Source organism: Budorcas taxicolor, chromosome 11 (assembly GCF_023091745.1).
Source record: "Budorcas taxicolor isolate Tak-1 chromosome 11, Takin1.1, whole genome shotgun sequence".
Taxonomy (NCBI): domain Eukaryota; kingdom Metazoa; phylum Chordata; class Mammalia; order Artiodactyla; family Bovidae; genus Budorcas; species Budorcas taxicolor.
In genome coordinates, this window is record NC_068920.1 from 30,222,145 (window position 1) to 30,294,233 (window position 72,089).

The 72,089-nt window shown below is 40.4% G+C and overlaps 1 protein-coding gene and 1 non-coding gene across 2 annotated transcripts; both read left to right on the forward strand.

Annotated features, from left to right (window-relative positions):
- The first annotated feature begins 3,259 nt into the window (after window positions 1–3,259).
- ZKSCAN8 (zinc finger with KRAB and SCAN domains 8) lies at window positions 3,260–56,244 on the forward strand. The gene is made up of 12 exons (XM_052648166.1): window positions 3,260–3,397; window positions 10,687–11,195; window positions 11,843–11,984; window positions 15,646–15,737; window positions 16,073–16,196; window positions 17,715–18,644; window positions 26,520–26,525; window positions 31,663–32,329; window positions 36,520–36,617; window positions 42,736–43,322; window positions 55,372–55,837; window positions 56,105–56,244. Exons 2-12 carry the CDS (start codon window positions 10,779–10,781, stop codon window positions 56,242–56,244), a joined length of 3,669 nt encoding a protein of 1,222 aa, XP_052504126.1. The 5' UTR covers window positions 3,260–3,397; window positions 10,687–10,778.
- Window positions 56,245–64,490: 8,246 nt separating this feature from the next.
- Window positions 64,491–64,572, forward strand: TRNAS-GCU (transfer RNA serine (anticodon GCU)). The gene has a single exon. It is a non-coding gene; the product is annotated as a tRNA-Ser (tRNA).
- Window positions 64,573–72,089: the final 7,517 nt, after the last annotated feature.

Genomic DNA, 72,089 nt, shown 5'->3' on the forward strand with positions numbered 1-72,089 from the left:
GATTTTCTATTCTCCTTTTGATGAACTAATTTGGGCCTATTATGAATAATTATGAATTATGAATAAAGCTTCTATGGATTTTATGGTTTTATGTCTTAGGTAAAAATACCTAGGGGTGAAATTACTGGGCTATAACGTAGGCATTATTTAACTTTATTAAAAATTGCTATTTTTCAAACTAGGTGTACAATTTTACACTCTCACTAGCAGTGTATAAGAGTTCAGTTGCTTCATATCCCCACTTCACTTCAGTTCAGTTGCTCAGTCGTGTGTGACTCTGCAACCCCATGGACTGCAGCATGCCAGGCCTCCCTGTCCATCACCAACTCCCTGAGTTTACTCAAACTCATGTCCATTGAGTCAGTGATGCTGTCCAACCATCTCATCCTCTGTTGTCCTCTTCTCCTACCTTCAATCTTTCTTCAGTGTCTTTTCCAATGAGTCAGTTCTTCACATCAGGTGGCCAAAGTATTAGAGTTTCAGCTTCAGCATCAGTCCTTCCAATGAATATTCAGGACCGATTTCCTTTAGGATGGACTGGTTGGATTTCCTTGCTATCTTATATCCTTTCAAGCACTCAGTATTGTCAGTCATTTTCATTTTAGCCATTCTAATGGATGTGTGGTGGTCTTAATTTTATATTCCCTTGATGAATAATGATTTTGAGTACCTTTTTATGAACTTATTGTTAATTCATATATCTTCTTTGGTAAAGTGTGTGTCCATAACTTTTGCTATTTACATTTGTTTTCTTATGATTGAGCTGTAAGAGTTCTTTATATATTCTGAATACCAGTTGTCAGAAATATGCATTGAAAAAATATTTTCCATTCTAAATGGAATATTTCCATCCTAAATATTTTCCATTCCATTTTTCATTTCTAAATGGTGCTTTTTGCTGAACAGAAAATTTAAATTTTAATGAAGTCAAATTTAGCAATTTTATCTGTTATTATTAGTGCCTTATGAGAAATCTTTTCTTAGGTTACAACACTATTTCATTTCTACTATCTATGTGTACAACTTTTATTTTAAAAAATTGTTTTTTAATGTAAAAACAAAACAGAGCATAGTTCTAGTCTGTTGACAGTTATTTTCAGTTTTCATCTCTAGTGGGAAGCAAAAACTATGAAATAACAAAAGTGTTTTGAAAGAGTTGAAACACTAACTTCTGTGTTTATTGTTATTTGTTTTATTGTGATGATTAGCTGACAAAACTCTCAAGCAAATCAAAACCACTAAGGCTTAGTCTTGAGGACAGACAAGATATTTTTAAGTTAAGGTTGGGGACTGGATAGAAACATTGGTGGTGGTGGCTATCAGCAGGATCAGATAAGGAGGGAAAATAAAGATGGAGATTGGAGGGGCACCTGAAAATCCAGCATAAATGGATAGTTAAAAAAAATGTTAAAAGAATAAAAAATGGGGGACCAAAACACCAACAAAAGTAAGACATTTTTCATGTGAAAATAAATCAAGGAAAACCTCGTTTAAAATGGAGTCAGGAAGCCCTGAAGGAGAGCTCTCACGCATGTACTACTATTACAGCCTGAATAACCAGTAAGAATAAGGAAAATAAAAATTATCTTGCTGCTGCTGCTAAGTCACTTCAGTCGTGTCCGACTCTGTGCGAACCCATAGACGGCAGCCCACCAGGCTCCCCCGTCCCTGGGATTCTCCAGGCATTTCCTTCTCCAGTGCATGAAAGTGAAAAGTGAAAGTGAAGTCGCTCAGTCGAGTCCGACTCCTAGGGACCCCATGGACTGCAGCCTACCAGGCTCCTCCGTCCACGGGATTTGCCAGGCAAGAGTACTGGAGTGGGGTGCCATTGCCTTCTCCTAAAATTATCTTAACAAGGTCCATTTCCGCTTATATGGAATTCTTTGTATAAATGTCTGTCACAACTTCTTATTCATGATAAGAATATGTTTTCTTCTGATACGAGAGGACATTTTTCACAAGGGAATTTCCTCACCTGCTTTTAAGAAGAGCCCTCCCTGCCCCAGCGGCAATGCATTGACCACTGCTTGCAGCTATTAAGAAACGGCCATAACCTCCTTCTTCTCCAGCGAACTTTTATTCAAGACAGCCCTCCCCCAAACTAATAAAGTTGATCTTCCCTTTGTTTCTTGATCTTGCCTCTGAAATACCACGCCTTGCGTGACCCAAATAGCAATTCTCTGCTTTTCCTGCACAAACCCATTTTGCTGTTAAAATAATTGGCTGTTTGATTTTTAAGGCCAGCATCCACAACCACCGCCCCCAAATCCTATGTAGTCTAAAAAGTTAAAATTTTAAGGGTGTATAAGGAAAGAACATGGATTTTTCTAAATTTGTGGTATTGGAAATAGGGTCTACAACTTCAGTTTATGTCACAGATTACGTCATAATCCTAAACTTAAGTGAAGTCGCTCAGTCGTGTCTGACTCTTTGCGACCCCATGGGCTGTAGCCTGCCAGGCTCCTCCGTCCATGGAATTTTCCAGGCAAGAATACTGGAATCGGTTGCCATTTCCTTCTCCAGGGAATCTTCCCAACCCAGGGATTGAACCCAGGTCTACCGCATTGTAGGCAGATGCTTTTACCGTCTGAGCCACCAGGGAAGTCCCCTAAAGTTAATCCTAAACTTAACTCAGTACTAAAAAAGCTAAACTGCAAAGCAGGTTTTGTAAGAGACTGCAGTTCATTAAAATAGGAAAGGGTGGAACATATGTAAAGCCTCGAAAGTATTCATATTTCCTATGAACCATGATAAACTGGGATTCTTCAAGAAATTTGCAGTCTACGTGGGAAGACTGGATATGTTTATAGAGAGAGAACAATAAAGTGCAAGGATATCTAACCCGGCCAAACGCAAGTCTAGTTAGTTAGCATCATAAGGATCCTTAACGTGCATCCTCCACCGCTACCCCAACTACTACCTGCTCCCAGCCTTGGCCTCCGCAAGCCCTCAGATTATCTTCCGCGGGACCTTTAAGTGCCCAGCGAGCGTGCGCAGCGGGGTCGTTGGGCCAAGTGCGCGAGGCGGAAGTGACACCACAGTCCGTTATGCCTCACAACTTTCCTGGCGCCTTATAGTAGCGTACAACCCTGCGACGCGTAGACGAACTAGGACAGCGAGGCCTAGCGTTCGGTTTTCAGGGGCGTGGTGGCCCAGTTGGCTCATTGGTCCGACCATAGAGCTTTCAGACCTCCAGGATTCCTAGAGAGCTCCCGGAAGTGGCTTGGGGCAAGATGCATGTTGGCCGGCGGTGTTCCTCCTCACGTCTAGAAGTTAGGGGCTGGAGGGTCCTGCGCCGGCTGCTGCTTTCGCGCCTCTCTTCTTGCAGCCGTTCCTGTGGGTCTGTCCACCGTTTGTAGCATCCATTCCCCAGCGCGGGCCGCCCCTGGAATTCACGGTGAGTACAGTCCGGCCTTGGACCGTAGGAAACAGGAACGCTTTGTGGCCAGACCAGGCCGCTGCTGAGGACAAGCCTGAGGGGTCTGGAGAGGGGCCCTGAGCCGAGATCTGCGCCCCGGCGTGATTCGGTCCGTTAAGGGTCACTTTGGTTGCCAGCGCAGGCCGAGTCCGCGTGCCCAAACTTTTTGCTAAGGAACCTTCAGTGAAGATACGCTTTCTTCATCGCTAATCGTTTGTGGTGTTATTTGCAGTCAGTCTTATTTGTCTTAAAATAGAAAACTGTCCCTTTGTTATCTTTTATTGACCACTGTCCACTATGTGAATTGTTTTTATTTAACAATTTTGCATTTCCGTCACAATTGTCATTAAAATATATATACATATAAACTCCCAGTTGTCCTTGGAAACCTGTTTTTCCTGCCTAGTTTGTTTTGCTCTCTGTAGTGTATTCAGAAAATGATAAGTGTGTTGACTGGATAATATACAACGAAGCAGTTTTGACGACTTCGCGGTAATATAAAATTCAGCCTTATTCAGAACACTTTGTTTATTAAAGCTAGTTGAAGCAGATGCCTGAAAACTTTAGGAGGGGCCCCATTTCCGATATTCAGGTGACTCATGAATAATTTTTGTCACTACCACCTCTAAAAAATACATATTTCTGTTGTTTGATTAGTTCAGTTAAGTATATTTATGCAGTAATCATAGTTTTAGCAAATGCATACATATTTTGAATTCTGCCGTAGTTAAGTGTAAAATGTGGATGTTAAAATATTCAACTGACACAACTTGAGATACCTATAAAACACAGTGTTTGCTTCACCTTGATTTTTAAAGCCTGGAAAATACCTTTGCTTGGTTTTATTTTCAGCTCCCAAACATCCCAAATTAGACTTAAATTAGTCTAAAGGAAGAAAGCATTCTTTCTTCATCTATTAAAAAGGTAATGGTGTTAAAACGTGTCTTCAGTAGTTCACAAGATTATTGCATTAAAGATGAGAAGCTTTAAAGATTTTTTTAATTTCCTAAATCAATAAAATTGGTGAAGTATTCTTAAAAGTGGATGTAAGAAGCAGTCTTTATCCACACGGTGCTTACCAACTTACATACAGGAGTATATACACAAAACTGAGAGGAAGGTGTTATATTTATAATGGACTAATTTCGTAGTACCTATCTTTGTACTTGGTTATAGGCTGTAACGTTCAAAAACTGTCTGATTGAAGAGGGACGAGACCAAAACAGGAAAATTAGCTACTAAAAAGAATAATCAAATGGATAATGGACAAGATTTGTTGGTTGATGTGGTTTGAAATATGAACAAACCTAATAGTTAGATGACTCCCATCAGTTTCACTGTTGAGATTTTTTAAAATATCGTTTAGTATTATACTACTATTTTAAAATCAACAATGTAAAGTTCTTGAATGATGCACACTTAACATTGAAACTTTTTATAGCTAAATATTGATGAGTATTGATTATAAGGTGGAAGATGGCCAGTAGTTCAGTAATTAAAGATGAACCTTGACTTTAGGAAATTCGTAAGAAAACATGGTAAAACTATAACTATGCATTCAAAACAATTAGAGCTTAGAATTCATGTCCCATAGTAATGAATTTATTAACTTTTTATTTACTTTTTAAATGACTTATTTTAAAAACCATGGATGTTGGTCCTGTGTGTTCAAAACAAAAGTGTCTGTCTTTACCGTTTATCTCATACCCTCCACAAAATCTCAGCCTTTTGCTGAGACTGGGAGATTTCACTCTTTCCTCAAATCTCTGTACCAGGAAATTCCCCCACTTCTCTGTAAAGTTATTATCTATGAATTAAACCCTTTGTTGTTAATCACCATATTTAATCTTATCTCTTACTCCTTGGTTTCTCCATCTGTAGTTTCCTCACCAAACTGTTGTTACCAGTCTGTCTTGATTTTAAAGATAATTTTTCAAATTCTCTTCCTTTTCTGTCCACACTCTGTAAGTAGGGATTCTTAACCTTCCTGGAGTTCTTTGGAGGATGTTTGATGTATGAACACTGAAAATGTAAACTTTTGTGTGTATGGGCTTTTTTATGGAAAAAAGTGCTGTGTTTCATTAGTTTGAGCGGCTTTGAGCCAACCCTACCCTACTCTCTTGGCCTCAGATTCCTGAAAGATAGAGACACTGACTTGAAGACTCATGTCAGTAACAATATGTAATCTGATTTCTAAGTGCCAGTCTCTTCTTTCCCTTGGTGGACTACAGATCTGTGATTTTATCTTGATATTACCATTTCTTGCCGATTGCTTTTGGATATGCCTCCTTTAGTTATGCTATTCTCTATTCTCTACAATGCTGCCTTCAGTTACATTTTCTGCAGGCCCTTGTCCACGATGTTGCCATTGTGATCTTTCTGGCCTACAAATATGTAATAAGTTACAAAGAGATACAAAGAAAAAGATCACTGTCACAAAAACCATGACCATGGGCAGATATGTGCAGTACATACTCTATGCTCTGCCAAGTCACTTCAGTCGTGTCCTACTCTGTGCCACCCCATAGACATCAGCCCACCAGGCTCCCCGTCCCTGAAATTCTCCAGGCGAGAACACTGGAGTGGGTTGCCATTTCCTTCTCCAATGCATGAAAGTGAAAAGTGAATGAAAGTGAAGTCGCTCAGTCGTGTCCAACTGTTAGCGACCCCATGGACTGCAGCCTACCAGGCTCCTCCGTCCATGGGATTTTCCAGACAAGAGTACTGGAGTGGGGTGCCATTACCTTCTCCAGCATACTTTATACAATGTGATAAATCCTGTGCCTAGACCTTGCAAAAAATAACTTGGCAAAAATGAGCACCTTAATCTTCCAGGGTGGGGGATGTTGGCAGCTGAGGAATGGGGGCAACAGGGAAGACCTGATTTAAAAGGTCTGAGACCTTTAAGTTAGAGTTCAGTGATTTCTGCAACACTAGGGTTTAACAGCCATAACACTGACACTTTTAACTAGATCATTCTTTCTATGGAGAATTATGTTATGCATTGTAGGATGTTTAATCACATCTCTGGCCTCTACCTACTAGCTACTAGTAGCATCCCTTCCCAAATGTTTCCAGACATTGCTAAATATCTGGGATATGGGAGGAATTGAGACCCACTGAGCTCTACAGCAGAATGGAGATAGGAGAAAGCCACATTTGGAGAGGCTGTATGAAGGAGAAAGAAAAGAAAGTGCAAGTGAAGTAGCTCAGTCATATCCGACTGTTTGCGACTCCATGGACTGTAGCCTACCAGGCTCCTCTGTCCATGGATTTTCCAGGCAAGAGTCCTGGAATGGGTTGCCAATTCCTTCTCCAGGGGATCTTCCCGACCCAGGGATCAAACCCGGGTATCCCGCATTGTAGGCAGATTCTTTTACCCTCTGAGCCACCTGGGAAGCCCTGTAAAGGAAAGTTTATAGCAGATAAAGCAAGACAGTTTTACGTATCATAAAGGGCCTTGCATTCCGTGCTGAAGAGTTAAGTTCCTTATTGAAAGATGGCGTGCTGCGATTCATGGGGTCGCAAAGAGTTGGACACGACAGAGCGACTGATCTGAGGTAAGGAGGTGAGTTGTATTACGTATGTGTTAAAACAGTCTCTCTAGCAGTGTATTTAGTTTGATAGGGCTGCCATAACGTACCACAAACTGGATGGCTTCCACAGAAATTTATTCTCCCATAGTTATGATGGCCAAAAGTCCAAGGTCAATGTGATAGCAAGCTCATACTCCCCTAACTTCTGATTGTTACTGACAGTCCTTGGCATTCCTTGACTTGAAACTGCATAACTTCATCTCTGCCTCCCTAGTTACATGACTGTCTTCTGTCTTCACATGGCCTTCTCTTTGTATGTGTCAATCTCCATTTCTCTTCTCTTATTATAAATATACTAGTCATATTGGCTTAAAGGCCTACCCTATTCCAATATATAAAAGTGTCTGCCTACAATGCTGGAGACCCGGGTTTGATCCCTGGGTCGGGAAAATCCCCTGGAGAAAGAAATGGCAACCCACTCCAGTATTCTTGCCTTGAAAATCCCATGGATGGAAGAGCCTGGTAGGCTACAGTCCATGGGGTTGCAAAGAGTCACTTTCACTCCAATATAACCTCATCTTAATTTGATTAAAACTGCAAAGACTCTATTTCCAAATAAGGTCACATTCACAAGTACCAAGGGTTAGTACCTCAACATATTTTTTTTTGCAGGGACACAATTCAACCCACAATAAGCAGCTTTATGGAACATGAAGAAAAGCATAACCAAGGGCAGAGAGATCACTTACCACTACTACTGCAGGCAAGAGTGATGCCAGATACCAAAGGTGAAAGCCGTAGGCGTATATCCCACAAAGAAACAGGCCCCTGTAATTGAAGAAGTCTAAAGACTCGGGCCTTATATGTAAAACTTAGCTGCTCAACAAATACAATACAGTCTGTGTTGAGTGTTATAAATAATAGCTCTCTAATCTTCTTCTATCAATAAGATAAAAGATAAGGATCTCTACTCATAGGAAATATAGAATTAAGTTAGAAAGTCAAAACTCCTTTGCGACTAATAATACACAATTATGGCAAAAATAACATTGATGTGATACTTGTGTAACAGATATGTAGACTAAGAGGGAAATCACTTCCAATTGGAATCATTAAGAAAGGATTTTAAAGAAGAAAGCATTTTATCCAGTCCTTTGAGAACAGGTAGTTTGAGTATTAATGAAAGAAATTAGAAAACTTAAATAAATAGACATACCATGTTTATGAGATGGGAAACAATACTGTTTAGATGTTACTTGTCTCTCAACTGAACTATAGAATCAACACAAATCCTATTCCAGGAGTTTTGTGTGTGTGTGTGTTTTTTTTAGAGGACAGTTATAAAATTTATATCAAAAGGCAACAGAACTAGAAAAACTAAAATAATTCTGAAAATGAACAACAAAGTTACAGGACTCTTAGTAGTTTATTTCAAGATTTAAAAAGCCACAACTGCCAAGACAGTTCGTATTGGCGAAAGGAATAACATATACATCAGTGGAACAAAATAGAGATCCCAGAAGGAGATCCACACACACAGTCCATTGATTTTTGACAAAGATACAAAGACAATTCAATATGTAGAGTTTAATCTTTTCTGCAAATAGTGCTGCAACAATTTGATATCTGTATGAAGCTCCATCCATACTTCAAACTCTGAACAAAAACTAACTTAAAAGTGATGATAAACCTAAAAGTAAAAATTTAAACTATAATCTTTGAGTCCTTGGATTAAGCAAAAGCTTCTTAGACATGGCAACTATAGTACAATCTCTCAAAGTTGACAAATTAAATTTCAAAAAATTTTGAATTTCTGTTCTTAAAAAGTCACTGTTAAAAGAATGGAAAGGAGGAGATATTTGCAAGTCATATTTCGTAAAGGACTTATATCCAAAATATGTAAAGAATTCTCAACCGTCAATTATTTTAAAAAATCGAATTCTAAATATAGGAAAACGTCAAAGAAGATGCAGTTGTCTCTTGGTATCCATGGGGGATTGGGTCCAGGACCCTCTTGGATACTAAAATTTGTTGATGCTCAAGTCTTATGTAAAATATAATAGTCTTTGCATATAACCTACACACATCCTCCTGTATACTTTAAATCATCTCTAGATTACTTATAATCCCTAATAAAATACAAATGCTTTGTAAATAATTGGTGATATGTGGCAAATTAATGTTTTGCCTTTGGAACTTTCTGGAACTTTTTCCCCCCAAATATCTTTGATCCATGATTGACTGAATCCAGGGATATGGAACCCATGGATTTGAAGGACCAATTATATGAATGGCAAATAAGCACAGGAAAGGATGCTCAGCATTATTAGTCAGTAGAGAAATGCAAATTAAAACCTTATGAAATATCACTGTCTTTTAGAATACCAAAATCTATGTGTATGTGTATATCTATATGTGTATGTGTGTGTTTCAAATGCTGGTCAGAATGTAGAATAATTGCAGTTCTCACATATTGCTAGTGGAATGCAAAGTATTATAGCCACTTTGGGAAACAGTCTGGCAGTCTCATAAAGTTATCCATGTACTTACCTTATGACCCAGCTTTTTTTTTTTTTCTGGATATTTACCCAGGAGAAATGTTCACACAAAAATTCATATGCAGATACTTATAGTGGCCTCATTGGTAATCATCAAAAACTGGAAGCAGCTGAGATAGTCTAAACCAGAGAATGGATAAACATTTATCCATATAAGGAATAAGAGGGCTTGCTAGGTGGCATTGGTGGTAAAGAACCCACCTGCCAATGCAGGAGACATAAGAGACACAGGTTCTGTCCCTGGGTTGGGAAGATCCCCCAGAGGAGGGCACGGCAATCCACTCCAGTATTCTTGCCTGGAGAATCCCATGGGCAGAGGAGCTTGACGGGGTATGGTCCTTGGGGTTGCAAAGAGTCAGACACGACTGAAGCAAATCATCATAGGAAGTCCACTGGTGAATGCTTGCCGTGCCGTGCTATAAAAGGAGTAAACTGATACATATACTAACGTTGATGACTCAAGTACAATGTGCTAGAAGACATGCCAGACTCAAAAGGCTACATACTGTATGATTTTATTTCTAAAACATTCTGTGTCATTAGTTTGTGGGACTAGATTTGGGGGTTGCAAGTGTTGATAGGGCATCCAGTTTCCTTAAAGGTGCAGGACCTGTGCCCTAGAGAAGACTTTACAGAAGTTGAAATAAAGTCCATAGTAGAAGTTAGTTTGGAGACGAGGGGGTTGGGAGTGGGGTCGGGGCGTGGAGCACGTGTGGGATAAGGAATGTTAAGTGGAGAAGAGAAAAGTGTTAGGACCTTTCTTGACAATACCTTTAGCTGTATTATGTGGAAATTAGTCTCTTGTTGAGAGTGAGGGGCAGATTAAGAGCTGCAGTGTGTCAAAACGGTATAGCTGGTATAGCAAATGCTGAAAGGAATCAAATCAGCAGCACTGAGTGTCAGATGAGATTAAATATGGAATTTCAATTAGACCCAGTCTACATGGTTTCCTGACTTTGTTTAGCCATGTTCCACATCCCCAGGAGAGAAAGCAGAAGGAATTCCCAGATGGAATTGGCATGGCAGAAGGCTAAGAAGGCAAGGAGTTATTTCTGGAGAGGATCACTTAAATGACATCCATGTCATGGTAGGGAACTTGTTAAGATATCTCAGTAAATTATTGTGACCTTTGGCTTGCCTTTACACTATCTGTCATTTTCTGTCCCCAAAGAAGTACCCTTAAAGAAGAGGCCCTCAGAAGGTTCTTCTCTTAAGAAGATAAAGAAACGTAGTAGAAACGAGTCTCCTGAGCTTTTCTGGCCCTAAATGGCAGCAGAATCAAGAAAATCTTTAGCCCCATCCCCACCAGACCAGGTTCCTGAAGAGGACCTTGTAATTGTCAAGGTAGAGGAAGATCATGGTTGGGACCAGGAATCAAGTCTACATGAAAATAACCCTCCTGGCCAAGAGCTGTTCCGCCTACGCTTCAGGAAGTTATGCTACCAAGAGACACTAGGACCCCGAGAAGCTCTGATCCAACTCCGCGCACTTTGCCATCAGTGGCTGAGGCCAGATTTGAACACCAAGGAGCAGATCCTGGAGCTGCTGGTGCTGGAGCAGTTCTTGACCATCCTGCCTGAGGAGCTCCAGACTCTGGTGAAGGAACATCAGCTAGAGAATGGAGAGGAAGTGGTGACCCTACTGGAGGATTTGGAAAGGCAAATTGATATATTGGGACGGCCGGTACGTAGAAGGAGGTGGGCATGCTGTGACTGTGAGAGTCCAAGGAGCTGGGTGGAGGGACATTGATATAAAGTGGGAGAATAAATGCTGAGCATGAGTTTTGTTATAGGAGAATGAAAATTGTTATAGTGTGGCATGGCTTCTATCTATAGAGTTCTTTTTATGCTTGTAAAGAATATAAATCCATTTTTTTTAAATCCTCATAACGTTCCTGCAGTTGTATTATTATTCTGTTTGCCAGATGGGAAACTGATGCATAGAGAACTTATTTTCCAGGGGCAACCAAATAACTAAAGATAGATCTGAGGCCAGAACTCACATTTCCTAGTTTCCAATTAAAAATTTTTTCCGCTGAAGAGTACTGCTTTAGGTTGCTGTTTATCATTCTTCCCCTTTCTTGAGAGTACAAAGTGTCAGCATTTTGTGCATCAAGGAGGGCATTAGCAGAAATCTTTTTCTTCAGTGCTAAGCATAAATGATGCCTTTCTGTGCCAGTCAGCATGTTTGTGTTCCTTACTGCCCCTTGGAAGTAATTAAGATTCTGCTTTTTCCTTCCCCCATATGTATTCCTTTAGATGTGCTTTTTCTTACATTGTTCACTTCCTTTCTCAGAGGGATTCCTTGTAATGCAACTGTCTTGTCTCCAGGTCCCAGCTCGTGCACATGGACATAGGGTACTCTGGGAGGAGGTGATGCATTCAGAATCTGCACCAGAGCCTCCAGATACTCAGCTCCAACCTGTGGCAACTCAGCACAAATCTGCAGTGCTCCAAGGGCCACATGATAGAGGTGAGGAACCAGATTTCACTGCTGAGGAGTGAGAAAGTGAAAAGGAAGAAAGTACATTCAGGATACCTGTCTAGTTCCTTGAACCAAGAACTAGAATCTGCTGTTCACAGACTGGTCATAAGATCTGATTTAAATTTCATCTATGCTTCAAATACAGACTGTCAGTCCCAGTGGTAAATTCAAGAACAAATGAAAGAATTTGGGGATTTTATAGCTTCATATGTTTCTGTTACCACAGTGTATTTACTGCATAGGCATAGGCATTTTTAGATTTTGTTGGTATCACGTGCCATTTTATTTGTATTTCAATATGTATTTTCTTAAACAAGAGCATTTTCATAGATACCTCAATGAATTGATCACAGTTAGAAAATATTCATATTTTGCCAGCTGTCCCAAAGTTTTTCCAGAGTCTGGTCCAGGATCATACTTTGCAATTAGTTGTCCTGTCTCTTTACTCTCCATTTACTTGGAATAGTTCCTCAGCCTTTCTTTGCCTTCCATAATCTTGAATTTGTGAAGAGTACAAGTCAGTTATTTTGTAGAATGACAACAATTTGAGTTTGTGTGATGTTTTCTCATATTTAGATTCAAATTGTGTCCATCTGGCAGGAACACCTCACAAGTGATTTTGTATCCTTCTCAGGAATATGACAGGAATTTGTCTATTGTTGGTAGTGTTTTTTTCAATGACTTACTTAAGGTTGTTCTTGCTAGGCTTTTGTTACTGTTTGTCCCTTTGTAATTAATAAGTAATTTCTGGGGATATACTCTTGAGTACAGACTATCAGTAAATACCCTGGTCTTCATCAAACTTTTGTTGCTGAAACACTAGTTTTATTATTTGTTGATGCTCCTTCATTGAATCAATTATTGCTAAAGTGATTATTTTCTATTATTTTCTACCATTGTTGTTCAGTCGCTAAGTCATGTCCAGCTCTTTGTGACCCCATAGATTTCAGCATGCCAGGCTTCGCTGTCCTTCAGTGTCTCCTGGAGTTTGCTCAAATTCATCTCCATTGAGTCAGTGATGCCATCTAACCCTCTCATCCTCTATTGCTCCTTCTCCTCCTTTTGCCTTCAATCTTTCCCAGCATCAGGGTCTTTTCTAGTGAGTTGGCTCTTCACATCAGGTGACCAAAGTATTGGAGTTTCAGCTTCAGCATTAGTCCTTCCAGTGAATGTTCAGGGTTGATTTCCTTTAGAATTCACTGGTTTGATCTTCATGCAGTCCAGGGGACTTTTCAAGAGTCTTCTCCAGCACCATAGTTTGAAATCATCAATTCTTTGGCACTCAGCCTTCTTTATGGTCCAACTCTCACATCCATACATGACTACTGGAAAAACCACGGCTTTGACTAGACAGACCATTGTCAGTAAAGTGGTCTTTGCTTTTTAATATGTTGTTCAGGTTTGTCATAGCTTTCCTTCCAAGGAGCAAACGTCTTTTAATTTCATGGCTGCAATCACCATCTACAGTGATTTTTGGAGCCCAAGAAAAGAAAATCTGTCACTGCTTCTACTTTTGTCCCTTCCATTTGCCATGAAGGATGCCATGATCTTAGTTTTTTGAGTGTTGAGTTTCAAGCCAGCTTTTTCACTCTCCTCTCACTCTCATCAAGAGGCTTTTTAGTTCCTCTTCACTTTCTGCCATAAGGGTGGTGTTGTCTACATATCTGAGGTTGTTGATATTTCTCCCAGCAATCCTGATTCCCACTTGTGATTCATCCAGCCTGGCATTTCACATGATGTGCTCTGCATATAAGTTAAATAAACTGTGACAATATACAGCCTTGTTATACTCCTTTCCCAATTTTGAACCAGTCAGGTGTTCCATGTGAGATTGTTACTGTTGCTTCTTGACCCATATACAGGTTTCTGAGAAGACAGGTAAGATAGTCTGATATTCCCATGTCTTTAAGAATTTTCCACAGTTTGCTGGATACACACAGTCCAAGGCTTTCGCATAGTCAAGGAAGCAGAAATAGGTGTTTTTCTGGAATTTCTGTGCTTTCTGTATGATCCAGTGAATGTTGGCAATTTGATCTCTGGTTCCTCTGCCTTTTCTAAATCCGACTTGTATATCTGTAAGTTCTCGGTTCACATACTGCTGAAGCCTAGTTTGAAGGATTTTGAGCGTTACCTTACTAGCATGCGAAATAAGCACAATTGTCCAGTAATTTGAACATTCTCTGGCATTGCTCTTCTTTGGGATTGGAATGAAAACTGACCTTTTCCAATCCTGTGGCCGCTGCTGAGTTTTCCAAGTTTTCTGACATACTGAGTGTAACACTTTAACAGTATCATCTTATAGGATTTTAAATAGCTCAGCTAGAATTTCATCACCTCCACTAGCTTTGTTTGTAGTAATGCTACCTAAGGCCCACTTGACTTCACACTCCAGGTTGTCAGGTCTAGGTAAATGACCGCACAACCATGGTTATCTGGGTCATTAAGATCTTTTTTGTATAGTTCTTCTGTGCATTTTTCCTTTCTCTTAATCTCCTCTACCTCTATTAGTTTCTGTCCTTTATTATGTCCATCCTTGCATGAAATGTTCCCTTGATATCTCCAGTTTTCTTAAAGAAATCTCTAGTCTCCCATTCTGTTGTTTCCTCTACTTCTTTGCATTGTTCATCGAAGAAGGCCTTCTTACCTCTCCTTGGTATTCTCTGGAACTCTGCATTTTGTTGGGTATATCTTTCCCTTTCTCCCTTGCTTTTCACTTCTGTTTTTTTCTCAGCTATTTGTAAAGCCTCCTCAGACAACCATTTTGCCTTCTTGGATTTCTTTTTCTTTCGGATGGTTTTGGTCATTACCTCCTGTACAATGTTTTTACATTTATTTGTTTATTGTAATGGAGAGTGTTCTCTTCTTCCCCCATTTTATTTTATTTTTTTATTTATCAATATGTACTCATAAATTCATTTTTTTTTCTTTCTGTTATTTTCTTTATTTTGATGCTTAAATTGTCTCAGAGTTGGCCACGGGAGGCCTCTTCCATCTGACTCCTGCGTCCTGTTGAGTTTTCTCCATCATTTTTGTGAATTTTCTTACTTTTTTATAGAACAAGATGTTCTAGTCTCATATCATACTTGCACTGTGTTTCTTATTTTTTTATCTATGTGGTTTCATAGTTTAAATTACTAGATTTTTAATGTTTCTAAAACAATTCTAATACCTGTTGTGCAAGACACAGTAGTCCATTTTGATTTTTTTATTACCCTGTCTAATATATATAGGAAGCAGATACTGGCAGTCATAGTAGACATTTCAAAAAAGTGATAGAGTTAGTAGAGATAAATTGGTTCCCATATTCAGTTTGACAAAAGATTAGGACCTAAAGAAATACTGTATACAAGCACAAGAATGGACTACAGCTTTGATGGTAAAGAAGAAATTGTAAAGCAATTCCAGTTAGGAAACCAGTAAACATTCTATTTTTGACACGTTAGCTTCAAGCTGAGTGGACCATCAAAGTACAGGTGTTTTGTGGGCAACCATAGGTATGGACACATAGTCCAAGACTAACAGAATTTCATATGCAAAATCTCTGGCGTGCATATCTGTTGAAATATACAAAATTTTGGAATGTGTTAGTGCTTGTTCCTATAACCATAGGACAAGGCTGGTCTCATTCATAGCTCCTTTCTCCTCTCAGCCATATCAGTTTCACAGAGTCCTACCCCTTCCCAGAAAGGAAGTCCTCGAGACCAGGAGATGACAGCTACACTGCTTACAGCAGGGTTCCAGGTAAGTTGTGCTTCTTCTCACTGAAACCTCATAGCTCTACTCAGAGTGTTTCTGGCATCTACCCCATGTCTAGACTGTCTGTAGCAGTACTCACTTAAGAACTTGCTCCAATTCTAATGCATAGAGACAGATTGATCCTTGATTCTCCCCCCCCACCCCCAACCCCCAGTAAATCTGATGCATTTTCCTGCTCTTCCCAGCTAGCTTCGCAGATCCCTTTACATGGTACTTTCTCATGTCATGATCCTCTCCACCCCTGATGGGTCTCTCTGATACTCTGGGTTTAAGCTGTGGAAGAGTCCCAGTCCCCAAATGAACATCTTGTTTTGTTTCAGACTTTAGAGAAGATCGAAGACATGGCTGTGTCCCTAATTCGAGAGGAATGGCTTCTTGATTCATCCCAAAAGGATCTGAGTACAGATAACAGGCCAGAGAATTATAGAAACATGTTCTCCCTGGGTAAGGAGAGCTCTGGTTGTTATTGTTAAAGATCTTTTGTTTATGTGTACAGTAGCTTTGAGCTTTCTGAAAGACATAGTTGAGTTTAAACTCAGGATCCAACAGAGAGAGAAAATATTGAGACTTCTGGAGTTCTGAAAGGAAACTTTTGTGGCCACTATGGAAAATAGTATGGGGTTCATTAAAAAACTAAAAATAGAATTACCATATGATCTAGCAGTCCCACTCCTGGATGTATATCCAGAGAAGACAGATGCTTTAATTTAAAAAGAAATGCACCGCCATGTTCAGTGCAGCATTATTTACAATAGCCAAGACATAGAAGCAACCTAAGTGCCCATCAGCAGATGAATGAATAAAGGTGTGGAGGTTGGGTAGGTGGGGGTGTGTGTGTGTGTGTGTGTGTGTGTGTGTGTGTGTGTGTGTAATGGAATATTACTCAGCTGTAAAAAGAATGAAATAATACCATTTACAGCAACATGGATGGACTTAAGAGATCATCACACTAAGTGAAGTAAGTCAGAGAATCTAAAAATAGTGAAATCTAAAAAATAGTACAAATGAGCTTATTTACAAAACAGAAACAAACTTATGGTTACCAAGGAGGAAGGTGGGAGGAGGGATAAATTAGGAATATGGGATATATGGGTTTAAGATACACACTACCATATATAAAATAGATAAAAATATTCAGAAACTATATTCAGTATCTTATTTTTTTATATTCAGTATCTTATAATAGGCTATAATGAAAAAATTTTAAAAAGAGTATATATATATATATATATATATATATATACACACACACACACACACACACATATGTGTAACTTAATCACTTTACCATATACCCAAAGCAAACAATATTATGAATTTCCTGTACTTCAATAAAAAAAATAACCAGAAAAAATTAATTTTAAAAAATAAAGGGAAACGTTTTTACTCTCTAATCTAGGACTTATCTTACAGTTTGTAACTGAGTATTTGTCTCCTGTCCAAGTACTAACCAGGCCCAACCCTGCTTCTTCCAAGATCAGATGAGAGCGGGCACATTCAGGGTTGTATGGCCGTAGACTGGGTATTGGTCTCTTTGCCAGTTGGATACTGAAATCTTTTGGTGCTCTCTGCGTTCATGTAGATCTCTCATACTTAGACCCATTGTGCTCCTCCTTTTTAATGACTGGGGCTTTTTTCATTCCTACTCCACTCATTAGATCTTTTTATAGTTCCATATTCCTTCTCACTTCCCAATTTCTGCTGCTTCTCAGGGGATCCCTTCTCTACTTCAGTCCTCCTTCCAACAGCCCTATTTCTTGATGGCACTTATTCCCTAGTTGGTGTATGTGATACTTCAGTTTGTCCCTGCTCCTTTCTCCCCATATTAACGAAGGCATTTTGGAGACAGATGGAAGCTTTCCATTTACTCTTAACCTCCATGTGTATTTTTCTTTCCTCTTTTTCCTAACGTAAAGACTAGGAAGTGACATTCACTTGATGTTAATTACATTTTTATTCCAGGTGGTGAGACCAGGAATGAGAACAGAGAATTAACTTCAAAACAGGTAATATCTACTGGAATCCAGCCACATGGAGAGACAGCTACCAAATGCAACGGGGATGTTATCGGGGGTCTTAAGCCTGGAGAAGCCCGAGACCTTCTGGGCTCATTAGAGAGGCAGCGGGGAAATCCCACCCAAGAGAGACGACATAAATGTGATGAATGTGGGAAGAGCTTTGCTCAGAGTTCAGGCCTTGTTCGTCACTGGAGAATCCACACTGGGGAGAAACCTTATCAGTGTAATGTGTGTGGTAAAGCCTTCAGTTACAGGTCAGCCCTTCTTTCCCACCAGGATATCCACAACAAAGTAAAACGCTACCACTGTAAGGAGTGTGGTAAAGCCTTCAGTCAAAACACAGGCCTGATCTTGCACCAGAGAATCCATACTGGGGAGAAGCCATATCAGTGCAATCAGTGTGGGAAAGCTTTCAGTCAGAGTGCAGGCCTTATTCTGCACCAGAGAATCCACAGTGGGGAGAGACCCTATGAATGTAATGAGTGTGGGAAAGCTTTCAGTCATAGCTCACACCTCATTGGACATCAGAGAATCCACACTGGGGAGAAGCCCTATGAGTGTGATGAGTGTGGGAAAACTTTCAGGAGGAGCTCACATCTTATTGGCCATCAGAGAAGCCACACTGGGGAGAAACCCTACAAATGCAATGAGTGTGGGAGGGCCTTCAGTCAAAAGTCAGGCCTTATTGAACATCAGAGAATCCACACTGGAGAAAGACCCTATAAATGTAAAGAATGTGGGAAAGCTTTCAATGGGAACACTGGCCTCATTCAGCATCTGAGAATTCACACAGGGGAGAAACCCTATCAATGTAATGAGTGTGGGAAAGCCTTTATTCAGAGGTCAAGTCTCATTCGACATCAAAGAATCCACAGTGGAGAAAAATCTGACTCCACAGGAGTTTAGGGAAAAACTTCAGTCGTAGATTCGGCGTTAATTCAGCATTAGAGGAACCATGTGCTGGTGAGAGGTCTTTCACTGTAAAAAAAAAAAAAAAATGGCAGAAAGTTCAACATCATTACAACCTTATCTAGGGTCAGATTGATAGGGGTGACAAAGTTAGAATAGCTCTTCAGTAGTTTGGGTCCAGTGCCTTGATACAAATTAATTAGCTTGACTATCTTAGGAGGTGTCTGATAGAATGGAGCTCCTGATGGTCTGATCCTTTAGAAGCTTAAAATAGCATTAGAGAAAATTGCTTGTGTGGCTTGAGGCACTTAACTTTGTCTTTTTGGTGAGTAGCTGTAGGTTTGAGAGTAGCTACTCCTTCTAGTTCCTCTGCTTCTTCCGATCTCCTGTGATCCCTATCTCCCATTTATTCCCCTAAAGGTGCGTTTTGTGTTCCTCATCTGATCTAAGAAGCTGTTTTAGAGTTTGAAGCAGCCTCTGTATGAGACTTACACTTATATTTAACTTTCTGAGCTCCTTATTCTAGGGAAATTTTTATAAACACTTAATGTATTTATGCTTAAGTGTACGTTTTATTTTATTCTAATGCTCCTGCTAGTGGAAATCCATATTCCCATGCAAACTCAGAATGCTATATTTTTAACAGCACTCCAGCATTTTTCTTCATATATCACCTTCATTGACTCCCCTGAGTCACTGAGCATCCATACGTACCTTTCACCACCCCCAGCCCCAGTACCTGTGTCAGCAAAGGAAGTGGACGCATTAGTGATGGTTGTGGGGATGATGCAGAGAAAGAGGTGAGTGGAGACTCAACAGCAGCAGCTCGGCTGCTCTTGAGCTTGGATGGCTATACCTTTTGGTAATTTGACTCTCCTTTCCACCTTCCCACTGTACACTGTGGTACAAATAGGTATTTATACTATCTTCAATAAGGCATCACATGGGGAAAAAAGACAGAGGTGCTTGAAGAAGACATAAAAATCCTGCAAAGAGTGTACACTCATCTCTTTTGGTCCATCACAGTACTGTGGTCTCAGGTTCCTGTCAGTCTGCACAAACCCCCTGACTGGATGGTCTGCCACTCTTGCTTTACCTTGAACCCACCTCCTTAGATGGCCTCAGCACCTCACTCACTCTTTATCTGTTTCTTGCCATTAGCTTTACGTGTCTACAGTGTTCATCGGTTGAGTGCTTCACCTAACAATTCCTCTTCTGAATTCTGGTGCATTCCCTCTATAATCCGGCAAAGACACAATATTAAACTCATCATCACCAGGCACTATAATTCGTCTTTGAAGCTTTCAGTATACCAAGGCACTATAATTCATCTTTGAAGCTTTCAGTATGTATAAAGTAATAAGGCTGGTTTAAAGTTACCACCAAGAACTTACAGAAGAATCCAAACTTGGGTTGTCTTTTTAAATTGGGCAGTTCTAGCTATTCTAGTAGTACTGTTATTCCAAGTACTACCACTCCTCTAGATATTTGGAACACTCTCAAGATTCTCATTTAATACACCATTCAAGAAAAACACTATTACTCTTTGAATTTCATCTTATCTTTGACCATCTGTTATGCACTTATTCACCATATTTGGAATTGAGTAACTTTTAGCTATTTCCAAAATCACATTTCAGAATGGGAATTGATTCCATTAATCTTATTCAGAAGAATATGACATACATTATAATCAAAGTTCCAAGAGAAATTATACATTTTCACACTGTGACTATCCTGAACAAGGACTGCACTTACTAATAATGTTTTATGATTAATGTTTTTAAAAGTCAGTCATAAAATAATACATCATAGAGGTCTGCCTTTTGGATCATAAATTTTTCCCTCTAACATCCCTCTGTACCCCACTATGGCCCATATTGATTACTAGTCACATCAGAGTTATCTACACCTATTTCATTGAGCCATTGATATCCACTTGTCATTTGTCATCCTGGTTTCCTTGGTTAACTTTTTCAAAGCAATGCTTTTCATTATCTTTTATTTTCTTCTCTCTCTGCTTCTCCCTCTTGTTAGCCTATAGATTACTATTCCTAACTCCTTTGTACTTGAAATTACAAGAAACCAGAAATAAATCTAGTTCTCTCTAGATCTTTGCTCTCTGCTTCAGTTGTGCCTTACTTTCTGTAAAGTACTAATTCTGCCTGAGGCCAATGTTACCTGTGTACAAATATTATATAGGATGGGTACGTTGTCAGAGGGAGAGTGTGTGTATGCATGTGCATGTATGCACACATTCCTCCCAAATAGTTCAGAGGAACAGTAGTCTTCCAGTAAAAGCTGTTAGCACAGCACCGTGGTATTGAAATGACTGTAGATGTACCAGCTAACATCTCTTTACATTACTCAAAGTAATGTATAGCCAGATTACTTAACTCAGAATTACTGAGCATCTGGCAGAAATTTAGAGAAAAGAAAATATGACCAGAAAGAGGAGTATTATACTGGAATGCATCTGAGAAAAGACTATAACTTGACAGAACAATACATGTCAAGGCTGATTCAGCACACCTATAGATGTAGCCAAATAGTTTAAGACAGCAGAAAAGGGCTGTTGTTTCTTTGTGGGCATAAGTAGAAGTCCTTTCTTGGTCTACAGTTTTCACTCTTAGCATTGGTCAGTCTGTATGACCTTACTTTGAGCTCCTAACTATGAGTGACAGCACTAAATTCCTTTATCCTGCAGATTCTATTTTTATACTTGTAAGATGAAATTAACTGTTCACCAGTACTTACTTCTCCCATCCTCAACTTTTTAAGACCTGGCACAATAAAGTGGTTCTTCCATAACAGTTGCTATCCAACATGGTCCTAGGAGAGACATCTTAGGTTTCAAAGATTTTCTGCATTGAGTAAGGTGGTCATGGTTGATTCCCATATGGAACAGTTAGTTTTTATTTATTGAGCACTTACTATGTGCCAAACCTTAAGTTATGTATTTCTCGTGCTTATGATAGATATTTTGATATGATATCCTCCATTTTATAGATGAGGAAACTGAGGCTTAGCTGAAAAGTTACTGGGGAAGGAAATATGCAGTATAGTGCAAATCCATTACAATTACTGGAAAATTGGTTGAAAATGTCATTTCGGTTTATTATTATATCATCTTTAAATGTTGATAATTTTGGTGCTTTATTAGAAAGCTAAATTCTACCAGTAAAACATGTTTAAAACTTGGAAGGAAAAGCTTATAACTCAAATACACTTCTCTCTAAACTGCCCCAGGGAAAGTGGCATTATGGGGGAAAATGAAATATCCATGTCTTAGGCCAGGCAAATAGACATTTTGGATGACAACAGTAAGTTCATCTACAGCATGAGATGTGTAAAAGCTTCAATTTTAGTGCTCATTTCCAACTACCATTTTCTTCTTATTCTGTCATTCATGGTTTTTCAAACGTCATCTGTTGTTAAACCCCATTTCCTCATTAATGCATTCTTAAAACTCGTTTTTGGCTTTTGTACTCACTCCACTGAAATGTCCTCAGAATCACCAGTGGATAAATATTAATGCCTTTTCTTAGCTCTTATCCTTTTCTTTTTTTTTTTTTGGCCAACCCAGATAATATGTGGGACCTTAGTTCGCTGACCAGTGGTTGAACCTGTGCCCCCTGTGATGCAGAGTGGATACAGAGTCTTAACCATTGGATTGCCAGGAAAGCCTCAGTTCTTGTCCTTATATTTCATAATTTTTGAATTGACCCTGCATCTCGGGAATTCTCCCTTGAGAATTGGTCGATTTTCTTTACTTTTAGCTTTTTTCTATGCATGTTTTTTCCCCTCCTCTCCACTGGAAAAAATATCCTTGTCTTAATTTTATTCACTTTTCTATACTCCTCTTTATCCATTTGGATTATTTATACTTCTATATTTCAATAACAATATTTTCTACCCTATGGGTTGTCTCTTAACTTGTGAACTTTTCCACAGGTACTTATATAACTTGGTATATGGAGACAGGACTCATTACTGTGTCCCCAAACAACATTTTCCTTTTAAATAGGCGTCTTTGGTTAACATCTTTATCCTTAACAGACTCACTACCCTTCCTATTTCTTATCCCAGTGTTTGAGTGGTCTTTTAGTCCTTTTCTGGTTTTCACTGTTGATGTCCAATATCTTGTTAAGTTGTTCCAATTCTTAGTTTTCTCCTTGAGGCTGGATTTTTTTTTTTTCCTTCCCATGTTTCTGCCATTTCTTCGTATCCTTCTCTGCAGATCCATATCATCTGAGGCCCAGGTTATTGTAATTCTTGCTTTTCAGTTTCCTTGCTCCCAACATCCCCACCTTGTTTGCTTCCAAGATTGTCCTCCTCAAACTCCATTTTTCTGTCGCATTTCACAAGATAATCAAGATAGTTTTCACATCAGGTCATTCCTATCAGAGCAGTGATAGGACCTTGTCCTCTATTACCTTGTCCTCATGTTTAATCTGCCTCAGCCTCATTTCTCTCTAGCGTATTCACCTTGATTCATCATTCACTTCTGTGACCTTCCACTGATGTCTCTTATAAAGCCCTTGCCTCTGTGCCTTTTTTCGCTTAGATTTCTCTTCGGCCCCAGCTCACGTTCATTACTCCCTTCAAAGCCTGGCTTCCATTATATCTTCTGAGTGAGCTCTCCCTGATGATTTCACCTCACTGAGACCTCCCTAACTCTGTGCTGCCTCAGCACTGATCCTGTAAGTTTGTAGTGTGGTCCATGTACTTACTAATATGTTGTTTTGTAATTATTTTCTAGCACTCTGTATTGTAGTTTCATGTTTGTATTTATTTCCAAAATTAAATTGTAAGCTCCTTGAGGGCAGGAATAATAACTTTTACATTTGTATCTCTGCACCCCTTAGTGCCTAGTACAGTGCTGAGCACATAGTAGGCGTTTAATAAATGCTTGTCAAATTATTGTGTGCATTGTTTATGGTGCAATATTTCTATCTACAGAAATATTTACACTGCTTTCAAGGATATATGTCTCTTCATTTTATGCACAGACCCGTTTGCATTATACATCAATAACTGCTTTCAAGATGGAAGACAAAAAAATTTAACGTTAGGGTATGTGTGAAAAGTTGAAACGTGAAACTTCATTTGTTCAGATTTGTTTGTTGGTTAAGAAGGAAATAGGAAACTAAAGATTACTGCTTATCATTGCAAAAGTGCTTGAAAATAGGCTTTTTGTATCTCAAGTAGACCATTGGTTCCTAACTGGAGAAATTTAGCAATGTCTGGAGAGTTTTGGTTGTACTATCAAGGGATGACTGGGATACCACTGGCATCTAATGGATAGAGGCTAGAGATGTTGCTAAACATTCTGCGTGCACAGGACAGCCCCCACAAAAGAAAACATTCCCGAACTTCCATATGTTTGACAGTGCCTGAGAAACCCTAGTCTAGGTATATTTAAGGTATATAGGAAAAAGAAGAGAGAGAAAATACTAGGTTTTTTTTTTACTATTAGAAAAATCAGCTATGCCAAGCTTTATGAGAATCTGTTTATATATTTTATAGTCTGTAATATTATGAAAGCCTCAATGTTTGGAGTTCACAGCAACATACATGTATGTTTTAAGGTTGCTCTCAGCATCAGATCTGCCTTCCAAAGTGGAAGGTGTTGTAGGAGTACAAGTCTAGTTTTAGCCTTCTGTATCTTGTTTTTTCCCATAAAATGAAAGATAAAACACTGGGGCCTCTTTAACAGGGAGCCTACAAATCAAAGATTTAGCTTTGGGGACAACACATGACCCTTAACCACCCCTTGGGCAGCCACTAGACAGGAATGACTGCTAACTTCCTAAGAAAACCCCAAGCAGACCCACATGAAGTTTTTAACATACTCTCTTAATCCTGCTTAAGAAGATACTTGTAGGGGGATATATGGCTAGTCAGAAATACAATTAAGAAATTAAGTAGTGTAAAAGACAACTTTTTAAAAACTAGTCTCTTTTTGCAACTCAGTGGTACTTTTGACAGATTGTAAAAGGATCAATCTCAGAGAAAAATAAGTATGTAATACATCAAAGAAATAACTGCTCTGATGTGTTTAATTAGTCTGTAGAATGCTAGGTTTGGAAGTGACTTGAAATCATTTTCCAGTCCATTATTCTGTAAGGGAAGGTCCTAAGAGGTCATGTGGCTTCCACCAGGTGATCCATTAAGTTAATGGTACAGGTGGAAACAGAATCCAGGCTTCTGGAGGCTTTGCTTCTTTGACTAGTTATGACCCTTGTTTTATGTTCTTGATTCATACAGTGCCATAGAATGTATTCATACTTAGTGCCGCCTCTTGTAGTGTTTCATTTTACGAATTATTACTTTTATCAGCTTGTATGTCCAAACCAGTACACTGGTGTCTTGAGTTCTTTAATGAACGCCTGAGTAGTCCAAGGGATTTTGCATTATTGCAACCCCTTTTTGAAGGTCTTGCTCTCAGGTCGGTCCGTAATCTTGGAGAAAGCACATAGGATGTGCAGTATTGGCATTCAGAACACTAACAATGAAAACCGGAGCTCCTGCCGTCCAGTGTGTCGGTTTAGGAATGAGCGACTTCACTTTCACTTTTCACTTTCATGCATCGGAGAAGGAAATGGCAACCCACTCCAGTGTTCTTGCCTGGAGAATCCCAGGGACGGGGGAGCCTGGTTGGCTGCCGTCTATGGGGTCGCACAGAGTCGGACACGACTGAAGCGACTTAGCAGCAGCAACACTGGAGATGTCCTTTCCCAGCTTCAGTCTTTAAATTCCAATATTCAAGGCTGGTCCTACCCTGGGTAAAATCAGGAAGTAAAAAATCACCTTTGTGATGGGTGAGGCAGGGATTGCGAATCAGGAAAACTCGGGTCAAAGGCTCTCGCAAAAATAAGCAAGGACGAAACCTGCCGCCAGCCCCCGAACCCACGACTACCAGTCAGGATGCAAGCGAGGCCCCGCCCCGGAAGTAATGAGAGACTTCCGCCCACGAGGAAGTCTCGGAGCTGGTTGCTTCTCTGACTACAGTAGGGTCCTTTGCTCTTGGACGGTAGTGTGGTGGGCACTGCTCAGGTGCAATCTCTTGGATTCCCTCTCCCTGGACGGGCCGGGGTGGATCGTGGGCGTGAACCTCGAGAGGCGGGACGGTGAGCAATAACCCCAGATGCAACCTCCCGGGGAAGGGTTTTTCTTAACGATTTACTGCTGCTGGAGTACATATTTGGAACTACTCTTGGGATTATAACCCCAATCTTTCCTGAAGTCTTCAGAGTTTTATTGAACCACATTAACAACGTGTACACGTGGTACATTTGGAATCAATGCCCACCAAATCCCTCAGCTTGCCATCCCAAACAAAAGGGAGAAACAGCAAATGATTGGAAATAAGTACTAGGAGATCTGAATTTAGGAGAAGTTTCCTCTTCCACAACTGCATTCTGTGTCCATATTTCCCTTAGAATGCAGAATACGTCTTTATTTCAGCTTGGCAATAAATAATGGCCGTTCCCCTTTAGCAATAATTTTTCCGTCCATAACTCTCAGTAATTAGAGTAACAGCATAACAGCTGTGGCTGTCTGCTTTCTCTTTGAGTAAATTAATGTTTCTTTTACAGAAGTATTGCAGAAAAGGGAGGCCCTCGCGAGGAATCTTACTGAATTGCAGACTCTCCAGTTACAAGAAAGCTGCCTGTCTGAATTTTTAGAAGAGCTGCTTTTGTTGGTTCCAAAGATTCTGTTATTAGAAAACTCTGCTCTGAGCTGGCTCCTGCAGCTCATTTGATAATGACTGAGGCCGGTTCCTGACTCTTCTGCTGAGTTCCAGGTCTGGGAATGGGAGCCACATTGTGGGAAGCGGGTGGTGAGAGAGGGTTGGGAAGGTGGCTAAGTTGGAGGACCTCAAGAGGGAGTTGGATAAACCTAGAAGATAGGGCAGCAAAGGAGAGGTATTTATTGTTATCTTAAAACTTTTAGCCTGTTAGTGATTCTTATTTTTCCCTACGTTTTAGGCATGCAAGTCTAAAGTTGGACTGTCTATGCTTCCACTTCCTCATCTGTAAATGATGATAAAAGCACCTGCCTTTTACATTGCATGAACATTACGTAGTACATAAGAAGTGCTATCTAGATATTTGTTGTACTGATTTCTTCCTCTCCTTACTTTCCTGGAACTTGCCCTACTCTGCTGATTTATTTGGTTATACAGTGATTCTCTCGTAATTTCACATGTTTTTTTCTAGGTCCCAGTTCTTGCACACAGTAAAGTGATCTATTAGTAAACGTCAACTCTGGCAGCAGCAGGAGAACCACAGTCTCTCCAGATCCTAGCCAGGAATATACCATTGAAATATTAATTATAGGGACCCTTCTTCCTATAGTAATCTCCCTACTGGAGAATTATTAAGTGTTAAAACTTCGACATTCTGTAGTTTTCTGAAGATCTGGATGTAAGATCTCCCTTACATCTATCTTGCTCACCAGTGCCACACTTTAATTATTGAGGCTGTGTAATACATGTTTAAAATTCTTTAGAGCATCTGCTGATAGGGCCCGCATGCTACTAAGTCACTTCAGTCGTGTCCGACTCTGTGCAACCCCATAGACGGCAGCCCACCAGGCTCCCCTGTCCCTGGGATTCTCCAGGCAAGAACACTGGAGTGGGTTGCCATTTCCTTCTCCAATGCATGAAAGTGAAAAGTGAAAGTGAAGTCACTCAGTGGTATCCGACTCTTAGCGACCGCATGGATTGTAGCCTACCAGGCTCCTCTGTCCATAGGATTTTCCAGGCAAGAGTACTGGAGTGGGGTGCCATTGCCTTCTCCGAGGGCCCATATAGGGTCTCATTATTAAGGTGGCTCATTATGTTAACTTCGCAAACAAAGAATAAAATCACAGTGATCCTTGAGACTGACGAAATTGACCAAACAACATTCTGATTTCTCACTAGCACCTACCTTCTCAAAGCTATGAAACCACCAGTTTCCAGACCTCCAGCTATGTGACCACAGGACTCAACTACAGGCTAAAAATTAACCATCCCTTCAGAGAATTTTTCATTGGCAGGGTATAAGAGAGACCCCATCAGAAAGGGAGGACACTGGTTCTCTTTAAGGGCCAGTCACTCTGTCATGTCCCTCTAATAAATTTCCCTCTTCTTTCCTGACTTCCCAGCTCGCTTTCTTTTTCTCTGCACTTGCCTTACAACTGCCCCTTCATTGCCCTTCTTCTTCAGCTTTTCCATGCAGAGTCTTGCTTGTTTAGTTTTCTATATTAACTTTAAAATCTACTTATTAAAAAGTCATATTTTATTGGAATAGTGTTAAGTTTACAAACCAATGTAAGAATTACTTTCTGAGACCTAAGCCTTGAAGATCCATTCACTGGTTCCCCTGGGTGGCAAGTGAAAGGAGTAGGGACTAAACAGATCTAGGTTCAAATTTCATCTCTGCTCTCTTATTAGTTGCCCAACCTCAGAAAATTTATCTGTTTCTCAGATTTCTTATATATGAGAGGATGACTGTAACGTCTGCCCTGCAAGTTTATGTCTGTGTGTGCTCAGTAGCTCAGGTTTGTCCCACTCTTTGTGAGCCCATGGATTGTAGCCCGCCAGGCTCCTCTGTCCATCGGATTCTCCAGGCAAGAATACAGGAGCAGGTTGTCCTTTCCTCCTCCAGAGGATGTTACCCACCCCGGGACTGAACCCAGTCTCTTGCGTCTCTAACATTGGCAGGCAGTTCTTTACCACTGTGCCACCCAGGATTAAAAGAGCTAAAAAGCCTTAAATGCTTTTTTTCTATATAAATAGAATCTTTTCCTCTCTTGCTCCTTTCAGAGATTCCTCTCACGAAGCACTGAGAGGGAAGCCTCCAGGATCCTAGAGTGGACGACTTGGTGTCTGGGGTGGGGTTCTGCGGAAGTCGACCTCAGGAGGACACTGCAGGCATCAAAGGCCTCTTGGTTCGGCAAAGCACGGTTTTCCGGGTGAGACTTCTTCGACTTTCTCCTGGGTATGGAGTAAGCTCTTGGGCGAAGGACCCCCGAGGTGGGTGGTTACTAAGCTCTCCACCTGGAGAACTGCCCCTCACTCTGCCGCCCCTCCTCTCTCTGCCTCTTCTTCCCACACATCTCCCTTTTTTACTCCCTTTTCCTTTCCCTCGTCCCTTTTTCCTGTCCTTTTCCTCCGACGCCTTCTTTTCCTGTCCTTTCCCTCCTCCCTGTCCTTTGGGGAGGACATACTGGCCATACTGGCACCGGAAATTCCCCTACAACGTTTCAGAGGCCCGGAGGCCTAACAGTCGCTGGAGCCCCTCCTCGCTTTTCTGGCGAAGCCCTATTTTTGGGTGCGAGGAAGGGGAGTCGGAGAATGGAGATCTTTTCTCTTGACCCTGTGTCCCCAGCTCTGCTTTGTTGTGATAACTTTATTAGCTTACCGACACTCAACAGTTTTATTTGGATGTTCTTGAAATATTTTCATTTGCCTCAAAGAAAAAAACTCAGCTTAGCTGAACATTCATGAAAGTTCCTTTCTTTTGATATCTACATTGCATTTCCCCTCCGCCTCCAGCCGTTTTCTTCTGTTTAAAAGATGAGAGCAAATATCCCTCTTTTTTCTTGATACCTTTTCTTTGACATTAAAAATGTTAAAGTAACTGATAACAACATCAGAGAGGTACTTTATACATAGTTATAGCCTTAAGATAATTCAGAAAAATATTGTATTTATTATCCTTTATAGTTGCCTTAAGTCGATGTCAGCAATTTGGGGCTCAGAGGAAAAAAGACAGCACACTGAAGCAGCCACAGGAAAGGCTAATTCAGGTGTGAAAAGCTACAGATCAAAGGGGCTTTGGGTAGGACTAGGAGTTCTACATGTTTTGCTAAGGACAAAGCAACTTGTACCATGTGCTCCATGGTAACCTCATTTCTGGACTTTGGGCAAAGGTTCATTTGAATGTGAACTGTGCACCAAGTGAGCCTTTTTCAGTATTGCCAAAGAGCTACTTACTGTTCAGAGAAACTTGATAAAACAGCATCACTTAGAAATAAACGGCACAGTTCCTAAGCCATGTGGAATGTAGTGTCCATGTGACAATAAACTTGTGACTCATTTGTAGGTCTTGAAACTGAAAGGAAGTTAGAGGCTTAAAATATACATGTTTGTGTAAAGAAACATTAGAAAGATGCAGGAAACTAATAAAATTGGCTACCTGTGGAGGTGGCAAACGGGGAATCAAGGTGGAAACAAGTTATTTCTGTATCTTTTTAGATCATTTTGACTTTTGAATTATATTACCTGTTCAAAAACATAGACAAATTTTTTAATAAAACTTTTGGAGTAGTTTCTGAGATCTGGTCATTTTAGATTTACAGAAAAATTGTGAAAGAAGTACAGAGAGTTCTTATATCCACCCCCCCCCCCACTTAGTTTCCCTATAGTTAACATCTTACCTTATGTAATATATTTATCACAACTCTTGAGTTACTATTGCATATTATTATTATTAAAGTCCATACTTTATTCACACTTCCTTAGTTTTTACCTAATGTCCTTTCTCTATTCTAGGATCCCAGCCAGCATACCATGTTACATTTAATTGTCATATCTCCACGTGTTCCTGTTGGTTGTGACACTTTCTCACACTTCCCTTAGTTCTGATGACCTTGACATTTTTGAGACATACTTGTCAGGTTTTTTGTAGGATGCCACTCAGTTGAAATTTGACTGATGTTTTTCTCATTACTATACTGAGGTTAGAGGTTTGGGGGAGGAAGACCACAGAGGTGAAATGCCATTCTTATCAAGAGTTCACACTGTCAACTTATGACTGTTGACACATAAAACAACTTGTAAAATGGAAAAAGGCAGAGGGTGATAATTTGTGGAATTTGAGTTTGAAGCAAAAGTTTTATTAAGCTTGGAGATAGAACTGATGAAGTATTGTTGTCAGGATATAAGAGAATGGGAACCATCCAACACATTATCTACACATTGGTCTAAATTACAAAGATGGAAAGGACCCTTCTTTGGAGAGATGGAGGATCTATTCTGTCGCAATTCCAGAGGAGACAAAACATCCCTGTTGCTAAAATGCTGTCTGCCGTAGCCTCATCAGCTGTAGCAGTAACAGTGGTAGCAATAGACAGAGCTTATTTAATCACTGTATCTCTCTTCCAACACAAATAGTGTGGACTTGTGAGTGGTAAAACAATGATGATGTTATTGTTGTTTCCCCAAATTAATTCAATATCAGTTGAATTTCTAATTTTTTGCCTTCTCTATTCCTGTGTTCCTTCATCTGTTCTACTATCTGCAAATCTCTTCAACTCCTATCTTCTTTCCCAATTTAATTAAATATGACAAAAAGTCTTTTTAAGTAGAAACTATGTTATTTTATATACTCACTTATAGCCCAGATTTTGTTTGAGTTGCCTTTTTAAAGTATATATTTAAATAGTATATTAGTCAGGTGTTCATTCCAGGAGTTTTGTGGTAGTACCAAATGAATAAAAACATTTGATTTGACCACATTTGATCGGTGTGTCCTAGGTTTGTGGAACATGTTTGAGAGTCCTAGTTAAGTCTTTATCACATCATATTGCTTTTTTAAGTTGCTTAGACATATCTGACTCTTCCAAACCCATGAACTGTAGCCAACCAGGCTCCTCTGTCCATGGAATTCTCCAGGCAAGAATACTGGAGTGGGTAGCCATTCCCTTCTCCAGGGCATCTTCCCACCCAGGGATCAAACCCAGGTCATATTGCTTTAGCTGCAGGGAATAAATCACATTTGAAAGGTGTGTTTATTGTTTCAGGAATCAAGGCCAAAGGTATGAACAAGGTGTTAATTCTGAAGGGAAGATTTTTGTAAGGATGGATCCACACCAGAAGGTCCCCAGCACATATAATGGGGATACTTTACAGATTCTTGAGAATGAAAAAGCTTCTTATAACTGGTATGAGGACCAATTAGAAAGTCATGGGGCGAGGTCTGCAGAAGAAAGACGGTATACATGCAGTGAATGTGGAAAGAAGTTTGCTCAGAGCTCAGGCCTTGTTCGACATCAGAGAATCCACACTGGAGAGAAACCCTATGAGTGTGATCACTGTGGAAAAGCCTTCAGTGTACGCTCAACTCTCACTGTGCATGAAAGAATCCACACTGGTGAGAAACCCTATACTTGTAATGAGTGTAGGAAAGCTTTCAGTGTGAGGGCACACCTGATTATACATCAGAGAATCCACAATGGAGAGAAACCCTATGAATGTAATGAATGTGGCAAAGCATTTAGTGTGAGCTCAGACCTCATCAAACATCAGAGAATCCACTCTGGTGAGAAATCTTATGAGTGTGATGAGTGTGGGAAGGCCTTCAGTGTGAGTTCAGCCCTTATCAAACATCAGAGAATCCACACAGGAGAGAAGCCATATGAGTGTAAGGAGTGTGGGAAGGCCTTCTATGTGAACTCAGCCCTTATTAATCATCAGAGGATTCATTCTGGAAAAAAGCCCTATAAGTGTGGAGAATGCAGAAAAGCTTTCAGCCAAATCTCAACGCTTATTCATCACCAGAGAATCCATACTGGAGAGAAACCATATGAGTGTGGTGAGTGTGGGAAAGCATTCCGTGGGAGCTCTAATCTTACTAAACACCAGAAAATACACACTGAAGGAAAGTGTGATCAATGACTTACATGGTGAAGACATTACAAAGGCCTTTTTTTTTTTCCCAAGTCAGAAGTTGTCACCAGAAGAAGGGTATGACAAGAGTTAATGCTTTAGTTGACACTTCAGTTTCTTGGAATATCAGAGAAATGAGAAGTCAGTGAAAAATGACTTCACCATTATAATGATCGACTCAGTCACTCTCATACCCGCTTCTGAGAATGCAGCTTTACAAATCATAAGGTAAATAATGTAGTTTGTCGTGGTTTAGTAAGTGCAACCTCAGTATTTCCAACATAATTTTTACTTTTTTTATGTGCAAACATTTTGTTGTTATTGTTGCTACCAGTTTATAGATGAAACATTAGATTTTGAAATTGGAAGTGATGTTGGTTGGTGGAAACTAACATATCCTCTTTGAATCTGGAAATATTGGAGTCTTTCTTTGGTGCCGTCTTGGCAGTGAGACAATCCCCACACCTGTCCTGATTCACCTGACCCTTGCCTGCCGCTGTTCCATGGATGAGAATAAAAAGCACTGCAGGAGCCAGCACTTTTTTCTTGTTGGGCCTCTTGCTAATGCTATTGCAGTAAGTAATTAAAGGCTTGACTGTGTTTCATTTTTGCTTGTGTTATAATGCAACACATTCTCACTGCTCTAGGATCCAGGCCAGAAGAGTATTTCTGCCTTGAATATGCTACACTTATGGCAAAAGAAAAACAGAGGTAGGACCACATGATGACTTTTAAAGCATCTACTCAGGAGGAGCATATGTCATATCCCTTAGGTTTTGTTAGGCAAAGCAAGTCAGCTAACCAAGCTTTTTTTCCCTATCCATATGGTCGAAAAAAAGTAAAGCTTATATAGACGACAGTGAATAACTACGGAAAGTAACATAATCTGTCTCGTTGAAATAGTGTATCTACCTACCATTTTGGCCAATGTTTATACAATGCTTTCTGTGCCTGGGCTTTCTCTGAGTGCCTTATATGTGTATTTTTCTCAATAAAAAAATAATGATATGACATACATACTACTATACGGTAAGTCCCCTACATATGAACCTTCACATTGCAAACTTTCAAAGATTTGAACATGCATGCACATGTCCAGTTGATAGCTTACGATGAATAGTGTTGGATTCGTGATCTCCAAAGAAGAAAATTTAGTTTCAGGATCAGGGACCAGGCTTGACCACTTGGCTCTTGTGTGGCAGAAGTTTTATTACAGTAAAAAAGGACAGAGACAACTCTGACATAGACATCAGAAGCAGGCAGAGAGTGCCCCCTCACTTGTCTTAGCAAGAAAGCTATATACTTTTTCAATTATTACAGTAAATCAAAAGAATGTCTCCAAGATTGTAAAGTTCATTCCCACCACTTACATTTTAAGATGACAGGATTAGAACTAACAATAGAAATGTCTTAATAGACCCACTCCCACAATTTACATTTTAAGATTACAGGATTAGTCAGAAGGTTCTCAAGCAGGAGAAACATGACTCTTCAAGAGCTCCAGACCCCTTTCCCCTCCTCCCCACCCACCCCCCCCCCCCCCGGACTTCTTACCTACCTAACAATTGACTTTGTCCCAGTCATGTAAGGTAGTTCACCTGTCTTATGTACATTGTCATGTATGTGCATCCTCTACAAGCGGTTATGCTTTTGCGTACTTTACTGTATAGAGTACAGTAGTATAGTATCTTTATTTCAAGCCCAAAATGTCCAGAAGCAAGCATAAAAGCAGCAGTGATATAACTGTTGCTGTACTGTACTTTTCAAGATACTGTACTATAATATTAAAATGTTTTACTTTTTGTTTGTTTTTTATGTATTATTTGTGTGGAAGGTATTATAAACCTATTACAGTACAGTATTATATAGCCGACTGTTAGTCGAATACCTAGGCTAACTTTGTTGGACTTAAGAACAAACTGGACTTAAAAACATGCTTTTAGAATGGAACTCATTTCTATGTAGGGGACTTAACTATACTCCCATTTTACAGCTAAAGAAATTGAGAAACTGAGACATTAAGTAATTTGTCCAAGGTCATGCAGCTAGAAATCGTTTAGCAAGGAATTGAAACCAGAAGTTTAACTTGACAATCTTTTTTCTTAACCACTGTGCTACACTATGAAAGTTTAATCTGAAGGTTGTTTACGTACTACAGTGGGCCTTAAAAGGTTGAGAAGGTCCCCTGGAGAAGGAAATGACAACCCACTCCAGTATTCTTTCCTGGAGAATTCCATGGACAGCGAAGCCTGGTAGGCTACAGTCCACAAGGTCACAAAGAGTCGAACACAACTAAGTGACTAACACACTGTGCTGGTAAAAACGTTAAAGTCTTTAAGTCTTCAGTCACAATCTGGGAGAAGGTAATGGCAACCCACTCCAGTACTCTTGCCTGGAAAATCCCATGGATGGAGGAGCCTGGTAAGCTGCAGTCCATGGGGTAGCTAGGAGTCAGACACAACTGAGCGACTTCACTTTCACTTTCCACTTTCATGCATTGGAGAAGGAAATGGCAACCCACTCCAGTGTTCTTGCCTGGAGAATCCCAGGGACGGGGGAGCCTGGTGGGCTGCCATCTATGGGGTCGCACAGAGTCGGACACGACTGAAGCGACTTAGCAGCAGCAGCATTCTCAATCTGTCTTTACCTCTAAGTAACTTTTAGAGTTAATCCATTTAGGATTACTTAGGCTAATCCACCTGGCTGGGTCTCAGTTTTACATCCTTAAAAATAAGGAGAGAGGCCAGGTATTCTCTGATATCCCCTACAGCTTTGAGATTTTTATAATCTCTCCAAATAGATTGTAAAATGCTTTGTTATGTGATGACTTCTGTTTTAGTCTACTACTTCATGTATTGTTATGTTCACAAGAGCTCTTGAATAAATGAGTCTCTGCACGAGTTCCTCCTTTCTGCCTTACATTAGTGATAATACTAATAATGAGTAGTTTACATTTATCTAATCTGTTCCAGGTACTTTTTCAGGCTCCTTAGGTTAAATTATTTCATTTAAAAGTTTAGATGCTATATTTAGAATAAAAGCAAAGCTGAAAAAAAAAAATTGCTCTAAACATCCCTTTTGAGATCTTAGAGCACAGTAAAATAAACCCAAGAAACAAAGAAGAAAATACTGAAAAGCTGCAATTAAAGGAAAAGCAAGTGTATTTTCTTACTTAGAACTTAAGCACAGAAAGATTTTTGTTTTTTGTAACTTCTCTTTTTAGGCTACTCTCATATATGTCACATTTGACACTTTTTCTGCCTCTGGAGAAAAGGTGCTAATATCATGATCAACCTGTTCTTTCAGATGGTAACTCCTGGCCTTAAACAAGGAGTTTATTTCAAAGCAGAATTTTCCAGAAGTCTAATACACAAGGAGATGTTCAGAAGATCAAATGGGAACATCATCAGGGGCTCCACATTGGACAAGTTCATAAGCTTCTGAATAATTTACCCAAGTGAGGGAGGAGCCCCTTTGTGGACACACAGTTTACTTTGCCTCAAACCAGGGAGAATAGCACTTGGATAAAAAGGCCTAAGAACACCTGGGAGAATTTACCCTGAATTTCAGTCCCTTGTGGCTCAGCTGGTAAAGAATCTGCCCACAGTGCGGGAAACGGGTTCAGTCCCTGGGTTGGGACAGTCCCCTGGAGAAGGGAAGGCTACTGACTCCAGTATTCTGGCCTGGAGAATTCCACGGGCTGTATGTCAATGGGGTCGCAAAGAGTCAGACACGACTGAGCGACTTTAGCTTCACTCAGTCTTGTCAATGCTCCGGGTGTGGGAAGTTGTCCCTTCAGCTTGTGTAGAGTTTCCAACTTCAACTGTAATAAAAGGAGCAGCCACTCATTGTAAAGGGAGTGGAAGTCAGTCATTCAGAAATACCCCTTCCCTAATAAAATGAACCCTGGCACCCCAGAAGCCCTGACCAAGCATCAGCATGTCCAAAGTTAAGGAAAGCCTTATAGATCCTCAACTTGGAATGACCTTTGTGTAATCCAAGTCTCATTAAACAACAGAGAAGTCATCCTGAGAAGAGTCATGAGAGTAAAGAATGTGGCAAAACCTTCAGACACTGGAATGATATTGACAGACAACAGAGAACCTTTAGGGATATCTTCAGTGTCAGAAGCCTTCTGTATGAGCTTATACCTCATTAAACGTAAGCAATTTCATTTTGGACAGGAGCCTTATTTGTGTCATGAGTGTGGCAAAGCCTTTAAGTTCTGTGATAGCCTTGCTAAACATCAGAAAATCCACACTGAAGAGAAAACTTAGCGGTGTAAAGAGTATATGGATTCATTGTGTTTCAAGTCTGGTCACTCACCAAAGAACCCACAGTGGAGAACACCATTATGAATATAGTGAGTGGGGGAATGCCTTCATTTGGAAGCCAGATTTTATTACCAGAAAACCCATAAATATTAAAATGTGAGAAGACCTTCACTTAAAAACTCAATCTTATACACTGGAAAATCCATACTGGAACAAAACCCTATGTATATCATATATACATTATTTTATATGGATATGTATATAACTGAATCACTGTGCTGTACACCTGAAACTAAACATGGCATTGTTAATCAACTATAATAAAATAGATTTTTTTAAAAAACAAACTGGAGGACTTATCTTGTGGTCAATGGTTAGGATTCCACCCTTCCAACGCAATGGGCATGGGTTTGATCTCTGGTCCAGTAACTAAGATCCCACCCACATGCCATGCAGTGCAGCCAAAAAGGAAAAGAAAAAAGATACTGGCATCTGAAATATATAAAGAGCTGCTAAAACTGAACAATAAAATAATTCAGTGTTTTAAATGGGCAAAAGATCTGAACAGACACTTCACCAGAAAAGATACACAAATGGCAAATAATCATGAATAGATGCTCCAAATCATATGTCACTAGGAAATTGCAAGTTAAGATACCACCACACACCTATTACAATAGCTAAAGTACTGCTGCTGCTGCTGCTGCTGCTGCTGCTGCTGCTGCTGCTGCTGCTGCTGCTAAGTCGCTTCAGTCGTGTCCGACTCTGTGCCACCCCATAGACGGCAGCCCGCCATTCTCCCGTCCCTGGGATTCTCCAGGCAAGAACACTGGAGTGGGTTGCCATTTCCTTCTCCAATGCATGAAAGTGAAAAGTGAAAGTGAAGTCTCTCAGTCATATCTGACTCTTTGCGACCCCATGGACTGCAGCCCATCAGTCTCCTCCATCCATGGGATTTTCCAGGCAAGAGTACAGGAGTGGGGTGCCATGGGCTTCTCTGAGCTAAAGTGCTAAACAGTGACAACTCCAAATGCTGATGAGGATATGGAGCAACAAATTCTCATACATTCCTGGTAGGAATGCAAAATTGTGCAGTCACTTCAGCAAACAGTTCAGCAATGTCTTACAAAAGTAAACATATACTCTTTTACTCAGCAGTTTTCACTCCTTGGTATTTACCCCAATGAATCGAAAACATGTCCACAAAAGAACCTGCACAAGGGTGTTCTTAGAAACATTATTCATAATTGTTAAAACGTGGAAGCAAGCAAGATTTCCTTTAGTAGTTTCATGAAGTAACAAACTGGTACATCCAGATAATAGAATATTCAGCAGTAAAAAGAAATAAACTATCATGCCATGAAAATCCATGGAGAGAGACTTCCTTCCCTGGTAGTTCAGTGGTAAAGACTCCGTGTTCCCAGTGCAAGGATCCTGAGTTTGATCCCTAGTCAGGGAACTAAGATCCCACATATTGCATGGTGTGGCCAGAAAAAAGAAAACTCATGGGAAAATATTATCTACTTTTTGCTAAGTGAAGGGACCAGTCTGAAAAGGCTACAAACTGATTCCAACTATTAATACATGACATTGTAGAATAGGCAAAAGTATGGAGACAGTAGGAAGATCAGGGCTGTGGGGGTTGGAATGTGGGAAAGAGGAATGTGTGGAGCATAAGGAAATTTTAGGACAATGAAACTGTTTAGTATGATACTTGTAACAGTTGATGCATGTTGTATATTTTCCAAAACCTGTAGAATGGACTACACAGTTTATTAACTATGGACTTCAGTTAATACTTTATCAATATTGGTTCACTAACTGTAACAAAGATACCTCACTAATGCATGTATGTAGCCAGGAAAGGGGTTTGGAGGGGACATATGGGAAGCTTTTTCTATATACCTATAAGTAAGTACTCTTTAAAGACTAGAACGTTTTTTAAAGCTATTTTTCAGCAAAAAGACATAACTGGGAATAAAAAGGGAAGTGGGAGCCAGTATCTGGTGTTCATATAACAGCTCATACCCAAAATGTAAAAAGAACTTTTCACTCATCAATAATAAATACACTACAAAAAGGGCTCGTAGCTAACTCGCAGCAACGTTGTGGGCGATTTAACCTTTATGGATCGGCTCGGATTTCTTCAGGAGGCAGTGGGAGAGAGAAGGGAGTAAAAATTCAATTGCCAGAGTCAAGTGCTGCGCCCACCCTGGCCGAACCAGGAGAAGGTAGCAAAACCCGCAATCAAGATCATAGAGAGGACCATGCCTCCGGATTCCTAGGCGGGCACCGGAAGCGGCCTCGCGGTCCCGGTCGCCTTTTGCTCTGTGGTTCTGGGTTCCTGGTTGGTCCGGCGGGATGGTGATTATAGTTTTCTCTTAACTACTTGCCAGGGCTAGTCCTGGGGAGCGCCAGCCATCCCCAGAGCTGCGGGTGAGCGGTCGTACTTCTCCTCAGCCAAGCTGCAGAATTTCCAATCTCTGTTGTCCCTAGAGGCAGAAGTGGGACGGGGAGGACTCTTTGCAGCGTGGGTGTCCTGTTCTCCGCCCAACAAGTGCACACGGTGCTTGGTAATGAGCTTCAGTGACGATTTGTTTCTATCGTTAGATTTGGATTTGTCGCTGTTTTTTTTTTGTTTGTTTTTTAACTTTATAGTATAGCACAAACGACTCAGATTTTGCTTGCTGATTCTCTTTATTTCATACACTATGGATGCTGCGGTGTCTCATCCGACGGAGAGGTGCTTATTGCTTTACTCCCCGAACTTGGAACTTATGTTTTACTCCCCTGTATAAGTAACTTGATTCCTCTAAAGATGATAAAGGTTTTACCGGAAAAATAACTTTGACTCTGCTCATGTGCTTTGACTCTACAGGAGTGTCCCAAAACCCATCCCTTCCTGCTGAGCAGTTCTAAGAAGGGATGGTAGGTTATGAATATGCATGGAAGAAAGCCTTGGCAAATATGGTGATCCCACAGCCTCTGGCTCATGTACTTTTCTTCCTTTAATGTAGTTTTTATAAACTAAAAAGTCTTTAAATTCTAAGAATGTGGCCTTATTTCCCACAATAGAAGTTCTGATACTAATATTTATGTCGCATTTTGTATATCAGCAGCAAAGTGCACTTTCTCAATAATTGTTATCTGTTTTTGTGGGTCTCAGGAATATTGTCTTACAATATTCCACTACTCAGGAATATCACCTTGGCAGTGAGTCTGCATTACTAATAACATAGGTTCTTGACTGCTCTGGTTATTTTGCTGTTTTAATAGTGGGTTCTTCTCCCACAGGAGTGCTCTGATTCTAAGGTTCTTCCTGATTCCTGGGATGTAAGCCAAGTGAATCCTATCCTGAGCCATTGCAGTCTAAGATGTCCACCAAGTTGAGAGAGGATCCAGTCTTGATTCCTGTGGTCGACACTCCAGAGGAACATGAGGGTCTGAGAATAGTGAAGGTAGAGGAAGAGGAGAACCATACTTGGGAGCAGAAGCCTGGACAACTAGGGAATGTGCACACTTATGAGGAGCTTCTCCGTCAGCGCTTCAGACAATTCCGCTATCAAGAGGCCCCTGGACCTCGAGAGGTGCTGAGACAGCTCCGGGAGCTCTGCCAAAAGTGGCTGCAGCCTGAGCGGCACAGCAAGGAGCAGATCCTGGAGCTGCTGGTGTTGGAGCAGCTCCTGAGCATCCTGCCAGAGGTGGTTCAGGCCAGGGTATGGGAGTATCATCCAAGAAGTGGAGAGGAAGTGGTGACTGTGCTAGAAAATCTGGAGACAGAACTTGAAAGCAAAGGACAACAGGTGGGAAAAGGGTAATCCATTGTTCATTTATGAGCTCACCAGGGGTCTACCAGCAAAGACAGGGGCCATGAGTAAGCAAGAGGAGAGGGACTTATGACCATTATTTTCTGGGCTGAAGCATTATCTTTCTGTTTTCCCTTTAAAACTCTGCTGATTAAGACACTGGTTTCTTTATTCTGCTTTTTATACCTGTAAGAAATTGTATTTTTAATCAAACTCTGAGGTTTAGTTAGCTATTGCCATCTTTCTGGTCCTTTCATAAAACCAGCTGTACTGGTATGTCCTTAGGTCCAAGCCAGTGCACATTACAAACAAGAAGTGCTCTGGAAGGAAGTGAGACCTGCAAGCCTTACAAATCAGTCACTGATCATCCAGCTAAAGTGTGATCCTTGGGAGCACTTCCCCCTGCAAGAGAATGGTAAGCTTTACACCATGAATCTTTGTGATCTTTTAGAAGCACTGAGCATAGCATCTGCTAAAAATAGTATTTCTGATGGGGGAAAAAAAAAAAGTGGTATCTAGCAATATCAGAATAAATTTAACACCAAAAGGTTATTTACAAAGTGAGCATATCTAGAGTTGATTTCATTTTTAATTGGGCTATGTGGTATTTTTTTAACTGGGCTGTTGTAGTGGTTTACAATTCTGTGACTCCAAATTATCATAGAACAATAGTGGTAGTTTATATTTTAAAAAGTCAAGTACTGTAGAAAGATATAAAATGAAAATTAAAGTTCCATTCCCAAGAATTAACAACTCTGGGCCTTTCATATACAATCTAGCCAATCCAGAGCCCAGTCCCCCAACCATCTCCTTTATCAAGCTTTCACACACCAATCTTATCAGTAGAGGTATTTTATTCTTTTTAATGTTTAGTTTTCTGTTGCATACATGTATTGTAATTAATTTAATGGTCTTCTACTGATGTACATTTAGATTTTTTCCAGTATTATTGTTATTTTAAACAATGATCAGTGGATGTCTTTATGTAAAAATCTTTTGGCCATTGTGTGAAAATATTGAAGGAAAATATTTCTATAAATGCAGTAAGAAATTAACAGTCACTAGATTAAAATAGGCTATTTATTACATAGGCAACAAAGTTATAGTGACTACCTCAGGAAAGTAAAAAGGTGATGGAGAAGGAATTGGGATTTGGGCTTTTTACTTTTATGCCTTTCATACCATTGAAAATTTTGCCTTAAGTATCTATTCTTTTTGTAATAAAAATAAAGAGCACAGTCTTTAGATTCAGATTAACTCCAGGCCAGGCTAGTCATGTGATCACAGACCAGTTATTTAATTTCTGTGTTTCAGTTTCTGTTTCTATTACCTAGCTTATTGTGTTACTGTGAGCATCACCACAAACTGACTGATCATTTGGTGTTTTAGCTATCTATTTCCATGGAACAAACCACTCCGGAACTTAGTGGCTAAAAGGAACAACCATTATGTTATCTCTTACAATTCTGTGGATTGATTGGGATTAAGAGAGTGGTTCTGCTGCTGTACATGATATCAAATGAAGCTGTAGGTATTGAGGACTTGCCTGGACTGTGATGCTCGAGATACTTCACTCACATCTCATAGCTTATCAGGAGATGGCTAGAAACTGGGCTTAGCAAGATTATGAGATGGATGGGCCTCAGGTTATCTCATTCTCTCAGTCTCCATGTATCTCTTTAGTGGAGTAACTAGACATCTTAACATGGTAACTCAGGGATCTCAAAAGCATCTTTTAAAATCCTAGTCCTTGAACTGATATATCATCACTTTCACCATATTCTGTTGGATAAAGCAAGTCACAGGCCAGCCTAGATCCTGTGTGGGAAGGGGTTGGACTACACAAGGGATAAATACAAAAGGGTATGTTCATTAGGGACTCTGAAGACTCTTGGGAAATTTACATTTCATTCCTGCCATTCTGAGTTTTTAAATCTGGACTGAGGCCCAAAAACCTTTTATTTATTTATTTTTATTCTCTAAGACTCATAAGTACAGTAACTGTCAAACCCTTAGGATGATAGTTCTTGATTATTTATCACAATCCTTGATGTTAATAAGCATTTAGTAATGTTATCAATAATTATTACTAACCTTACTTCCATACCCTTATGTGGGATATGCAACTCTTAAATAATTGACTTGCTCTTTCAGCCTATGAGGCCAGGAATACAACTGGTGAATTTGCCCCAAAGCAGATTTCTTCAGAAAGGAATTCACTGGATGCTTTCCAGGATCCAAAGTGTGGAGAAACTTTTCAATATAGGGGTAAATCAGAACACCAAAAGGTCAACCCCGCAAGAGTAAAACGACACAAATGTAAGGAATGTGGAAAGGCCTTTGCTCAGAGCTCAGGGCTTGTTCGACACTGGAGAATTCACACTGGAGAGAAACCTTATAAGTGCAATCAATGTGGAAAAGCTGTCAGTTATAAATCAGCCCTTCTTTCACATCAGGAAATTCATAGTAAAATAAAACGCTATCAGTGTAATGAATGTGGGAAAGCCTTCAGTCAAAACACAGGCCTGGTTCTTCATCAGAGGATCCATACTGGAAAGAGACCTTATGGGTGTAAAGAGTGCGGAAAATGCTTTAGTCAAAGTTCACACCTTATTGGACATCTGAGGATCCACACTGGAGAAAAACCCTTCAAATGTAATGAGTGTGAGAGGGCCTTCACTCAGAGGTCAGGACTCATGGAACATCAGAGAAGTCACACTGGAGAAAAACCCTACATGTGTAAGGAATGTGGGAAAGCTTTCCGAGGGAGCACCAGTCTTACTCAGCACCTGAGGATCCACACTGGGGAGAAGCCCTACCAGTGTGAGGAGTGTGGCCGAGCCTTCATTCAGAGGTCAAGCCTTGTTCGTCATCAGAGGATCCACAGAGGGCAGAAGTCTGTGTCTATATCCTAAGCGTAAGAAAGCCTTCAATCAGGCCTTACTGAACATTTTAGAAAGCTATGCTGAATACAGACTTAATCATTTTGTAATAAACTGAAGAAATTGGGAATGTGGTGTCTCCATTATCATTGTTATTCTAGATAGTCAAACTAGAAGACATTTTGGTATCATCCATCAGATTGAAAGAAGCTGGTAGCTTGTCACTGGAGCAGACCACATTTTGGGCTGAGTCTTTTATGGATCTGCTATTTCTTTCTCCCATTCTTTTGATCCTTCTCCTTTGTGGTCCTTCAGCACTTTTGTTCCTTGAAGTCACTATCATCACATACCCTGAATATCCTGATGACACAGTGACTCTCACATTTTGAACGGAGGACCACTGAGGCTGTTAAGTGTGCATACTGTGCAAAGGAGAACTTTAGCAGAATGAGTGAGGAAAGTGACATTGTTTTTAAAGTTACCTAAATGAGGGGTAAGCTAGATACTTATTTAAATAGATAAGTTAAGTTTAAAAGCAACTACTCAATGACATAGCTTGCTGTTTTGTTTGCCTCCTCTTCATCCCATTGGTGAGAGAGGAAGTCCCACCCTAAGATTCTGGGGATGGCCAAACACATGACACCTGGCTCTGGACAGATGGGATTGACAAGAGTTTATTAGTCATGTGTACTCACAGCATAGGGCAGGAGGGCCACTTGGGAGCAGAATAAACAAACAGGAGCTTTGCAATACAGGCTTCGTAGTAATAAGATGAGGTGATGCCTGGTTTCCTTGGGAGGATGTGATTGGCTTGTTTGAATAATTTCATTGTGGGGGGCAAAGTGGTGAAACCCAGTAGGTTGAGGACCAAGTAGAGTGTAGCTAGTCCAGCTGATGGGGAACTAGCCAAGTGGGGTCACTTCCTGCTGGGGGGAGGCATATACCACAAGAGTGGTGGAATTGATGGTTAGGCTTTTGGTCCTTCTGAGGCTCAAAGAGGGCTAGGTGGCTCAGTGGGAAAGAATCCACCTGACAATGCAGGAAATGCAGGTTTGATCTTTGTGTTGAAAGATCTCCTGGAGGAGGAAATGGCAACCCACTCCAGTATACTTGCCTGAAAAATCCCATGGACAGAGAAGGCTGGTGGGCTACAGTCCATGGGTCACAAAGAGTTGGACACGACTGAGTACCCATGCAAGAGGCTCAAAGATGTCAAGGCAGCATATGAAGTTTTAGGCCTTGCTGCTCACTTTGTCAATTTAGAAAAAAGGCAGTGTTTAGGAGAGAGTTAAAATGTATATCTGTGCCCTCAAATTCTACTCTTTATTGATATGTCCTCTTTTTCCTCCCTCTTTCTTTCTGAATCCCAGTGATACCCACTCCTCCAGTTACCCCTGGGAAAAAATCTCAGAAATACCTTTGACCATCCAGCATGACAGTTGGACTTGATTCTATATTGGTACTAGGATTGAAAAGACATTAGGTAGCAGAGTATCTGTAATGCTTTTCTTTTGACTTTATGCTAAAAACCAGTAGTTATCTCAAGCTTAGCTCCATCACTGTCCCTCATACATAATCATCTGGATGTTTATGTCCTCACCATGCTTTAGTTTATCTTTGCAACCTTTGGAACAGGCAGTCTAAAAAACATTGGTATTGTCTTCTACTTTGAATGAAATATACTTTCCACTATTGGAGGACTTGAGAAACTGGAAAGTTTATAAGGTAGAAAGTGTATAAAAGTGAGGTATTTCACTATATTCATATTTTTATGAGGATGATATAAATAAATAGCCACCCAAGAAAAACTCTGGAGGTGCTAGTTGTTCATTCTTACTACCATCATACCACTTCTATTTTATTCTGCCTTGTTTCACGGCTCAAGTAGAAAATACCTAAGAGCTATGAAATCTTTCATAAGCTGAAATGGCATAAAGCAGAGGGAATTACCTTAGGACGCATCTTGCTAACAGATGCACAGAATCGAGGTAAAGCACAGACACAGTTCAAAACTATAGTGGCTTAATGCTGAGATGCCGAGTATAGTTCCCAGAGAAGGAGCCAGTGGCATCACTCTTGCTGCTTGAGGTGCATGATGCCTTTCTACAAGGTTGGGCAGCAACGCAAATGCTCAACGTTGTTTTCACTTTTCACCTTTTTTTGGTAAAATCCTCTTCAACTTTATTTGGCGAAAGCAGATACTAATGTAGGTCTTTATTACAAGGCAAAGTGGCATAATGCAGATTTTCAAAAGGCAGGGGATACTTGTATCTCTTGATTTAGTTTAAATACAAATACTAAAAACATACTTTAAATGTCAATAATTTGAACTTTGTGGCCTTCCTAACCTTAGAGTTGGGGACGTGTTTACAAAGGATGTGTTATATTTATAACACACCTTTCCACAGTGACTTGCCTAGTACACATTTCTTAAGATACTTTGTTTAAAGAATGGTTATTGCCTACAAATGTGTCATGCATTTTAAGGATATATACAAGAAAAAAAGTTATAATACAAAACAAAAAGGACAGATAAAGACAAAACCAATTCTGCCTGGGAGAATTGGGAAAGTATATAAAGGTGGACATTTGTCAGACATTAAGGATTAGTAGGATTTCGGTATTTTAGTCAGGATTCTCAGAAAAATATATACATTACTTTTTTTTAAGAATTGACTCAGACAATTGTTCAGTTCAGTTCAGTTGCTCAGTCGTGTCCAACTCTTTGCGACCCCATGAACCGCAGCATGCCAGGTCTCCCTGTCCATCACCAGCTCCCAGAGTCTACCCAAACCCATGTCCATCGAGTCAGTGATGCCACCAGCCATCTCATCCTCTGTCGTCCCCTTCTCTTCCTGCCCTTAATACCTCCCAGCATTAGGGTCTTTCCAAATGAGTCATCTCTTCCCATTAGGTGGCCAAAGTATTGGAGTTTCAGCTTCAACATCAGTCCTTCCAATGAACACCCTGGATTGATCTCCTTTAGAATGGACTGGTTGGATCTCCTTGCAGTCCAAGGGACTCTCAAGGAATTCTCCAACACCACAGTTCAACAGCATCAGTTCTTTGGCGCTCAGCTTGCTTTAAAGTCCAACTCTCACATTCATACATGACTACTGGAAAAACCATAGCCTTGACTAGACAGACTTTTGTTGGCAAAGTAATATCTCTGCTTTGGCTCAGACTGTTAGGTGTCTGTCTACAATGCAGGAGACCTGGGTTTGATCCCTGGGTTGGGAAGATCCCCTAGAGAAGGAAATGGCAATCCACTCCAGTACTATTGCCTGGAAAATCCCATGGAGAGAGGAGACTGTAGTCCATGGGGTCACAAAGAATCGGACACGACTGGATGACCACTTTTCTAGGTTGGTCATAACTTTCCTTCCAAGGACTGTCTTTTAATTTCATGGCTGCAATCACCATCTGCAGTGATTTTGGAGCCCAAAAAAATTAAGTCAGCCATTGTTTCCTCATCTATTTCCCGTGAAGTGATGGGACTGGATGCCATGATCTTAGTTTTCTGAATGTTGAGCTTTAAGCCAACTATTTCACTCTCCTCTTTCACTTTCATCAAGAGGCTCTTTAGTTCTTCACTTTCTGCCATAAGGGTGGTATCATCTGCATATCTGAGGTTAATGATATTTCTCCTGGCAATCTTGATTCCAGCTTGTACTTCATCCAGCCCCGCTTTTCTCATGATGTATTCTGCATATAAGTTAAATAAGCAGGGTGATAATATACAGCCTTGACGTACTCCTTTTTCTATTTGGAACCAGTCTGTTCTATGTCCAGATCTAACTGTTGCTTCCTGACCTGCATACAGGTTTATCAAGAGGCAGGTCAGGTGGTCTGGTATTCCCATCTCCAGAATTTTCCACAGTTTATTGTGATCCACACAGTCAAAGGCTTTGGCATTGTCAATAAAGCAGGAATAGATGTTTTCCTGGAACTCTTGCTTTTTTGATGATCCAGCGGATGTTGGCAATTTGATCTCTGGTTCCTCTGCCTTTTCTAAAACCAGCTTGAATGTCTGGAAGTTCACAGTTCACATATTGCTGAAGCCGGGCTTGGAGATTTTGAGCATTATTTTACTAGCATGTGAGATGAGTGCAATTGTGCAGTAGTTTGAGCATTCTTTGGCATTGCCTTTCTTTGGGATTGGAATGAAAACTGACCTTTTCCAGTCCTGTGGCCACTGCTGAGTTTTCCAAATTTGCTGACATATTGACTGCAGCACTTTCACAGCATCATCTTTTAGAATTTCAAAGAGCTCAGCGAGAATTCCGTCACCTCCACTATCTTTGTTTGTAGTGATGCTTCCTAAGGCCCACTTGACTTCACATTCTAGGATGTCTGGCTCTAGGTGAGTGTGAGTGATCACACCATCGTGATTATCTGGGTTGTGAAGATCTTTTTTGTACAGTTCTGTGTATTCTTGCCACCTGTTCTTAATATCTTCTGCTTCTGTTAGGTCCATATTATTTCTGTCCTTCATTGAGCCCATCTTTGCGTGAAATGTTCCCTTGGTATCTCTAATTTTCTTGAAGAGATCTCTAGTCTTTCCCATTCTGTTGTTTTCCTCTGTTTCTTTGCATTGATCACTGAGGAAGGCTTTCTTATCTCTACTTGCTATTCTTTGGAACTCTGTATTCAAATGGGTATATCTTTCCTTTTCTCCTTTGCTTTTTGCTTCTCTTCTTTTCACAGCTTTTTATAAGGCCTCCTCAGGCAGCCATTTTGCTCTTTTGCATTTCTTTTTCAGACAATTGGAGAGCTACTTATTCCAAAATATGCAATGCAGGCTGGCAGGGAATGCAAGCAGGATTCCTATGTTACAGTTTTAAGGCAAAATTCCCTCTTGAGGATATCTCAGTTTTGTCTCAAGGCCTTCAGCTGACTGGATGAGGCCCACCCATTATGGACGGTAATATCCTCTGCTTAAAGTCAACAGCTTGATGATGGGAAGTCCCAGGGCAGACCTTTGGTAGCCTTTATGCAGACTGTGCCCTGCTGGTCATCTCCCCCATCCGGATGGCCTCTGGCCAACTGCTGTTTGCCAGCCTCCTCACAATAAACTGTGGAAAATTCTGAAAGAGATGGGAATACCAGACCACCTGACCTGCCTTCTTGAGAAACCTATATGCAGGTCAGGAAGCAACAGTTAGAACTGGATATGTAACAACAGACTGGTTCCAAATTGGGAAAGGAATACATCAAGGCTGTATATTGTCACCCTGCTTATTTAACTTATATGCAGAGTACATCATGAGAAATGCTGGGCTGGAAGTAGCACAAGCTGGAATCAAGATTGCCGGGAGAAATATTAATCACTTCAGATATGCAGATGACACCACCCTTATGGCAGAAAGTGAAGAGGAACTAAAAAGCCTCTTGATAGTGAAAGAAGAGTGAAAAGTTGGCTTAAAGCTCAACATTCAGAAAACGAAGATCATGGCATCTGGTCCCATCACGTCATGGGAAATAGATGGGGAAACAGTGTCAGACTTAATTTTAGGGGGCTCCAAAATCACTGCAGATGGTGATTGCAGCCATGAAATTAAAAGAGGCTTACTCCTTGGAAGAAAAGTTATGACCAACCTAGATAGCATATTCAAAAGCAGAGACATTACTTTGCCAAAAAAGTCTGTCTAGTCAAAGCTATGGTTTTTCCAGTGGTCATGTGTGGATGTGAGAGTTGGACTGTGAAGAAAGCTGAGTGCCGAAGAATTGATGCTTTTGAACTGTGGTGTTGGAGAAGACTCTTGAGAATCCCTTGGACTGGAAGGAGATCCAACCAGTCCATCCTAAAGGAGATCAGTCCTGGGTGTTCACTGGAAGGACTGATGCTGAAGCTGAAACTCCAATACTTTGGCCACCTCATGTGAAGAGTTGACTCATTGGAAAAGACCCTGATGCTGGGAGGGATTGGGGGCAGGAGGAGAAGGGGACGACAGAGGATGAGATGGCTGGATGGCATCACCGACTCGATGGACATGAGTTTAAGTAGACTCCGGGAGTTGGTGATGGACAGGGAGGCCTGGCGTGCTGCGATTCATGGAGTTGCAAAGTGTCGGACACGACTGAGCGACTGAACTGAACTGAACTACTCCAATTCACAAACCTCTTCTCCATTTCTTGCCCTAGGATGGTTTCCCCAACCCCTGAACTTCCCACAGCCTTCTGAAATTTCCATTGCTTTCTGGCCCAAGCTCTTTACCACATCTGTACTTATTTCTTCTCTACCATCTCTATTTTCTTAGTGTTTCTTCCTGGTATCAGCATATTCACGAGGTCCTAAAGGATAGCTATCATGTTCCTTCCTTAGAGGGAAGGCGCAGTTCCCTCTTAGAGGGAAGCCCTGTTCTGGGCGCAGGACAGAGGAGATGAAAACACCCAAGGAAAAGGCAGTGGGGAGACAAACTGGTAGCAATGCCGACTCGCAGCGGCCTACCTCCGTTAAGGAAAAGGACAATCATTTTTTTCTATGTCGTCACCAAGCACTCCTCCCATACACTTTCAGTATCCTGCCGGGTTCACAAGAGCAAGTGTCCAAAACATTTTTTTTTTTTTTAATAACTCTCAGAGATCCAGTAATTGGGTTTGGTGTTATCTGTCAACGCCTTTAGTCTTGAACCGCTAGAAATGAACATGTACCATCCTAGCCCTGCAAGGTAACCAAGAGACGCCGGGCACGTGCGCGGAGGCGGGTCACTGGGACACGCTCAGGGACGTGGCCTCTTGGAGACGCCGGAAGCCGGGCGCGTCTGAGCGTCCAGTTCCGGAGCCAAGGCCGCTTTTTCTCGGGTTCAGCCCTGCGAGACCCCAGACTTGCTGGGCCGCATGGAACAGCCACTCCACTCTACCCCTGGCAATTATATATTTTTACTTATCTCCTTAACATATTATACACTTTTCATATTGGTTGTATGTGTTTTACTGTTTCAACTAGAATGGACACTCTGCTAATGCATTTCAAACACCTTGAACAGTTTCTGTGCAAGGTAGACTTCTAAAAAATATTTGTGGATTTAGTGAATTAATGAAATTAGTTATCTTGGTTACAGGTCGTCTTCTTTCTTGTGTGGGTTCTTCGAAGTATTTGCCATGTATCTCTTTATCATTTAATTCTTATTCCCCAGGGTGTCCTCAGAAGCCTTCAGTTGAAACTCCAGGCATGATGGCTGTGGACACAAGAAAGTCTGCTGGTCAGCTGTTCCAAGCCCCATGGGGTCAGCAGGGCCCTATGATGGTGACAGTGAAGCTGGAGGAAGACCACCCCAAGAATCAGGGTTTCAGCCTTCCAGAGAACCAGCCTCCTGCCCGGGAGATCTTCAGGCAGCAGTTTAGGCACTTCTGCTACCAGGATTCCCCTGGACCCCGGCTGGCCCTGAGCTGGCTCCAGGAGCTCTGCCATCAGTGGCTCAGACCAGAGACACACACCAAGGAGGAGATCCTGGACCTGCTGGTGCTGGAGCAGTTCCTGTCCATCCTGCCCCAGGAGCTCCAGGTCCCAGTTCGGGAGCATCATCCAGAGAGTGGGGAAGAGGCAGTGACCGAGCTGGAGAATCTGGAAAGAAAGAGAAATGTACATATAGGAAGAGACAAGTCTGATGTGGTTGTGGGGAACTGGAAGCAAAATTTTCTCAAGTGTGGAGGCTCTGAGAACAGTGGGAAAACCTAGCATTTAGCAGGGAACTGAGCTGCTTCCTAAGCCAGTCCTGCAAGAGGGGGAAGGGTGGGAAACAGGAGATTCAGGGATGGAGTAAAGATGCTGAAGGCATTCTGTAAGTATCATGCTGTGTACTCTACTGGTCATTTCAACATTCACAGCAACAAAGAACTAGGTGGTATCACATATGGAAACTAAGTTCAGAGAGGTTGTTTAACTTAGCGGAGGAGACATAGCCAATAAATGAAGTGACAGAGACAGGATTTGATTAGACTTTCTGATCAAAAGGTAAGCATCACTTACCTTTCTGGCTACCCTTTAGCACCCTAAGGCCCTGGTTTCTCTTCTAGTCTCTCCAGGGATGTTTCTTGGAAATTCCTCTCTGAGGTTTAGTTCCTGTAAATTCAGGCCTAATGAGTGCCACTTGTCTCTAGGTTTCAGCTTGTTCTCTAGAACAGAAGATACTTTTGCAGACAATGACCCTTCAAACACTAGATGAAGAATCTTCATATACCCAAGCTCAGCCCCCAGCAGTCCAGTTCAAGGGCGAAAGACCTGAGCCCCTACCATCAGAGGAAACAGGTGAGGCAAGAATTTCTCTAGGAAATTTGGAGTGAAATGAAGTCCCCCATTGGCTTTTTTTGTGAAGTATGACATGTTAATTCCTTGTGATGAGAGTTGTTAAAGGATATGACAAAGCTGACATTTTAGGTAATAATGATTAAAAGGTGATGTCATCTCAGAACAGCCTCTGTAGTATGTTAATTTTAAATATCCATAGTTGAATTTTCTGCAGATCGTCTGTAGCAGATGTTACTGTCAAGTATTTTGATGCTTACATCCTTAAGTAGACTTTGATAGGACATTAACATTGTGAAACTATATTGACTTTTCTGAAAGTTACCTCTTGTTATTACCAGAGAAATATATATGCATTGTAGAAAGTTAGAAAATACAGAGTTGCAAAATAAGAAAACAAGCATAATATTCTATCATCCAGAGATTACAGTGACTTTTTATTATATATTTTAATATCTTTTATGTGCATGTATGTGTATACACACATTCCTTTCACTGAAAAGAGATCATTTCTATGTGATATTTTGTAATCTATTTCGTTCAGTTAATAATCTTCCCTTTTCCCTGGCAATACATTTTAATGTTATCTAAACTCAATGCAAATTCAGATTGGTCCATTTTTTCCAAAATGTCTTTAAAGCTAATTTGTGCAAACCAGGATAGAATCCCTGGCTGTGTGAGACATCTGGTTGTTGTGCCTTTTAATTCTCTTTTGCTTTAGAACAGTTTTCCTTTCTCATTTTCCCTTTCATGGCCTAGACATTTTCATGACCCTGGGCAAGTTTCTTACTCTGTGAAGCTTTCTGGTTGCTTCCTCACTGAATCATTTATTTTGCTGCCCATGTATGCTATATTTCCATAAAATGGAAAAAAGATTGAAAGACATGGCAATATGATCCCTCCACTGAACAGCTAATTTTTCCCCTTTATAACTGCATGGTGTCACTTTGGCAGTATGTGATTGGCTAGTTTCCCAGCAACAAAATACAAAATGTTTGAGAATTCTTCTATGGGTCAATCATTTTATTAAGTGTTGCAGAATGATTTTATGACTGTTTCATTCCTTCTATGTTATTAACTGTTAGTCTTCTTTATAGTGAACAAATCGTCAAATCATCTGTTTGATCACTTCATATTAGACAGTCAAGATTGATGCTTAGTTTCCCCCTGTATTTACCAATTTTCAATTCAAGGAATGGTTTAATAGGCACCTCAAATGACAGCATGGGATTTTAGGACTTTCTTTGTGTTAGTATCATTATGGGCTTAGTAATTTTCATTGAGTCAGTGTGCTTCAATCTACCACAGTTGCTACTTGTTTTAAAGCTCAGATTGATACATCTTTGCCTAGTTTGGATGTCTTCCACCCTGTTCCTAACTCTATGCCATGACCCTATGAATTTTGAATCCTTGCTTTCTGAACAAAATTAATTATTCCATTCTCACCGTGTACTTTCCCTAGACCCAGATTTGGTATCAACCCTTTCTGAAGGAGCTTTAATTCTTCTTAATGGAGAAGGCTATTGAAGTAGAAAATCTGGCTGCTGGGAGTGTTCTTTTTCCCTTGGGTAACAATACTTCTAGCACATTTTATGGGTGGAGCTAGATGTACATTTTTTTTTTCTAAAAATTATGAGTTCATATTGGTGTATTCAGTTTTGTTTTACCACTACAATGTGCCATTATTTTTCTATATCATGTTTTGTCTATGCATTTACTTTTGTTAATTCCTTCCTTATATTCTCCCTTGTTTTTAAAATTTATTTGTTTTAGATTGTAGTAGTTTGTATCAGAAGTGTTCCAGGAAGCGTAAGCAAGGGGAATGAGACAGAAGAGAGGAAAGTGTTCCTAAATGAGCAGATTCTCTTGGTTAATTAGTTGTCCTTTTTATTTTTTAATTTTTGAGCTGGCTGGATCGATCTGTATATCTATTACTAATATAAATATTTGATGCTACAAATATTTCATTGAACACTGGTTTTGATGAATCCCAAACGTTTTGAAATGTAGCATTTTTGTTATTTTCTAGAAAATCTGAAACGTATTTCTCCTTTGAACCAGTAATTGAAAGTTTTAAATTTTCTGATGGAAGGGCTTATTTTCTGATTTTGTTACTAATTCTAGATTTATTGTTATCAGCGAATGTTTGTGTTATTTACACCTTTTGGAGTTTATTATGGTTTACCTATGACCCCAAAATTAGTTTTCATTAAAGGTCACTGCACATCTGAGAAGATGTTCTATTTTCCAGATACAGAACTTGATATACATGTTTATCCATAGATTTAATAATCTTGAAAATCTTCTGAATGTTTATTTTTTTGTCCATTTGGTGGTTTTTTCTAGACAGAGAAAGAATGATTAAAGTCTGTTATTTGTTTTGTCTCTTTATCTCACCTATAATTTCTGCTCTAGAAAATTTGTTCCTTTGTTATTTTCTATGTAATTATTCATGTCTGTTCCATGGTCACTATAAATTGTAATGTTTATTTATCATTATACTTTTCTTTGTCTCATTTCATGCTCTTGGCTTGAATCTCACCTTTTATCTGAAATTAAGATCATGATGCCTTTCTTTTTATTTGCATTTGCTCAATTTTCTCTTGCTCATCCTTTATTCATAACTTTACTCAATCATTTTATCTTAGATGTGTCTCTTGTATATTTAGTGTAGTTGAATTTTTCTCTGCTCAATTAATGACCACAAAGTTAGCAATTAAACCACACACATTTATTATCTCAGTTTCTGTGGGTCAGGAGTCTGGGTATGTGGCTTAGCTGGATCCTCTACTTCTGGGTCTCTTACAAGTTTACAGCCGAAGATAGGTTCTCACCTGACTTGTGACTGAGGAAGGATCCACTTCCAACCTCACATGGATGTTGGCAGGATGCAGTTCTTTGTCAGTCACACAGACAGAGGGCCTTCCTTCCTTCCTGGTTGCTGACCAAACCCAACTTCAGTTCCTTGCCACATGGGCTTCTCTATATGGTGACATTCTTAATCAAAGCCAGCAAACCAGGAAGGAAAGGTGTCAATAGAGAAAGTCTTATGGTAGGTAGAAATTATAGTCTTGGGTAATCACAGAAGTGACATCCTATCAATTTTACCATACTCTGTTGGTAAATCAGCCATCCTTCATTCTTTCTCACTCCCACACCTGTATTACTCCCATTCCTTTTACTTGGCTCATCTGTTTCTCTGAATCCCTGACACTAAATAAAGAAAAGACAGAAAGTGCTCTGTTAAATCTGAAATAAACATTAAGCCTCCTAGCTCTCTGTCTGTTAAATCATTTTTTAGTTGCCTTTTCTCCTCAAATTGTGTGGTGTGTTGTTTCAGATGGTGAGATGAAGATTGAGAATTTGACATTAGAAGTGAAACAGCAACCTTGTGAAGAAACAGAATGGTATAGGGAGGGGTCTGATGGACATCATGAAACTATATGTCAGCATGCCATACAGAGAGGAGACAATGAGCCTAGTGAAAGTTTGGAAATGCAGAATGGGGATGCCACAGGTGAGAAAATACATGAATGTGATGAATGTAAGAAAACCTTCACCTGGATGAGAGGCCTTCATATGCACAAGAGGATCCACAATGGGAAGAAACCATACTCCAGTACAGAATTTGGGCTTCACAGCAAGGAAAAGCCTTATCAGTGTAAAGAGTGTGGCAAAGGCTTCAGTCAGAAAGCAGGCCTCTCTCAACATCTCAAAATCCACATTGTAGATAAGCCTCATCAGTGTAATAAATGCTGCAGATGTTTTAGTCAAAGATCAGTTCTTTCAAAACATCAAAGTCTCCACACTGAAAAGAAGCCTTTTGAATGTATATACTGTGGGAAAACCTTCTGCCATAGTGCAGACCTCACTGAACATAAACAATTGCACAACAGAGAGAAGCCTTATGAATGTAATGAATGTGGGAAAACCTTCAGGCAGCGTTCAAATCTTACTGAGCATCAGCGAATTCACAGTAAAGAAAAACCTTTTGAATGTAAAGTATGTGGAAAAGCCTTCACTCAGTATGCAGGACTTAACCAACATCGGAGAATCCACACTGGAGAGAAACCTTTTGAATGTCCTGTATGTGGACGAGCTTTTAGCCGAAGCTCAGAACTTATAATACATCACAGAATTCACTCAGGGGAGAAACCTTATGAATGTGCTGAGTGTGGAAAAACCTTTAGAGTGAACTCAACCCTGATCATACATCAGAGAAGTCACACTGGAGAGAAGCCCTATAAATGTGATGAGTGTGGTGAAGCCTTCAGTCAACACTCGGGCCTTAACAAACACAAATTAGGAGGAAAGCACAGAAACCCTCCTAAACTAAGAAAATATACATGTGATGAGTGTGGAAAGACCTTCGCACAGTTAACTGGCCTGAGAAACCACAAAAGAATCCATACTGGGGATAAAACCTACCAATGTTCTGAGTGTGGCAAGGCCTTTACAAGGGGAGAGCATCTTATTGAACATCAGGGGATTCACAACAAGAAGAAGCCTTATCAATGTAAAGAATGTGGCAAAGCCTTCAGTCAGAAGACAGGTCTTAGTCATCATATCAAAATCCACACAGGAGAGAAACCTTTTGAATGTTCTGAATGTGGGCGAGACTTCAGCTGTAAATCAAATCTCAATAAACATAAGAGAGTCCATTCTGAGGAAAAATCCTATACATATAAATAGTATGGGAAGGTCTATTAGGCAGAGAGCATTAAGCCTCAGCAGTGGCATGAATGAGGTAAAGCCTAGAAGCTCAGCTCTGATTAGTCACCAGAGAATCCACTAAAATGACTCCTTGCCAAGATGTCGGGTGACAACTTCAAGTAGAATTCAGAATTTTTTTTCAATTGAGATGAAATGTTTCTTAAACTTCATTACTTAAAGAATGTCAGAGATACTGTGTTGAAAAGTTGTTTAAAGGTCATAAATGCTGGAAAAGTTGAGAATTTGGGAAAATAAACATCAATAAGAAATTTACCTGTGATTACCTTTGTTAAATGCAATGAAGTGTCAGTTAATACAGTGAAAAGGTAAACAAGGGGTTCTGTTAAAAAATTATTTTTATACTGAATTCATGAGTTTTTATGTTTTGCTTTTTGAAATCATTTTGATTTCTGAGTAGCCTTAGCCTAGTCTAATGTTGAAATTGTTTTTCACCATACCAGTTGCAGTCACTGGAGTATCTAAGAGCTTGGAATGTGTGAGATCAGTTGTCTGTTTCTCTACCACCTTGTCTTCCTAACCAAGCCTCTGACCAGAATTGGGTGACCTGCAGACCCTTCCCAATCCTGACCTCTCCCCCGTGACACCCCCTCCCACCCCCCAAACTAGCATTTTCTGGTGAAAAAAGATGTGTTATACTTTAAGTGATGTGGAGGGCATAAAGGTTTGGGACCACAGTACATCAAAATCTAGTGTGGCCATTATGGCTAAAGCCCAGAGCACACATTTTTTATTGTGAACACAGCTCCTTGAGCTCAAACAGAGGACAAAAGAGAAGAGGAGAAAGTAATTCTTTCATTTCAGCATTTTCCATCTCCTACAAATTACATTAACACAACTGAAATCTCCTTCAGCTTCAGCACTGCCTATCTCCCTCAGTTAATGTAGTGAGGGACTTTGCTGAAGTTGGTAATAGCTTTCAAGCACTGGAAGAATGTTTCCTCAGTTCTATGACTGCACTTGACTTCTGTTGGATTTTATATTATTTATAGGGCAATAGAATTCCCTGTCAATAGCAAGAAAATCTGGCCCAACCATGGTAAAAATAATGGTGTATTTAAGTCCGTCTTAGGCTACCTAGTCTACTGATTTGTCATTCTGTCACTTTTCAGCTCTGCTGCCTTTAATCCTCTGAAAATAAGACTCAAAACTTTCCTGTTCACGGAGAATGTTTCCCCTTGTCTCTTTTTGTAGTTACTACCTCTCACTTCTGAGGTGAATAAAACTATCATTTCTCTTTTAGGCCAATGATATTTAACTGTCTTCAGGCTCCAGCTTATTCATATAAATAGTGTTTTCTTAAATGGCAAATATGGAGTATTAAATGTTATTAAATGTTGTGTCAGTCCTTGAAGCCCAAGTCAAGTGTGACTCACTAGTCCAACACTTTTTTGAGATGTAATTTGTATATTCAGATCTACAACAAAATGATTCAATATTCATATATATTATGAAATAATCACCACAAAAATGTCTAATCAATATCCATCAACACAGATAACAAAATTTTCTACTTTTGATAAGAATAGTTAAGATCAACCCTCTTAGGGACTTTCAAGTATGCAATACAGTAGTAACTGTAGTCATCATGTTGTATATTACATCCCAATGACTTTATTTTATAAATGGAAGATTGTACCTTTGACCCCCTTCACCCATTTCACCTCTACCCTCTCCCCCAACTCTGGCAACCACCTACCTGTTCTCTGTGAATTTTATTTCTTTCCTGTTGTTTTAGATTGCATGTATAAGTGAGATCATATGGTATCTGTCTTTCTCTGACTTATTTCACTCAGCATAATGTCCTCAAGTTGTTGCAAATGGCAAGATTTCCTTTTTCTTGGCTGAACTGTATACACACCCACATTTTCTTTATCCATTTATCTGTCGATGGGCACTTAGGTTGCTTTCATGTGTTGGTTATTGTAAGTAATGCTGTAGTGAACAGGGGGGTACAGGTATCTTTTTGAGTTGGTGTTTTTGTTCATTTGGGTAAATGCCAAGGAGTAGAATTGCTGGATCATGTTGATGAATCTCCATACTGTTTCCCACATGTGGTTTTGCAAATATTTTCTCCCATTTTGTAGGTTGGATGCCTTTTCATTTCGTTGATGGTTTTCTTTGCTGAGCAGAAGCTTTTTTAATGTAATGTGGTCTGACTTTTTTTTTTTTTTTTTGCATTTTTCATCACCAAGACCAATATCAAGTAGATTATCCTTCATGTTTTCTTCTAGAAGTTTTATGTTTCAGGTCTTATGTTCAACTCTTTAATCCATGTTGACAGGTTTTGTGTATGGTGTAAGGGAGTGGGCCACTTTCATTCTTTTGCTTGTGTTCCAGTTTCCTTAACGCTGTTCATTGAAGGGACTGTCCTTTCCCCATTGTATATTCTTGGTTCCTTTGTTGTAAATAAATTGACCATATATGCATGGGTTTATTTTTGGACTCTGTTCCATTGATCTGTATGTCTGTTATATGCAATAACATACTGTTTTGATTATTATGGTTCTGTAATATAGTTTAAAATCAGAAAGTGTGATGCTTCCAGCTTCATTCTTCTTTCTCAGCATCACTTTGGCTATTTGGGGTCTATTTTGGTTCCATTTGAATTTTAGGATTGTTTGTTCTATTTCGATGAAAAATATCATTGGAATTTTGGTAGAGATTGCACTGAATCTCCAGATTGCTTTGAATTGCATAGTACAGCATCAAAATCTAAAGTAGCTTCTCAAAAGGGCTTCTTACCTCAGTGAAAATATTGGTTCCCAGCCTTCAGCACTGGGTTATCAACCAACACAAACCCTTGATAGGCACAGCCTGACCCACAGACAGTAAAATCTTGTAAGGGATTCTGAAGACCCTCAATAAGGATAACTAGTCACTTCCAGAAAATGGAAAAAAGGATTTGAGGGGGATTCTGTTTTTCAACCCTTGGAACGTGAGCTTATATTCTCTTTAAAGTCATGATAAAGATAGAATTTCAGGATTGTTTGCGATTTGTTTTAAAAATAAATGTAGGGAAGAAAAGAAGTACTGTATTGATTCATCAGAGACTCTGAGAAAGCAAGGCTACCATATGACCCAGCAATTCCACTCCTGCATATATACCTGAAAAAAGTTAAAACACTAAGTCAAAAAATAACATGCACCCCAATGTTCATATTTACAGTTGCTCAGATATGAAAGCAACCTAAGTATCCATCAACAGATACATTCTTGCAGCAACATGGCCCTGAAGGATATTAAGCTAAGTGAAATCAGAGAAAGACTGTATGATATTACTTACATGTGAAATCTAAAAACATAATGAATACAATAAAAGGAACACCGAGATAGAGAACAAACTAGCTGTTACCAGTGGGGAGAGGGAAGCAGGGAGGGGTAACGTAGGGATAGAGGATTAAGAGGTACAAACTATTGCGTATAAAATAAGTTACAAGGATATATTGTACAACAGAATATAATCAATATCTTATAGAGCATTGATTCATTAGAGGCTCTAGGAAAGCAATTCCTTCAACCACAAAGGTCTCCCTTGGCAGAGGGATAGGGGTCTTAATCTCAAGGTCCAAGCAATACTCAGGCAGTGTTCCAGCACTAGACCAGTTTCCGTGAAACTCTTTCTGCATCCGGCTCCTTAGCATTCCCCGGTGAGAGGAAAAGTCAGCCACACTCTCCACCAGATTTTCCCAATATCTGGTCTGGAAATAGCAGGGGGGCAATCTGAAAGAAAGGTCTGTGGCCTTGGGAACGGCGGAAAGCTACTTGGGTGGGTGAAAATTATGGCCCTGCTAGGATCCAGATCTTAACACGGGGAAATGTTGAAACCTCTTCCTGTTATTATCCACCCTAATACCCCAACTTTGAGTTTGTCATCCCAGTATTGTCTAACACCTTGTTTATGTGGCTTGTTTACCTACTGACAGAAAGGGAGGGTATACAGCCAAAGAGAGGCTGCTTTCCTGGAATTTCTATAGACTGTTTCAGAAACTCAAGCTCACATCCCAGCGGGAGCGGAAAAGGTTGCAACCGTGTTCAGTTCAGTTCAGTCGCTCAGACGTGTCCAACTCTTTGCGACCCTATGAATCACAGCACGCCAGGCCTCCCTATCCATCACCAACTCCCGGAGTTCACTCAGACTCACGTCCATCGAGTCAGTGATGCCATCCAGCCATCTCATCTTCTGTCATCCCCTTCTCCTCCTGCCCCCAATCCCTCCCAGCGTCAGAGTCTTTTCCAATGAGTCAACTCTTCGCATGAGGTGGCCAAAGTACTGGAGTTTCAGCTTTAGCATCTTTCCTTCCAAAGAAATCCCAGGGCTGCAACCGTGTTGCTGCTGCTGCTGCTGCTGCTGCTAAGTTGCTTCAGTCGTGTCCGACTCTGTGCGACCCCATAGATGGCAGCCCACCAGGCTCTCCCCATCCCTGGGATTCTCCAGGCAAGAACACTGGAGTGGGCTGCCATTTCCTTCTCCAATGCATGAAAGTGAAAAGTGAAAGTGAAGTCACTCAGTCGTGTTAGACTCTTCGAGACCCCATGGTCTGTAGCCTACCAGGCTCCTCCGTCCATGGGATTTTCCAGGCAAGAGTACTGGAGTGGGGTGCCATCGCCTTCTTCCACAACCATGTTACCACAGCCTAAATTTTCTACAGTTCACACTGCCTTGCCTTTTCTTCTCCGTGTGCCTGGGGACACACAGTTCTTGGAGAAGGTGAACAGTTCCTGGTCCCCTGATTCCTCCAGGATGCAGAGAGGGCAGTTTTGAAAGATTAGCTAAGATTCTCTTTCAGATGAGAAAGGTTCAACTCTGGGCAGCTGATTTGAATGGACATGGGGGTTGTAAGCAGGGATAGAAGAGCCAAGAGACGTGCGTCATAGAGCTAGTTGTAATCACAGCTTTCCCCATCTAGAGAACCGAAGTCCAGAGCAACATCCTTCAAAAGCCTCCAAAAAAATCAAGGGAAGCCTTCACCTGCACACTGAGCAGATTTTGTTTCCCGGCTTTTGGTTTGGTATTTGGCAATTTAGGTCCTAAGAATGGCTTCTGGTTTTCCTAGCATTCTGTTTCTTTTTAAGACTTTTGACACCACTGGTTTCCCCTTCTGCCTTGCTTGTCAAGCCTAAAACAAATGAGTCAATGAAACTTGATTGCATCTCCACTGGATTTTAGGGGGAAATAATTTGCAACCTTCTCGTTTGAAATACTGCCTCAGAGGTAACAGCATTGGGCTGTGGAGACAAGAGTGCTCTGTTTAAACCACAGTGGGGCAACTGCGTGGGACCCTGGGCAGGCACCCATCTTGAAAGGGTGGTACTGGAATTGCCTTAATTTTTTTAAAATTTATTTTGCTGAAGTAAGGTTGATAGTGGCTCAGCTGGCAAAGACTCCACCTGCAATGTGGGAGACCTGGGTTCAATCCCTGGGTTGGGAAGATCCCCTGGAGAAGGGAAAGGCTACTCACTCCAGTATTCTGGCCTGGAGAATTCCACGAACTGTAGACGCAGGTTGGAGGGTGGGGCGGGGAAGGGGTAGGGGTTGTTCCTGGTGAGGAGTCTATACTGTTGTTGGATGGAAAGGTTTGGGGAATGCAGGCGGGTACTTCTCACGGAGCTGTCAGCCTGTGAACCGCAGATGTTTTTCAATTTCACACTTTTACCTACATGCCTTTAAGTTGTGGATAAGGAATTTCCTACAAATAGGGTATTAACCCCTACCTCAGCTTTTCTTGTCAATACAGTTATATGTGTCTTTGTTTATTATATGCTCCCTGACCGTTGGATGGCATGGTCATCCCTGATGGCATGGTTGAATGGCATCACCGACTTGATGGACACGAGTTTGAGCAAGCCCCGGGAGTTGATGATGGAGAGGGAAGCCTAGCATGCTGCAGTCCATTGGGTCGCAAAGAGTCGGACACGACTGAGCGACTGAACTGACTGACTCTGACTCCCTGACTGTTGCATTAATTCTTCCTTGCTTATTCAATAAAGTGAAGTTAAATATATTATAACTTTTATTATGGACATTTAAAAACACACAAAAAATAATATAATGTAGTCTAATGTGTTCATCACCCAACTGTAAAAATTAGTATTTTTGCCAATCTCTCTCTCTAAATATATATGTATATGTATATACATAGATGTATTTCCCAACCTTTTTCCTCCTGTGTTTTAAAGAAAATCCAGGCATAATATAATTTTACCCATCAAGACTTCAATACATAAAGGAGATAGAATTTTAAAATATATGCCCTGCTCATTTATTTATGGACATGTCTAGTAGGAGGAAGATGGTTTCTTCAGTTTTTTTTTTTTTGCTTCATCCCATCTTATTTTTATCAATGTGTTAATTTTCTTACAATAATCATTTTGTTTTCTCCACTGGACTGCCAAAGAATTCCATCATGAATGTTTTTTGGGGTTTTCCCCCCACTGGGTTTTATTTTCTACTTGAATACAATTTAATGTAATTAATTATTTATTTTGCTAGTATTACAACTACCATAATATCAAATGATTTACACAGCGATAACTATTTGTAAGACAATTTTCTAAGCATTTCACTGATGTTAACTAATTTAATGTTAACTAATTTGATGTTTCACTAATTTAATACTCACCATAACTTTATGGTTAAAAAAAACTAAGATTATCAACCCAAAAGTTTCAATTAATTGAAAATATGCTTTCTAGGTACCTTAATTCTAATGCTTAGATTTGGTATTAAATTTATTAACAATAGTTATTGTTTACTTACACTGACATTGGTGTAATAAGACCAAAACAAATACGTTCCTAGACCTCTTGCTGTAGGGAGAGTGGTGTAAGTTAAATTTCAGGGAAACTCTTAGTTAACAGCAGAAATCCACCCCCCACCCCCACCCCCACCCCCGAGCTTCCACTAGGAATAGTTCTGAAGTCACTAGTGTGAAATGAGGTTGCCTTTGAGTCTCTGAAAGGTAGATGTGAGTGGTAGCCTATGATGCAAAGGGTAACAACTTGCTCGCCCCACTCAAAGGAACAAATAAGATGGTTTTATTTGGTATTTTAGATGAAGTACTTCTAAAGGTTTCGTGCCGATCAAAGGTATTTGGAAATTCGGTGAATCAGTTGAGAGAGGAGTTCCTCCCAACAAAGTTAAGGGCTAAGCTAAGAGATTTCATAGAGAGGGAAAAGGGACCAACATTTTTGGTAGAAAAGAACATTTCAACCTTCAAACTTCTGCACTACACTTGTTTTTCGTTGTTTAGTGTCCGACTTTTGAGACCCCAAGGCTTGTAGCCTGCCACGCTCCTCTATCGGTGTGATTTCTCAGGCAGGAGTGGATTTGCCGTTTCGTTCTCCAGGGCATCTTGACCCAGGAATCGAACCTGCATCTCCCGCATTGCGGGCGGATTCTTCACCGTTAAGCCACCTTTCAAAGTACACAAACTCTTCTGAGAGGAAAAAGTTTCATGATGGTCATTTTATCCCAGAGGTTGCCAGAGCCAGAAGGGACGTTAGAGGTTACTCAATCCGGTCTGCACAGTGAACTTTAGGAAAGAGCCACAGCCAGGACCTGCACTCTGACTCCCGCATCTGGGATTATTTACCCACCCCACCGTTGGTTGATAGGAGTCAAGCTAAACCAATCTTGTGCTACGATGCAAACAAGTTCCCACTATGACTCTCGCTCTCTTCTCCTTTTTTTTTTTTTTTTTTCTAAAACACGTTCTCCTGCGTTGCTGATTTTTCAGACTGCTCAGTGCCAAGAGAGGAAAACAAAAGACAAATGAGGGCATCTCCTGGCTGGCGAGCATATCACAAAAGTAAATAAAAAGGAATCGGGATTCTGGTACCACGTAGAAAACGAGAATCCTGGGAGTTCTGATCAAGAGGTGGGGAAATCGGTCCCTTCAATGCGAAATGCAGCGGTCGAGGGACCTTGTGGAAGTCGGGTGAGTGTTTCCCGGGGACGCAGAGCTGAGCTGGCAAGACAGTGTTGGCCTGTGTCCAATAACGTGTATTATGCGTGGTTCCACCTGTTATCTGCTATTTGCCAAGTAACTTCACTCCGAGCGCAGTCAATTACTGTCAGTTATGAAATTTACTTTAAGACACCTAACTCACACTGTGGTTGTGACTATTAAGCCGGGAAAAGAACGATTAGCTGCATTACTATAAAACGCCTGCCAGAAGGTGTTGAAGAAATAAAATTTACATGCGACGAGGTGGCCGAGTGGTTAAGGCGATGGACTGCTAATCCATTGTGCTCTGCACGCGTGGGTTCGAATCCCATCCTCGTCGACTAGCTGAGTTTGTGAGGGGTGGTTACTCGTTTTGTCGAGGTAAATGAGTGACGTGAATTAATTCCTTCTATTCCACACCCCTCCCCCGCCACCCCCCCACCCCCACCCCCGTTCCCGACTTCCTTAGTAGCATTTTGTCATGGCTGTTAATTTTGCTAAATAATACATTTGATTAGTGTTTCATTCTCCCATTCTCCCTTGAAATTTTCACGGCAAGTTTTGCTTAGCAGAGATTTTCCACTGAGAACATCACTGAAGAATTAATTGAAGATCATAGAAAAACATTGCCAAATAAATTTAGAGGAGAATATAAAATTGTTTATAGAGAATTGTACACAAAATTTTGGGTTATTTAAGTCATTATCAGGTTAATTTTATCTTTAGGGAATTTTTGTCTATTATCTTTTAACTTTAAAAGCAACCATTTCTAAGGATCCCTATCATTGACAAGGAAGACTATGTATCTCTCAGAGATATGACAAAACTAAAAACTACACACTACAATATTTTCAGTTAAAGCTGAGTATTTCTCCCCGAGAAAAGGTAATAAAAATCTGGGACTTCCCTGTTGGCCCAGCAGTTAAGACTATTCACTTCTGCAGAGGGCACAGGTTTGATCCCTGGTCAAAGCACCAAGATCCCCGAATGCCCTGTGATGCACTCCCCCACAAAGTAACATACAGTTTCTACCTGTGACTTCCATCTTGACAGACTTTGGGAGGAAAAAATATAATATATTTTTTTATTATTGCCATTTTGGAGTAAGTACTATGTTCATATGATTCAAAAACTATAAAAATCTGTATAGCAAATTTTGTCACCAATTACCCTTCCCACCAGTAGGACATTATTGGCCCCAATGTGTCATTCCAGAAACACAGTATCCATATATGGCGTTAAGCTCTCTAAGATACACTTTTATTGAAGTATAGTTAATTTACAATGTTGTATTAATTTCTACTGTACAGCAAAGTGATACATTTACATATATATACTTTTTATTCATATATTCTTTTCATTATAGTGTATCACAATATAGTTCCCTGTGCTGTACAGTAGGACCTTGTTGTTAACCATTCTACATATAATAGTTTGCCTCTGCTAACCCCAAACTCCCAATCCTTCCCTCTGCAATCCCCTTCCCTTGGCAACCACAAGTCTGTTCTCTATGTCTTTGAGTCCGTTTCTATTTTGTAAATGAATTCATTTGTATCATATTTTAGAGTCCACATGTAAATGATGTCATATAGCATTTGTCTTTCTCTTTCTGACTTACTTCACTTATGATAATCTCTAGTTCCATCTATGTTGGTCCAATGGCATTATTTTATTCTTTTTATGGCTGAGTAGTATTCCATAGTATATATGTACCACATCTTCTTTAGCAATTCATCTGTTGATGGACATTTAGGTTGTTTCCATGTCTTGGCTATTGTGAATAGTGCTGCTTCGAACATATGGGTGCATGTATCCAAAATATAATGTTCAATGAAAAAGAGCATAGTGCAAGACAATGTATATAATGCTACTTATGTTAAAAGGTAAAGTGAAAGTGAAGTTGCTCAGTCATGTCCGACTGTTTCCGACCCTGTGGACTGTAGCCTACAAGGCTCCTCCACCTATGGGATTCTCCAGGCAAGAATACTGGAGTGGGTTGCCATTTCCTTCTCCAGGGGATCTTCCCAACCCAGGGATTGAACCCGGGCATTGGAGGCAGATGCTTTAACCTCTGAGCCACCAAGTGGCTAGTTAAATATATCTGCATCTAAATATATACACCATTTTGCATGTGTATCTATAGCTATAATATAAATGTCTAGGAGATAAGCTGTGTTCTAGGGTGTAGTCACTTGTAAGATATTTTCCAATTTCCTCCATAGGGATCATATTAATTTATGCATGTGTGCCTGCTAAGTCACTTCAGTTATGTCTGACTCTGTGTGACCCTATGCACTGTAGCCTGTCAGGCTCCTCTATCCATGGAATTCTTAAGGCAAGAATACTGGAGTGGGTTGCCATGCCCTCCTTCAGGGGATCTTGCCGACATGGGGGTGGGGAAAATGTCTCTTACATTTCCTGCATTGGAAAGCAGGTTCTTTACCACTAGCCACACCTGGGAAGCCCCCCAACCAGATAAGTAGAAAGGAAACCAGACCACATCTGCTCCTGCAGCCCTATAAGAGGAATTTTTATTTCAACTAGCATTGTCACAGATCATCTAAATGGAAGCACAAGCACTGCAGTGAGACAGAAATAGGAGTCCTGATTGCTCATAAGCTTGGTGGCTTTTGTTTATTACAGATTTTCTGGATATCCAGTGGCAGTTTATAAATTGGACTGATTAAAGAGTTAATGGATTTTAGGGACTGGTGAACTTGAGCCTTCTGTGGTTTTAGGGTGGAACTCATTTGATTGTTTTTTATTAGAATGAAAATTTTAAATGTCTAAATCACAGGTCTCATGTTGGATCACTGGATTAGCTCCTATGCAATCCAAGAGATTACTCTAGTTCAGTGGTTCTCAAAAGTGTGTTTCTCCCAAGCAACACCAGCATCATCGTCACCTGGAAACTTGTTAGAAATACAAACTCCAGGACTGGGGCCCAACAATTTGTGCTTGAACAAACTCTGGGGTAATCCTGATAAATGCTAAAGTTTGAAACTCTAGTTTTTTTCTGTTTTGTTTTGTTTTAAAACATGGTTATCCTAGTTGCTGTCCATCTTGGTAAAATCTTTTTTCCCCAAGACCCACATTTCTCCTGTCATTCCAGCATCAACATGAGTGTCTATCCTGATTTTTTCCCTGCTCTGCCAGAATTAATTGTTCTAACCCCTCCTCTGCCCACACAGCTAGGACTCACAGAGCAAGCTAAGGTGGTGTTAAAGACACCGGCCAAAGACCACCAGGAACAAACCTGACAAAATCAGTGTAATGAATTAATACAGCGACAGGATACCCCGGGAAACACTGCTCAACAAGAGAAGTGAGAGAAAACCTCCTTTATTAAGAACCTAGTTACTTTAGATGACTCTAAAGAGGCTCTAAGGGGAGCGAGAAGCGGGTCTGGGTTGATAGCTATCTCTGAGGAGGTATCAACCTTCTTCTTGAAGAAGAAGCGCAGATTAACTGGGGATTAGGTATAGTCTTGAAAAGAGGGTGGTTTTAGGTATTCCAGTAATAGATGGGACGTAGCCGAATGGGTCTGGGACATCGTAAGAAGGCAGTAATCATTCAAAGAGCGGACCGTGGTGGCTTTTTACAGTTGCTACTTGATCTTGAGGAAAACATTGATTCCTGTTTACTTTGCAGCTGGCATTACCTGTATCTTTCCTCCCAGCCTGATAACAGCAGCCATCCCCGCCTTTTTTGTTGTTCTTTTTCAATCGGAGTAGGTTTTCTTCCTTTCCATCTAGACAGGCTTTTACTCTTTCAGGGGAGGTTGCTATGACTGTGGACTTTCAGGAGACTTCGGAGAGGAAGCAGGCCGAGATTGCCTCCTTTTAACTCCAGTCCAAAGCGCCTAAGAGAGGAGGCGCGGGAGAAAGGCCCGCAGAGGGGGACGAACTTGCGCTCCCGCCTTCTCTGCCTGCTGCTGCTTTGAGGCCTTTCCAGGCTAGGGTTGGGGTGGGAGTCGGTAAGAAAAGCAGAACAGAAGGCCACCTCTCGAGAATTATCCCAGCGAACAGAGAGGTCGCTTCCCGCAGATGCCCCTCGGCGAAGAACGCGCCCCCCGCTGGAGGTCGGCGGTAGGGTGCCAGGTGAAACACAACGCCCAGCTATATGTGAATTTCAGATAGAAAATGAGCAATTTTTTGTATACAAGTGTGGAAAACCTAGACAGTGGTTGCACATCCGTGAGCAGCGTTCGGGGCACGGCGGGCAGCGAGGAGGGTTCTTGATTCTGAGGCCAGAGAGCGTCTTCATCTCAGGAAATCTCACCCTCCCTCCCTTTCCACCGGCTCCCCAGGAGTCTGTAAACTTTCAAGAGAAAATGCCCGTTTCTGACTTCTCCAGGGCTCGGGCCACTTGGGAATCACATAAAGAGCCATTAAATGATGACTTGAGAACTCCTTCGCTTTGAAATATAACTCTTTCCTTGAAGCTAAACGTATAGTTACGTCGGAAAGGGTTGTTACTCAAAAAGGGGGAGAAAAAATAAAGCGGGGTTGGGGAGGCAGAAACGAGCTCCTCCTAGTCACTTACCCGAGAGGCAAAGCTAAACTGGATCCAAAGGTCGCTTCGAGATACATGAAGGATATGAACTCCGATCGTCAGATTCAAAGCCCAGAAAGTTAACCGTTACATAGTAGGACAGTTATCAGGTGGTGTTTGCGATGATGTTTAAGTGAAATGGACTGGCAGCCTTGGCTGCGGTTTCTGCGCTCCCACTGCCTTGGAGGAATCCCCCGACCTGCGCCTTCTGCTCGCTCAGTCCCCCTTATTTGCTCCAGTTCTTTGAGTTCTTCGTTCTCTTGCATCTCCAGCTCCCACGGACCTTCAAATAACCTGTCTAGAATGGCGCGTGCGTTGAAAAGGTGTGAGTCTAGAGGAGATGCGTTGCCCCTTCCGCTCCAGTTTCATTCAGTCCAGAGGTTCGCGTTCTCTTTGGGGAGAGTTCCTGCAGCTCTCTTGGTCGCAGGGCACAGTCCAGTATGGAAGGAATGTTCATAATTTCAAATTCAGCTAAAACTAAAAGATACTACCCTAATCAACGCTATGCAGAGTAATTTTAAGAACCTGGATATGTGTGTTTCTAGAAAATATACAGAAATGACTCTAAAAGAAATTTAAAAATCCGAACAGACCAGTTACAATTGAAGACATAAAGCTGTCAACAAACTACCCTGAAAAAGTATCAGATGTAAGTTTCACAGATGAATTTTAATAAACAAATTACAGAACAGATAATTCTAATGCATTTAAAACTGTTAGAATAAAGAAATAGAAGAGAATGTTCGATCTTGGATGGGAATGGGGAACAAATAATGATCTTTAAAGTAAAATTGATTACCAATAAGAAAACCCACCTAGTTCTTCCCTGGTGGTGCAGTGGATAAGAATCCACCTGCCAATGTGGGGACACATTCTTGGGAAGATTCCACATGCCAAAGAGCAAAGACTCCGTGGACCTCAACTACTGAGCAGAGACAAGACCCATGCAACCAAAAACCAATTAATTAAAAAAGAAAACCACATATTTTTATTTATGCTGAATCCTAAATAAAATCAGAGTAAACAGAATCCAGCAGCACATTAGAGGAGTAAAAATTTTTCTATGGCAAAATGGAGATGAGCATTAAAATTGTTTTAAATTTTAAAACTTTTTAACACAATTCACCATATTAGCATATCTCACAAGAAACATCTACATTTAGTAGATATGGAAAAAGCATTTTATTATGTTAACATCCATTTTGATAGATTAAACATTTAAATAAAAGAATAGATATTTCCTTACTTAACCATGATAAACATATCTAACTTACATCAACACCATCCTGCTTTCAGAGGAAACATCTTATGCCCTCTCTTTGAAGTTAGCAACATGTTAGAAAAATGTCCATTCTGATGACTATTGTTTTATATTGCTCTGCAGGAACTAGACAATGCATTTAACAAAAAATAAGTTAGAAAAGAGTTAAAATTATATGAAGGTATCTAAGGATTTGTTTATAAAACTAAATATACTTATAAAAATAAACAAGAGAAATCAATTGCCTTCACACACAGAATGAAAGAAAAGATCTCCGTTTTCAATAGCAACAAAAGAGAGAAAACAAATAAATTTTTTCTATTTTGTTATATTTATTCATTTGGTTTCTTTTTAAGGTTCCATATATAACTGATAATATAAAGTATTTATCTTTCTCTGTCTAACTTATTTCACTAAGCATAGTAGCATCTAGGTCCATCCACATTTTTTAAATAGCAGAATTTCATTCTTTTTATGGCTAAATAATATTTCATTGTGTATATGCACAACATCTTCTTTATTCATTCACCTGTTAATTGACACTTAGGCTGCTTCCACATCTTGACTATTATAAATAATGCTGCTATGAACATTTGTGTGCATGTATATTTTTGAATTAGTGTTTTTATTTTGTTTGGGTATATATCTAGGAATGGAATTGCTGAATCATGTGGTAGTTCTTGTAGAAGGAAATGGCAACCCACTCCAATATTCTTGCCTGGAGAATTCCATGGACAGAGAAGCCTGGCAGGCTGCAATCCATGGGGTCACAACAGTCAGACACAACTTGGTGACTAAACCACCACCACCATGGTAGGTCTATTTTTAGTTTTTGAAGCACCTCCATATTGTTTTTCATAGCAGCTTCATCAATTTACACTCCCACCAACTGTGAAAAGGGTTCCTTTCCTCTATATTTTCTCCAACATTTGTTATTTATACACTTTTTGAGGATAACCATTCTGACAGGTGTGAGAGATCTCATTGTGGTTTTCATTAACAATTCCTTGATGATTAGCAAGGTTGAGCATATTTTCAGGTGCCTGTTGACCAGCTGTATGTCTTTTTTGGGAAAATGTCTCTTCTGGTCTCCTGCTCATCTTTTAATCAGGTTGGGTTTTTTGGTTCTTTAGTTTTGCTTTGAGTTAAATGAGCTACTTATGTATTTGGGCACTGACCAGTTATCAATCACATCATATGCAAATCTTTTCTCTCATTCATTAGGTTGTCTTTTTGTTTTGTTGAGAAATAAATTTAAGAGGAAAATACCAGGTCAATAATAAGAAAACTTTAAATCTTTACTGAAGCCAGATACGGAGAGAAAGTCATATCAATTTTCTCTACATGTTAGTGAAAGGGTTAACGGCTAGGGAGGGTTGTGGTCCCCAAGCCCCAGGAGGAGACAAACTGGCAAGCGGCCACACTTTTTTTCCCTGCATTCCTTTGCTCCCACTTTAACCACTTAGCATGCGCCTTTAGTTCTGTGTTGCTCTAAGGACAATGGGTTCTGCCTGAAAGTAACTTTTTTCCACCTTGAGCTGCTAATTGCCCGACAAAATAGTACATCTTACTCATGGAAAAGTTTTTCTTAAGTTATATTAATGAAACTATGTATCTTGTTTAGAAGTCTGTTTTCCTTCAAGACATACAATGTTTCTCACCTACAGAGGACTCCCCTTGTGCAGATAGGTATGTTCTGGGAGGGAGCTGCACCTGATGCAACTCTGTCAGCCTTGAGGTTGATCTATGATCAACAGCTTGCTAATGAGTATAAGACACCTTGCAAAAACTGGCAAGGGGGGTACTCTCCTGTGCCCTTCCAGTGCCTATTGTTGGAAGCTTTCTCTATCCCTGTTGGTTTAATAAAATCTACTCAAAGCTCTGAGTGACAGAGACTGTCTTTGGCGCCAGAGTTAAATCTTCTTCCAAGGTCACAAATCCAGCAGCACCATTCACCGTAAGCTATCATCTTGGGGGCTCATCCGGGATCTGAAGACAAAATGTCAGCTTCCATCTATCATTAGTCTAGGTGTTAATATAAA

What these genes read in the sequence shown, in the direction of transcription:
- ZKSCAN8 (XM_052648166.1), top strand. Translation starts at nt 10,779, where the DNA reads ATGGCAGCAGAATCAAGAAAATCTTTAGCCCCATCCCCACCAGACCAG. An exon ending in CCAAGGGCCACATGATAGAG is followed by an intron (nt 11,985 to 15,645) that starts GTGAGGAACCAG and finishes TTCTCCTCTCAG; the next exon opens with CCATATCAGTTTCACAGAGT. An exon ending in TAGAAACATGTTCTCCCTGG is followed by an intron (nt 16,197 to 17,714) that starts GTAAGGAGAGCT and finishes TTTTTATTCCAG; the next exon opens with GTGGTGAGACCAGGAATGAG.